This window comes from Carassius auratus, chromosome 8 (assembly GCF_003368295.1).
Source record: "Carassius auratus strain Wakin chromosome 8, ASM336829v1, whole genome shotgun sequence".
In the NCBI taxonomy this organism is placed as follows: domain Eukaryota; kingdom Metazoa; phylum Chordata; class Actinopteri; order Cypriniformes; family Cyprinidae; genus Carassius; species Carassius auratus.
The window spans coordinates 25,714,244-25,775,191 of record NC_039250.1 but is presented as its reverse complement, the minus strand read 5'-3'; the positions used below and the strand labels follow the sequence as shown (position 1 = coordinate 25,775,191).

Below are 60,948 nucleotides of genomic sequence, written 5' to 3'. Positions count from 1 at the left end.
AGAATACTTCAGTCTGTGTGCATTGAATTTAATACATGTGTTTCACAATTTGAGTTCAATTACTGTAATAAATGAACTTTTTCTCAACATTCTAATTAATTGAGAAGCACCTGTATAGACACTCATAATCAGTCCAGTCTATACACCGTACATTTCTCTTAATGACTTGTGGTGACGAACCACATCACCTCAATACCTCACTTATCATATCAACACTGAAACCAAATTCATTGTCAGTTTTATTCATTGGTAAAATCCTTAGATTGGACTACAAGCAAGAAATGAAACCATAAATATGTGCTTATAAAACAGTTCAATATTTACTGCAAAATATTTTTTACAGAGTAAAACTTGAAAAAACTAAACAAAACAAAAAAATAAATATAGGAAATGGACAGTAAGGCCAACATCAGAACTCCACATAATGAACTGTATAAACATTTCCCTTTTCCTTTCTTTTGAAGTAGAACTCAGCAAAACATTGATTTCTGTAGTTCATTATTATGTTTTTGTCCTTACCTGCTGACAACTCACATATATTTGTATTTCTTTTGAATGATGATTATGTACAGCACAAACAATATTATTAAAACCGTCAAAACAAATGACCAGTTCTTGATGAACTCTAGATATTCTGCATCAAATAACTACAACAAAAGAATTCCGCGATTGAATTATGTATTCCTCTTGAAATTCACTGGCTCCATCTCTCCAATAGTGAAGTCAAGTTAACTCTGAAACTACTGGAGAAATGGAGCCGCTTCTGATTCTAAAAGCCAGTGGGAACCTCACAATGAATGAAGCATGATGGCAAAGTTTACAAGATCTTTTGCCATACACATCATATCACAAACTTCTGGATACTCTGTATATTAAACATGAATAATGTATGAAACAGCAAGTGCAGTGAATTAAAAGTCAGACTGATGGCTTCCGGACAGTTGTTGTATTTGTGAGCTGTTAGCAGATTAGCTTAAATAAACTAGACAACACACTGTCCTGTTAAACCACTGTTCTCTTAACTGAAAAAAACGAAAGAAATATGTTCAACAAACTATACAACGTCCAGCACTGTAACGAGGGCAGATGAGTTAAATCAATACATTATAAAGGCTTCACACGGACACGATGCTCTCTTACACACGCTAACAAAATTTGGCACTAAAACCTCTGCAGCGGTTGGTGTACAGCGAGACATTCAAATCCACATGTTTGTGTTGGCTATCCCAAAAGAGGGAGCTATAAAAAAGCCCATCACAGAATGACACGTACAATAAAATAGAATTAACTCCATAAATGCACACAGTAAAGCCCTTCTGGAACAAAAACACTCCATGGACACTTAGACGCTAGGAGGGAATATGAACTGATGCTGAAGTACTTACAGGCCTAATTTGGAGTTAAATATTTCAACTAACAATGGTAATATACAGTGGGTTACTGACTTGCATGAACCTGAGAAAACTACAGAACTCCTAGGATTAGGAAGCATTCAGCACCACTGCGGACACAAATCAATCTACTGTTATGCTCTTAAGAGTCTTTCCGTCGGACACTCGCACAGACACAGACTTATAACACTACAAATGGTATTCGTGACACAATATATGACATAGATAATACGCTCACCAGCATGCATTATGTATATCTCCTGCTTGCGGAAAGCTTGTGAAAGTTGTAGATCTGTGAGTGGTACGGTACAGGCATCTGTACATCTCCTCTGACGAACAACATGGCTGGTAAAAAACACACGACTGCAGGTTAATGTGCGTCACACTCGGCTCAGAATGAAGCATCTGAAGAGTTAAGGCTCTGGATCACCGTGTCTGGTGGGATCTCACGGAAACCAGGTCTTATTTCACCCCAAAATCACATGAACATAAAGAACAAATCACATTTGACATCACGCCTTTTTTATGATCATTACATTCACTGTAAAAATGTTTCTATTGGCATAAATTAAAGCTAGAGTAAAACCAATACTGTACTACCAAGATGCACACACACTTCATATTTTGAGCATTACAGCAATGAGAACTGAAGGGTAAATGTCACAAAATAAAATTGCACACATGATTTCTCCCTTTGGATTTTAGTGGAACATAAGGTGCAGGTCCTGACGTGTTTGGAGAGTCTTCCTGCTCTGTCACACTGCATGCTGGGTTTGTGTTACGGTTCGTTATAATCGAGCTCTTCAGCAGCATGAAGAACATCTGATGTCTGACTGACTCTTCAGCTGCTGATGTTCAGCCGGTCGTACACGTCCTAAATGGCTGAAAACCCTGCTGATGTCATCGGTTGGCCGTCGATCACATCCTCCGGTGCGGCACGCTCCTGCTTCACAGCTAGATGATGAGCTCAGGACAGGACGGACCATGAAGCACAAACAGTCGAGCGCTGTGATCAGACGAACAGCTGGATCCTCTCGCGGATGGTCTGTCTGCAGATGGGGCAGGTCTTGAGCGCGGCGCTGCAGTCGATGCAGGAGGCGTGTCCACACTGGAACACCAGCTTGATGTGGTTGTCGATGCAGATGGGGCAGGTGATGCGCTCCTCCATCTGTCTGTAGCGGGACTGCAGCTGCTCCAGCAGGTTGTGCTTCTCTGAGTTCTCTGAGCTGGGGCTGCACTCCACCTCCGTCTGGTCTGCTTTCAAGAGACACACATGCTCAGCTCCAAACACAACGCAACACAATATAAGAGCAGGCATTAGCCAAAGATAGAACTACAACTCAAATAGAAATAACAACGAAATAGAGCACGGGAACGGAACTCCTTTCATTTTTAATTACTGGTATCTGCGTCATAACAGTTTTTGGTTCCCTTTATTTTTACTGAAGCGAAAGAGCAAAGTTTCACCCTGAAGGTTCAGAATCACACCACGATTCCTTCACAGTCCAGAGAGAACACAATTTCCCTTGTTCATGCTACTTTAATTTGCTGTTGGTTAGAAAGACTAACTTTTATTTAGCTTCTTAGTCGATGTCTAAAGACAGACGGATGAGTCTAGAATCTAGAGCCCAGGTTAGACTTTAACAGGGTTCTGTGGGGTATATGACTCCATTCTTCAGAAAGCAGACAGTATTTATTACTAACTAACTAATATTTGGAAGAATTTTGGTTCTTCTTGGTAATTCAAGCAGAATGTCACCGAATCAGATGAATAAAGAGCTGAGTGTATGCTGACTGTGGCACTATGTGCTCAGTTTAAAAAAATTTATGAACTGTATCTTGTTCTAAAGTGCTTAGCATTTGGAAAGCAGGCCACTGGAGCAACAATATCGTTTCTCCTGAGAATGAACCAAAACTAAAAAGCGTTTAAATCTTAAAGCATAGCATATTATTGTAATTCAAATGTAAAAATGCTTACCTTGCCGAATTTTCTTTGTTATTGTCACCTGGCACCGGATACACTTCTTCATTCTGTGAGCACATTCTGAATAGATACAACACAGGACAGAGTTTCTGTAGACCTAGAACTATAAAGGCAAGTAAAACGTGTTTTCTCTCTATTTGGTCTGGACTGAGTGTGAAGCTCACCCTCGCAGGCCACGCTGTGTTGACACGGAGAGAACAGCACCAGCAGGGCGAGCTCGGAGCAGATCAGGCACTCGCTCGGGCCCGTCACGCTGGGCATGGCCAGGTTGGTCATGGTGTTGGGCGTAGTGTGTACCCGCCTGAGACTGGTGCTGCTGCTGCCTGTGCCACACGTGACCGCTTGAAGCCTGAACACACACACACACACGTCAGAATGACATCTGATCAGATCCCTCAATCAGTGAGCGGCTCAATCAACACACCTGTGTTTTTCTGCGAAGCTCCTGATGAGTGTTTGCACGCTGCTGTCTGTAACCAGGTCCAGTGGGCTTTTACCTTTATGGTTGGCATAACTGATATCAGCCCCTTCCTGTGCCAAGAAGCAAGCGATAGCAGCTCCTACGTTCAGCTCTGTGTTTCCCATCAGCCCTGAGCTACACAACTACAGGTGAAGGAGGAAGGAATACACCACTGATTATTATACAGTAACGCACAGCTTCTATTTGTCTGTTCTAGCACAGTTTTTGCACACACAGCCACTATCAGGTCTTGTTCGCATCTAGGACTTACATACCTGCTTATTTTCAAGGACTACAAGTGTTATACTTACTTGTCTCCAGCAATTCCAAGTTACCTCCTGTGTTCATCCTTCACCGTCTCAACTCCTCTACTGCCACTTGGATTTGACTCACCTGTGTTCACTATCCCATCTGCTTGTGTCAAGAAACCACCTTACCTGTGATTTCCCGTCTCCGCCCCATCTGTACTGTAACAGAAGAGTATGAGGAGCTCTTAGAGTTGGTGACTCACGCGGTGGCCAAACTAAGCATTGAATAGCCCGCCAACGAAACAACTGAACCGCAGCAAAGCAAGCTCGATGAACGATTCCTGCGGGCGAGTCAACCACCTCCTAGCCGGGGCCTTACATTCTTTCCCGATCTGCATGAAGAGATCGTGGAAACGCCCGGTGTCAGCCCGCCTCTACATTCCCTCGTCAAATTACTACGGCAATGTGGTGGGGATGGGAGAGCACGGCTCGTGAGCTATCTGTCCCCCTGAGCCGCATCGTCTCTGAAGGCCCCGGGTGTTGCTCTCCAAGCCACTCAGAACAAGTTGTGTCTGCCCACCATGGCGGTGTTACAGGCGTACCAAGCCGACCTGCTTAAAGAGCTAGACGAGGGAGAGGAGATCAAGTCACATGATATATCAGAGCTAAGAAGGACCGCTGATCTCTCCCTCCATGCCACCAAGGAGACTGCTCGAGCGATTGGACGGTCCATGGCAGCTATGGTGGCTGCGGAGAGACATTTATGGCTGACCCCGTCTGAAATGAAAGAGCGGGAAAGGGTCTGCCTTATGGACGCCCCAATCCAGCCTTCTGGCCTGTTCGGCGACGCAGTCAGTACTGTCATCAACGGGTTTCAGGAGGCCCGCAAACTGGCAGCGGCGTTCCATAAATTCCTCCCTCGTCACTCTCTCGGGGCATCTGGGCAGGAGGTGCCCCAGCCGCATGCTAGCTCCTCATACCTCGAGGCTCAAAAACGCTCTCGGCCGAGGCCTTCTAGGCCCAAACAAGATCTAAGGGTAGTTATTGAAGCCAATAAGTCCTCGGCCAAGAAGCCCTGATGCCAGAAGCTCAGGGCTTCAGAGGGCAGCCTCTGCTGGGGTAGAGCGGCGTGCACAGCAGTACACAGTGCCCGTCTCGTCTCAGCGCCCTCTGGGGGCAGATCTGCCAACTCTGCCAGTGTTTCAGGGCGCAGTGGTCCCCAGCGAGCCTTGTTCTCAGTATCTTCTGCCCGTGCATGTAGCGGGGCTGAGACGCTCGCCACCGCCGGGGGACCTCTTACACCAGAGGTCAGTCTCAAGAGATTGATTCCCTTAGGAGATTATTTAGCAGCGTGAAAACTACTGCCAAATGTATCTCAATGGGTCCTGCACAGAGTAGAAAAAGGCTACCGTATTCAGTTTGGCTCTTCACAGCCGATGTTCAGTTGGCCCCAAGCAGGGTCTGGTTATGGAACAGGAAGTGAAAACTCTACTAGAGAAGGAGGCCATCGAGGTGGTCCCTCCTCAAGACAGGGAATCCGGGTTTTACAGCCGGTATTTCATAGTTCCAAAGAAGGATGGGGGGTTATGTCCGATCGTAGATCTGTGGGTCTTAAATCGATCCGTTATGAGACTTAAGTTCAAAATGCTCACGATCAAGCATGTTGTATCTCAGATCAGGTCCGAAGACTGGTTTGTCACAATAGATCTCAAAGATGCATACTTCCACATATCCATCCTTCCACAATACAGGAAGTTTCTGAGGTTCCCTTTCGGGGGTGAAGCTAACCAATATTGAGTACTTCCCTTCGGCCTTGCACTCTCACCTCGCACGTTCACAAAATGTGTAGATGCAGCTCTGGTCCCCCTGCGCATGACGGGCATCGGCTTTCTCAACTATATCGACGATTGGTTGATTTTAGCTCAGTCAGAGCAGGTTGCGGTTCGGCATCGAGATGTCGTCCTCGCACATATGGGGGAGCTGGGTTTGAGACTGAATGCCAAAAAGAGTGTACTTTCTCCAGTTCAGAGAACCACCTATCTAGGCGTAGTATGTGATTCGACCACAATGCAGGCACGATTGTCCCCTGGTCGTATCGAGTCGATCCTCATCGCAGTCAAGAGAGTCAAAGAAGGCCAGTCACTCACTGTCAAACAATTTCAGAGATTGTTGGGTCTGATGGCAGCTGCGTCCAACGTGATACCTCTTGGCCTGATGTACATGAGACCCCTACAGTGGTGGCTCAAGACCAAGGGATTTTCCCCGCGGGGCAATCCACTTTGAACTATCAAGGTCACGCGGCACTGCCTCCGTGCCTTAGAAATGTGGAAGAAACCTTAATTCTTGAATCAGGGCCCGGTGCTGGGAGCTCCTTGTCGCTGTGTAATACTAGCGACGGATGCATCCCTCACTGGTTGGGATGCGGTCATGAGAGGCCACCCTGCCAGTGGTCTGTGGAGTGGTCGCCATCTGACATGGAATATCAATTCTCTAGAGTTGCTAGCAGTTTATCGTGCACTGAAGCACTTTCTCCCAGACCTAAGGGGTCACCATGTATTGGTGCGCACCAACAACACATCGGTGATCTCTTATATAAACCCCCAGGAAGGTCTGTGTTTGCGCCCCTTGTACAAGCTGGCGCACCAGATCCTTGTGTGGACCCAGAACAAACTCCTCTCATTAAGAGCAGTATATATTCCTGGGAAACTAAATATGGGAGCAGACATACTGTCGAGGCAGGGGCCGAGGCCCGGGGAATGGAAGCTTCACCCCGAGGTGGAGATATGGAGTTTTTGGCAGAGCTCAAGTAGACCTCTCTGCGACCCAAGAGACGTCACAATGTCCCCTTTGGTTCTCTCTAGTTCATCCAGCTCCTCTGGGACTGGACACTATGGTACAGACCTGGCCGAGGCTTCTCAACCGAGGTTATTGAGACCATCCTCCAAGCCAGAGCTCCCTCAACGAGGAAACTGTACACCCTGAGGTGGAAACTCTTCACCTAAATATGGTTTTCTCTTCACCCTTAGTTACACGTTTCCTCCGCGGTGCGCTGAGGCTGAGACCTCCAGTACGGTCTCGTATTCCCCCGTGAGACTTGATTGTGGTGTTAGAGGCTTTGTGCAAATCTCCATTTGAGCATATTCAAGATATTTCAGACAGACATCTGACTCTTAAAACCGCCTTTCTGTTGGCCATTACATGCACCTGGCATGACCAAAGTGTTCATATACCCTCGAGCAGGATATGTTCCTAAGGTTCACTCTGTCACACCACAACCTGTAGTGCTGCAGGCCTTCTGTCCTCCTCCCTTTCGGGAGCCCGACCAGGCGAAGCTAAATTGTAAGTGTCCAGTTCGAGCACTGGACGCATACATCCACAGAGCTTTCCTGTGGAGAAAAACAGACCAATTGCTTGTATGCTACAGTCCCCCAAAGAGGGGTTCTCCTGCTTTTAAGCAGACTATTAGTCGTTGTATAGTCGAGGCTATGGCTATGAGTCCCCTGGTCTCCCGCTGTCGGGAGCCAAGGCTCATTCTACACGGGGTATGGCGACCTCCAAGTGTCCCTGCTGGACTTCTGCAATGCTGCGGGGCGGTCCATGCCTTCTACTTTCACAAAATTCTATGGCTTAGACATGCCAGTCACTCCAGGTGCTTCAATCCTCTCATCTTAAGCTGTGCTCTTCGGATACACACTAGGCAGGGGTTTGGTAGCCTGGCAGCATTGGTACTCGTTCCCCAAAGCGTTTCGACGCAGCTCGAGTTTCTGAAGAGGAACGTCGTTAGGTTACGTATGTAACCCTAGTTCCTCAAGGGAACGAGACGCTGCGTCTCGAGGCCATACCCCCGGGCACCCCTTCCGGTGCTTGCTGGTACTCTAAGCTAACGCCAGCTGCGCGGCTCGTGCCTTTATAGCTTCCTGGTCACCCCGCCTGTGACGTCACGCTCTTCCATTGGACTGATTACACACGATATTCAGAGTCGCTCCACACTTGAATGCTTGATGTGTTTCCCAAAGCATTTCGATGCAGCGTCTCGTTTCCTTGAGGAACTAGGGTTACATATGTAAACTAGAGACGTATGTGGCAATGGCAATCATTTTTAAAAAAAAAGTCAGCATCGTAATCAGCAACTGGTAAATTAAGATTCCAGTAGCTTTACTGACAACACTTCGTAAGAATGGTGTTGAGCATTAACAAATATAAAGACTCTCTCTCCTGATCTTACCCTGCTGTAGAGCACCGCTCCTTCTCCCTCGCCGCTGCTCATGACGGAGGCCAGCTGCTGGCGGCTGAGGGCCGTGTGCATGGCTGTGTCTCCATCCTCATCCTCTGCATTGACATCTGCCCCCTCCGTCACCAGCAGGGCCACGAGAGCCACGTGACCCTGAGTCACGGCCAGCTGCAGCGGCGTCTGATTGCGATTGTTGCGAATGTTGACATCACAACGACCCTTAAAGCAAAATAGGGCAGAATTATGGAAGTTACAAATACACAGGTGATCAAAAGTTGGACACACTGAACTGAGCTTACATATTGTTTTATTTAAAGGCTTCTGTTTAGATGTTAGTGATCTAGAATAAATATATACATTCTGAAATAAAGAAAAATCCCAGTATTATAAATATTTCAAAACTTCCATTCTCTGCTTTAAATGTGTACAAAACATTCTAAAGTAATAAACACATGCGACCCCAGCAGCCACCAGATGGCAGCACACGTACTGTATTACACGCACTGAGCACATGCAGCACACAGGACAAGACATGAGTCATGAATGATCTATTAGAAGAGCCAGGTCATCTCATAACAGACACACAACAAACCTCAAAACACACCTGTGGCATTAACACAAAATACCTTTCTTTAATAAAAAGTGTGTTTACAGTATGTGTATACATCAAGGGTTTACTGAGGGTTTAAAAGCAGACATATTTTGTTATTCTCAGCTAAAGTACAAAAATGACTCTCAAGTAGTTTAAATGATCCTTTCTAGATATGACTACTTCTCTCTACAGATGAACATCCTGATGTTCCTGATATAATTCAAGTGTCAGAGTTTAGATTTATCCTAAAACCTTTTTTATGACAGTCAGAACAAGAGTCTGGATATAACCTTACATAGAAAGTATTGGCAAGTGATATATTAAATCACCTTATACTTGAGGAATGGTGAAGTATTAATGTTATACTTCCTAAACGGTGCAGTTCTGTAATTTGCTGCACACTTTCTAACTTCTATTGTAGTTGTATTACTGTAGATGTATTTTGTCCATGTTTTAAGCAGACAGAATTTTTGGAGTTAATTGTGATCTAAATCTCTCACACCTCTTTGAGGAGGATCTCAGCTACATCCCGGTGGTTGTTCAAGGCGGCCAGATGCAGAGCAGAGAAACCGTCTTCCTTCTTAACGTCAGCCAGCTGGCGCGCTCGAGCCAAGATCATCTCCGTCGCTCTGGAGGAACACAAACAGAGACCGAGACCATCAGCCCCGTATGATTCCCACCGTGTCAGAAATGGGAATCCAGAGCCAACAGGACTCGCTCAATCACATTTGACATTTATATCTGTTTTCCTACAGTCAGAAAAAAGCTGTCACATGAGAAACATGAAACTAGAACAGCTAGGAAATCTGGCTAGAGATCATCATTATACAGAAGTACCTGAGCCACCGAATGTAAAGACTGAGTCACTTCCAGAGCTCCAGAGACACAGCTCGTCCTCGTGTGTTTGTGCTGTGATTAGTGCTGCTCTGAAGCTGATGTCAAACAGGATTCAGCAGCTCTGCATTACAGCAGATTACACCTCCACCCTGTCTGTCTGTGTGAGTGTGTGTGTGTGTGTGTGTGTGTTTGTCTGTGTATGTGTGTGTGTGTGGGCATGTGTTTGTATCATATCAGGACACAACTCTGTATAATGACATGGGTATGACACAGGTATTACAAGGAGAGGGTGACTTATGAGGACATAACCCATGTCCCCATTTCTCAAAACACTTATAAATCATACAGAATGAGTTTTTTGAGAAAGTAAAAATGCAGAAAGTTTCCTGTGAGGGTTAGGGTTAGGTGTAGGGTTGGTGAAGGGACATAGAATATACAGTTTGTACAGTATAAAAACCATTACACCTATGGGATGAACACACTTTACACAAAAACAAACGTGTGTGAGTGTGTGTGTGTGTGTGTCTGTGCGTGTGTGTGTGTGTGTGTTTGTGTATAACCAGAATAACAAGTTTTACTGTTGACATCCTACGGTTCATCAGCAACATCACACACACCTCATCTAATCTGAACAATCATGATGTCTTGGTCAAACTAACAGACTACAAGACAACAGGCAGTTCCTAACCTAGTTTAATCAGCCAGACTTTTGGCTATCGGTCTAAAGTCTGGTCCACACCACCCACCATCACAAATCATGGTACAGTCTCTGTGAACGGGTGCAGAGATAACACTGTGTAGACACTGTCCAGATGTACTGAGGACAGCACTGAGCGCTGTACAGCTGCTGTAACAACACTGTGAACAACAAGCACTACAAACACTGGAAACAGACGCCATGCATTCAGTGTACACTACAACTAGTCAACACACCAGCACTTCACAGCAAAACACAGAAGAACTAGCTATTTCTGCTAAATAAGCACAGATAAAGAGAAGTCATCATTATTATAAAGCTATGACACAGGTGAGCAGTGCAATGTGCTGTTAGTTTTATTATTATTATCATTGCAATTAATATTGAGCAAAATATATATTTTTTAATCATCTGAACCATTATACAGTAAGAATTAAATTACATTTGACACAGGACTCAGACTAAAGACTAAATTAAAAATAGCTGATAAAATCACCACTACTGACTGAATGGCACTAGACTGAGTTTGTTTGTCTCTGGTCAGTATCTCAGAAAATGAATGTTTCTTATGGTCAAAATTGAAACGGTGGAACGATAAGAGGATAAGATCTGCTCAAGTACAAGCCTCATGGGAACACACACACCAGCATACAGCGACTTTCAGAGAAGGATGTGTTTATATAGTGTCAGGATCCGTCTATCACTGCCACAAGACTTTCAGGATTTACTCTATTACAAACAATCAGCTGCATTTGGATCACCACAGAGGAACTGAAGGCTGTCCATATCCTCCATATGATCAGAATGTCATCATTTGATCTCAGAAACTGCACAAAACACGTCCCATACTGCACTGAGACAGCCGTCTACAGTATGTGTGTGATCAAGAGACATGCACTATACTGTACGTTTAAGTTTGCAGGGTACCAAATGCAAAGCTCGGTTAGTGAGGACAAATAATGAAGCACTGCTTTAATTTACTAGCTAAACGGAGTAGGTTACTCAACACTGCTCAACACAGGAACATCTGTGCAGCTCCTTCAGGACGTTTACAGACACGTACAGATGTGACTGCTGAGAGAGGGCTTCAGATACCCTCAGTTTAGGTGATTTGGCTCAGGCTGACCAATCTGAGCTCCAGGAGGACGGCTGGACACTCACAGTTTGTTGCCCTTCAGAGCGGCGTGCTGCAGCAGGTTGAAGCCGCGGTTGTTCTGCTGTGTGAAATCAATGCTGGGCACCACAGCCAGAATCTCAATGATGCTCCTGAAGTCTTTAGCGATGGCGTCGTGTAAGGGTGTATCTCCATACGAATCCTGATAACACACAGAAACATGATGTTAGTCAACACTGGCTAATCTAGTTTCGGCTCATTCTAATTTTACAGAAACGTTACAGGGATACTGCACTACTCGATCACAAAAGGCCTCCTCACAGATGACTGATCCAGCTCCCCAGGCGTGTGAGGGGTGTTAGTGTCTAACCTGCAGGTTGATGTCTGCCGAGTGCTCCGTCAACACTCTCACCACATCCGTGAAGCCTTTATTGACAGCGATGTGCAGCGGCGTACACATGGAGTTATTCAGCAGGTTCACACTGGCTCCTTTACTGAGCAGCAAACGTGCGATCTCTGCCTGATTCCTGCACACAAACCACAGCATCCAGAGGAACACACGGAGGAAAATACAGACAGATCTCGTTTTATCCAGCTGTATTTACTGTAGATACAACACCAACAGGTCAGAAATAAGAAAACAATAATCTATGATTTTAAAGGGGGCTGATTCTTTTCTAAACCCAGTGAACAATACTGAATTTACTACGGTGAAAGAATGGCATGCTGTAGTTAGGGTAGGTTGTTTAATCAATTAAAAATGTGCTCAAGGTTTTCGGTCAGCCCCTTGAGTTTCATGATGAGCTTGAATTACTACCATCAAACCAGAGGTACAGAGTCTCAAGGTTTAACAAAGTTAGGCTGAAACATTGTTTGTGCATCAGGGAATCCTATAGTTGAATGAGAAACTTATTAAAAAATCTCGAGTATTGTGAACATGGTGTATAGGTGTAGTAGGAGGGTAGGGTAGAATGTAATGTTTAAGGGAGTGAAATGGATCATGTGTTTCTGTTCTTGTGTGGATGAAGTGCATGTAATTGTTTAAAGGATGTCGATTGTTGTAAACATATATACTGTGATGCAAGAAAAATGTCAAACTTGTCTGACAATAAAGTGCTATATCGTATCATATCATATCATACTCCCTAAAACTACACCGAAATGACCAGCGAGTCAGCCACTAATAATTATAATTAATAATAATTAAATATTTATCCTCATATTTCTTTTGGCCTGTGTAGTTTTGTTCACACTATTAAAGTTCACACAAATCAGCTAAATGCTCTAAACTAAACCCGTGTGGGGAGCTAGTGATGAAGCTACATCAGTCAGAATCACGTCAAATGGCCCAAATCATCTCTTCTTGGAAATAATGTGAAGTGCAGCTGCTCTGGACCGGCCAGATGATGTCCATCACTGTGTCAACCACTAGAGCCCAAAGACATCAATCCACCAGCAATAGAAATGCCTTCACATCTACTTTAGAAGTTTAAAAGCATCATGATTTAGTGGAGTTTTAACAGAGCTAGATAATGCCACTGTGGCTTGGTTTTGCTCTAGCTGTATAAACATGAATCAGATTACAGTTCGCCCTGGCACAGTGTGTGTTGTGACGCTTGTATTTAATCCTTTAAGTAATCAGGTACAGTGCAGACTGCACATGTAAACATGCTCTGTGTCTCTGGAGTGTGTCTTCATCTTAATGAGTTAAATACAGCTAACTGAGGACAAGCACAGTACAACATTTCTGTTTGCACAGGATGTCCTGCATCTAATACTGGGGAACGTACACATGGCCTGTTCTTATAAGTGTAGGTAATAACCAGCTGTGGAGGTCAGGAATAAGCACTGGCCCTCACCCGAATGCTGTGTAATGTAGAACAGCGTCTCCATCTTCATCTTTAGCTTCAATACTGCTGTTAGCCTGAAGAAGAGCCTTCACCACCTCCACATGCCCCTGATGAGCAGCCACCTGCAGAGCCGTCTTCCCCTGGTTCTTAATATCCACCTGAACACAGTCACACACAGCCCTCGGTCAAATACACTTCTGACATCACTTCACCCCATCTACCTGCCCGATCAGCCTACTTAATCAAGAGATCACACAAAAGAGGAAAACGTGCAGAACATCAGGTCAGAGATGTCAATGAGTTTGTGTCTTCATCAGGTTTGTAGAAATGTAGCACTGCATCAGTGTCTCATCAATGGATGCTCTGCAGTGAATGGGTGCCGTCAGAATGAGAGTCTGATAAAAACATCACAATAATCCACAAGTAATCCACACCACTCATAAATTAATGTTTTTCACTTTAGGAAGCGTTATTACGGATTATAGGGATGTGATGATTAACCGCGAGCCGGTTGAAGATCGATTCAAATATGTGATGATTCAAATCAGTTGAAATGCTAAACAAATCATGATTCAGTTAGGGCTAGGATGAATGTATGTCTGAGGGGAACTTACAGTCTTTAGAAAAGTTAGGTGTTTTTTTTTCTTTTTATCTTGCTCTCTATAAGGCATATTAAAGTTCAAAAGTACAGCACTGCTTTGTTTACAGCTGTAACCTTGAAAACACTTTAAGCTCCACCCGCTGTGGTGTTCACGAGTCCTTTGTTTAGGCGGTGACCAAGGTAACACTTTGTTTATAGCGGTGACCAAGGAAACGCTTTAAGCTCCTCCCGCTGCGGTGTTCACGAGTGCTTTGGTTACAGTGGTGACCAAGGAAACGCTTTAAGCTCCTCCTGCTGCGGTGTTCATGAGTGCTTTGTTTACAGCGGTGACCAAGGAAACGCTTTAAGCTCCTCCCGCTGCGGTGTTCACGAGTGCTTCGTTTACTGCGGTGACCAAGGAAACGCTTTAAGCTCCTCCCGCTGCCTTGTTCATGAGTGCTTTGTTTACAGCGGTGACCAAGGAAACGCTTTAAGCTCCTCCCGCTGCGGTGTTCACGAGTGCTTCGTTTACTGCGGTGACCAAGGAAACGCTTTAAGCTCCTCCCGCTGCCTTGTTCATGAGTGCTTTGTTTACAGCGGTGACCAAGGAAACGCTTTAAGCTCCTCCTGCTGCCTTGTTCATGAGTGCTTTGTTTACAGCGGTGACCAAGGAAACGCTTTAAGCTCCTCCCGCTGTGGTGTTCACGAGTGCTTTGTTTACTGTGGTGACCAAGGAAACGCTTTAAGCTCCTCCCGCTGCCTTGTTCATGAGTGATTTGGTTACAGTGGTGACCAAGGAAACGCTTTAAGCTCCTCCCGCTGCGGTGTTCACGAGTGCTTCGTTTACTGCGGTGACCAAGGAAACGCTTTAAGCTCCTCCCGCTGCGGTGTTCACGAGTGCTTTGTTTACAGCGGTGACCAAGGAAACGCTTTAAGCTCCTCCCGCTGCGGTGTTCACGAGTGCTTTGGTTACAGTGGTGACCAAGGAAACGCTTTAAGCTCCTCCCGCTGCGGTGTTCACGAGTGCTTCGTTTACTGCGGTGACCAAGGAAACGCTTTAAGCTCCTCCCGCTGCGGTGTTCATGAGTGCTTTGTTTATAGCGGTGACCAAGGAAACGCTTTAAGCTCCTCCCGCTGCCTTGTTCATGAGTGATTTGTTTACAGCGGTGACCAAGGAAACGCTTTAAGCTCCTCCCGCTGCGGTGTTCACGAGTGCTTCGTTTATAGCGGTGACCAAGGAAACGCTTTAAGCTCCTCCCGCTGCGGTGTTCACGAGTGCTTCGTTTATAGCGGTGACCAAGGAAACGCTTTAAGCTCCTCCCGCTGCGGTGTTCATGAGTGCTTCGTTTACAGCGGTGACCAAGGAAACGCTTTAAGCTCCTCCCGCTGCCTTGTTCATGAGTGCTTTGTTTACAGCGGTGACCAAGGAAACGCTTTAAGCTCCTCCCGCTGCCTTGTTCATGAGTGATTTGGTTACAGTGGTGACCAAGGAAACGCTTTAAGCTCCTCCCGCTGCCTTGTTCATGAGTGCTTTGTTTACAGCGGTGACCAAGGAAACACTTTAAGCTCCTCCCGCTGCGGTGTTCATGAGTGCTTTGTTTACAGCGGTGACCAAGGAAACACTTTAAGCTCCTCCCGCTGCGGTGTTCACGAGTGCTTCGTTTACAGCGGTGACCAAGGAAACGCTTTAAGCTCCTCCCGCTGCCTTGTTCATGAGTGCTTTGTTTACAGCGGTGACCAAGGAAACACTTTAAGCTCCTCCCGCTGCGGTGTTCATGAGTGCTTTGTTTACAGCGGTGACCAAGGAAACGCTTTAAGCTCCTCCCGCTGCGGTGTTCATGAGTGCTTTGTTTATAGCAATGACCAAGGAAACGCTTTAAGCTCCACTTGATGCAATGCTACATTTCTACTTATCTAAGGAAGAAACAAACTGATCCTGATCTCAGATGAACTGAGAGAGAGCACATTTTAATAACGCAAACTTTTATTTTTGGTTGAACTATTCCTTTAACCTCTACCACACTCTCTACTTACTGTATGCTCGACTCTGTCAGAAATAGATTGCACCCAAGATGGCTGTTCTTTATTAACTTTATCAACTCTTTCTGTCCAGCTGTCCGTAGTCTCTATTACAGTATCTTACAGAAAGGACACTTTTTCCTTGTAAACACAGATGAACAGCTGAGCTGGGCAGCGTCAGCCCGTCTCTGGTGGGCTGTGTGCTGATGATATAAAGGGAAAGGCTAAAACCCTTCGGACAGAGAGAGCCAGAAATAACTTGAAATGTCTGGAGATTCCCTCCCTTAAGATAACTCATGCAAACAAACATCCTGTTTCTTTTGACTAAATTCTATCAGACTAAGAGGCACTGACCTTCTCAGGGTATTTTTGCACCAGTTCACGCACTTTAACAGCGTTCCCATGAGCCGCCTCGATAACCAGCCGGCCCGGATGATCCTGCTCCGTGGACTGAGAGAGAAGCTTCTCCAGGACTGAAATCACCGTACCTGAACGACAGAGACATTTCCATTCTGTGTTCAGAGGAGGGTTTAATGTCACTGTTCCACAGTTCAAACCCTTCTAAACCAGTCAGAATTAGTCAAAATGTCACCATGCATCAAACATAACAAACTATCCATTGCTACCACAGCGTGTGAAGGAGAGAGAGAGAGAGAGAGAGAGAGAGAGAGAGAGAGAAATACACTGAAAACCACACACAGTGCTGAAACGAGAAAAACAAGCGTTGGCATCATGCAGGACAGTGTGGAAGAAACTTTATATCTTAGAGAGAAGTCGAATGAAAGGGAATGATATAGAGTATAGTGAAATAGTGAGGAGCTGTGAATTCTAACTTCCTGATTCGTTGCAGTTCTCCGAGGTCATCAGATTGGCGTCGACCTCTCCACGCTTGGCAGAGAGACACGAGGGGTTAAAGGTCCACGTCTGACCTCCAAACGCCACGCGCAGGTCACCGTCTGCATACACCTTCAGAACCTTCCCGACCTGACCCAGAGCCTGAGAACACACACACACACACACAGGCACTTGTTTAAAACCAGTCACAAAAACTTTGGGGAAGTTAGTTTATTGCCTGGCACAATTAAATGTGATCTTGACTCCAAGTGTTTGCACTGTTAGGTGTGTGTTGAACCTACTGGAGCCATGCTGTCTGTCCACTCTCCATGGCCCACCTGGAGTCTCTTCACACTGTCAATATCGTCCAGCACCTTCACCAGCTCCCCCACGGCAAACGTGTTCACCTGCACACACACCACTCCATTAGAGCAACACACACTTCCTGAAGAGCGTCTGAGGCTTCAGCTCACAATCTGACACTGAAGCAGACAGACACAGGCACAGCTAGCAGGCTTCACCATGAGGACAGACTGGTGTACAGCAGCCTGAACAAACACTTCTCAGCCTTACAAACTACTCTGGATTCATCTTAAGACATTTCTTAACTTATTTCTGAAAGGATGTTGGTGAATGCGGGGGGTTTGTGATGGGCTTGCCTTGGTCAGTGCTCCGGGGTGGAAGGTCCAGCGGATGTTGTTGCTGTACTGGACGCGCACGTCCCCGCGGTCCGTGATCCTGTGCACGCTGCCGATCCTAGAGATGTACTGCCAACACCAGAACACAAGCACTGACATGCACTTCAAAACACTTCATATGACTGAGACTTCATAAGCTTTTCCCCAAGAAACACATGTGCTCCTGAGCAGAACATTTTAAGAGCGCACTAAACTGAACATTTCTTCTACTATTTTAATAGTAGACATTTTATATGAAATCAATGGTTTAAGTGATGTAAATATTGAAATGAAGCTGTTCACTCTCATTGTAGTTTTGCAGGTAAGGGTTAGGTCAAATGATTACAGCATTTCACTGGATCTGAAGATGAAAGCTTGAGGATATACCATCCACAAGTGAAGAAATTAAGACTAAAGTATTACAATGTGAAAGTGAAGTGACATTCAGCCAAGTGTGGTGACCCATACTCAGAATTTGTGCTCTGCATTTAACCCATCCGAAATGCACACACACAGAGCAGTGAACACACACACACACACACACACCCGGAGCAGTGTTCATCATTTATGCTGCGGCGCCCGGGGAGCAGTTGGGGGTTCGATGCCTTGCTCAAGGGCACCTAGGTCATGGTATTGAAGGTGGAGAGAGAACTGTACATGCACTCCCCCCACCCACAATTCCGTCCGGCCCGAGACTAGAACTCACAACCCTTCGATTGGGAATCCAACCCTCTAACCATTAGGCCACAACTTATGTTACTTTAAGAATAATGAATATACTGAACATGCAATACTCTTATTTTAAATTTAGTTTCATTGTATAGTGCACAACTGATTTCCACCTCTGCCATTTTTGGGTTCCAGCCGCCGTGCCCCTCCTGCATCTGTCTGAGGATCTCCACCTCCAGAAGACACTTGACCTTATCACCCTGCTGGAACGAGTGAGTGTCTGCACTGTCCTGCCGCTGCAGCTCCGCGTGCTCGCCTGCACACACACACACACACACACACACACACACACACACAGAGACACACACACACACACACACACACACACACACACACACAGACACACACACACACACAGAGACACACACACACGCACACACACACGCACACACACGCACGCACGCACATACACACACACAGACACACAACACACACAAGCACGCATGCACACAGACAGACACACACACACAGACATATTCATGCATAACACACATGCATACAAAAAACAATTTAATGAATCAAATGGAGTGTGTGGCATACAACATATTACACAAAATAATTGGAATAAATTCTACTGCATAATTTATTGCAATAATTGTATAAAATAATATGTAAATTCTGCTATTTTTTATATAAAATCAATGTTTTAAGTGATGTAAACATTGCTATGTTTCTCTCTCATTGTATTTGTGCAGTAAATGATTTGCTCTGTGCAAAACGAACTGATTCTCCTGAGCTACAGGTGGCTCTCACCTAATTTGGGCAGATGTTCCTTGTAGTAGTATCCTCCCTGCACATCAGACACGTATTTGAGATCCACCTTGCCCTTGTGGCCCATTCTGTAGACGTTTGTGGTTCCACTGGACCAGGTGACACTAGCCACGCTTCGACCTGATTCCTGATCCCATCCACGAATATCCACCACCTTCCCCACCTTCCCCTCACCTCCTGCTCTCTCACACACACACACACACACACACACACACACAGCAGGAGAGATGGAGGAAACCAGGTAAACATCAACATGCAAGCATAGAGATCAGAGCGGGTCATGTACAGGAGTCTCATTAACATAATCAGTAAATTATGACTCCAGTATCATTGTGCTACTCTGATTATGTACAGCTGTTTTTGAATTTGATGTTGATTTGCTTATATGAGGAACACTCATACAAATGGAAGAAGATGGAAAATACTGTGTGTTTGCATGTTAATTAAAGAATGAAAATATACCATCAAAGGAATAAAATCAACTCCAGGAAGCAGATATGGCCTGATATGATCAGAGTAAATGACTAAACCAATAAATAAGTATTATTTCCCTCTTCACAATGAAAAGATACAGCAAAGGAACAACAATAATCAGAAAGCTACGGCAAATACAGGAGAACAACACTGCTGAATCTCACAAACAAACAAATAAAACAAACGTTGTATGAATCAATCAAAAGATTTACCCCAAAATCAAAACATGAAATACACAACCATATTTTGTAGCTGTCGACCGAAAAAAAAAAAAAATTTTGACAGCCGATGTCGATATTTCGGAAACCAGGGGGCAGATATAAATCTGATATAATAATAATTTAAACACAGAGAACACGTGATCATACTGATACACACTTCTCAGGATCTCACAGCTGGGTTCAACTAAGTGTGCAAGTTTTGAGGAATTAAATGTTGATTCAAAGATTTGTTTAAATCATATAAATGCGTGTGGCGAGTGTGGCGGGGCCGAGGGTCGTGGGAACAGGAGCGAGGCCGGAATGATTGGGAAATCAGCGACACCTGCGCCCCACCGCCGGTCTCGAGTCCCACGGAGGAGATGGAAGGATATAAAACTGGAGCGACGACAGTGAAGGACGAGAGAGGACCAGGCCTGGGCTTTATTTTATGTTTTGTTTGTCGTCCGTGAGGGGCTGGTGCGATGTTTTGTGTTTATTTTGAATTATTAAAGTTTAATTTTGATGGTCTGACGTTTCCCGCCTCCTCCTTCCCGATGAATATGTAGGTTTTATTATTACAATGCGTATTTACTGAATGCTGATGGCAACAGTAAAATATTATAATGTTTGCTTATTATTAATAATAGAGCTGCTGCTCTCATTGGTATCAAATAAAAGTCCCGCCTCGAACACATTGGCCAAGCAGAAAAACCTATCGGCAAATGCTGATATCTGAAAAATACAAATATCGGCCGATATATCGGTAAACCTCTATTATTTTGCATGAAGAAAATCAAGGCTATTTTTTCACAACCTACTCTCAATACTTCTTTAGCTGTTCTTAACAGTCGTAAGAGAAGACCTTTCAGTATGAAAACTATGGGCACATAATTCAAACACCTTAATGGGCTAAAGTCCTGAGAACAGGTGGAATAGAAAACATTTCTTACTTTCTCTTTTGATTTTAGGGTGAAATATGGACATGTTCACTAATAACTAACACACACGAGTTCAGCAGCAGTAAGAACGCAGTAAAGATCACACGTAACACAGAGAAACAAGCACAAGCACGGCCTACAGACGTCTGAGAGGATCAGCTAATGATCACCACATGGACATTTAGACTCATTCATCATTAAAGTCATTAAACAGTTGAAAATCATATAAAACATATCTTCACACGAGAACATGTGCAAGTGTTTATAGACACAGCGGAACAGAAGATAGAACAGCATGACACTGTCCAGCACAGCTGAGGTAAAAACAACAACAACAGCAAAGGCACTTCCCTTGCCAAAAATATAGTCTGTCATTCCTGATCCTGGAACTATTTCCATCAGACAAGACCTTTATTTGACTTCTGTCCATCCTAACAGTCCCACAGAGCCTAGCCTGATGGGATTCAGCTTCGGTGTCCTAGATCCAGAACCTTCCCATGAGCCTTTGAGGCTCTGCTGATCAAGAGGAGAGCGGCTGTAACTCAAGAGAAGTGAAGTGTGAGAGGTGTGTCTCACCGTCTTGGTTTCCCCAGTCCCAGTCGGGTCCCCGGACCACCTTCACCCCCTGGAAGATTCCTCTCAGGATGATTCTGGACAGGTTCTGTCTCGGCGTCAAGACCACTCTGAGTGTGAGAGAGGGAAGAGACCGTCATGACCCCGAGGAAGCCTGCCTCTTCCAACCAAGCTCTTAGTGAACTCAAGCATCTCATTTTATATTGAAATTAAAATTGACACCCAATTAAAATGCATTGGAATCCAATGAACCTGACAATTACTGAGAGGAAAAAAGCACTTCCTTTATTTTTTTAGGTAAACACATTTAAATGGTGGACAAAGATTGACTGCATTCCATTGTGGAATTTCCTGAAGCAAAATGATTCTGACAGCCCCAATGTACTTCTATACTCTAGCACTTTCCACAGTAACACACAATCACACACACACACAACTGGCTGAACTAACATTAGCTCTAGTGAAAGGTTTGCAGGGAAAACACAGCTTGAATGCACAGTAAATCACGTCAGATTGAATCATCTGGCTCCGCCTGCGGCTAAAGACGGCGAACCATGTCCAAATCACCGTGAGAGTCATGAGAGGATGCTCACAGCGAGAGGAGACTGTTTCTCATTGTTTCTCGCTTGAGGACGTTAGGCAGATTTTGTATGAGAGCAGCATAACTGGAAACACATGCTCTCAATACAGCTAATGACAGACCGGCTGTCTCATGTCAACAAGATAGAGCAGGCTTGGGAAAGATCCTGCACTAAACACAGTGGAATAACAGCCAATAACAGCACACACCTTACAGCAAAGACCTGATGTGTTCGGGGAGTAAATGAGCTGCATATTCCCATCATTCCTCCAATATTAGAGTGAGAAAGACTGAGTGACCCCTCCAGATGTGGCTGGCGTCCTGTAGCAGTGTTTGACACAAGACTACGTGACAGAAGCTAGGTCAACTAGCTGCTAGTTTACAAGTTAAGTTGTTTGGTTCCTTGTGTTGGTGAACATATGGGAGAACATATGCTGAACTCAACACAAAACACACAAATACATCACTCATCCAGCTTCACGCTCAAGAAATACAATCTGTGTCCAGTGCTTCTGAAGAGTGATCCGAGAAACAATGAAGCACAGCTACCAAATCCAATGCAGAAGACTCACAAGTGAATCCTAATGACATCCAGCATAAACCAATCTGAATCATATCTAACAGAGTTTTTAGCAGCTTTTTACACTGTAGAGAACCACATTTCCCATTCTCTTCCTCCATGGATTAGCTTCTGCAATACACTTGATCCAAACCTAGCAGCTCTGCTCCAATCCTGTCACAAACTCTGAAGAGAAGAAACAAAAAGAGACTTGACTAAAACTCAGAGACCACATGGGTCTTCAGATCTCACATCTCATTCAAGTCATGTCCTTCAGGACCAAACAGAGGAACTGATGGTGTTCAGATCGTGATACGTGATGAAAGAAGAATCAGTTCTGTTTCCTGAACCTGAACTGTTCTGCGGAGAACTGAACAGTTTCCTCTGACCAAACAAAAACTGTCAAGATATAGCTACACATCCCTAGAGATAATCCAAACTACTTCCTGTTTATGCCTTTAAGCACCTGCTGGTGTGTGTGTGCGTGTGTGTGTGTGTGTGTGTTCTGGACCAACACACACACACACACACACACACACACACACACACACTCACACACCTTGGCCTCTTTTTAATCGTGTACCAAGGCAGACAGCACATCTGAGACTACAGACTAGCTTGGATATTTTTAATATTATCACTGAACGGTTATCAACAGATTTGAGTTCCTGTCCAAAAGCCAAAACCAAACCAAAGCATCACCTCTGAGAATAAACATTGAAAAAGCATTGAAAAGATCAGTCTTATCTAGTCTTTATATTTCCTGATTTAGAGTACAAATATCCTTGAAACTAAATAAATCTACTCGAGAGACAACACTGCATCAAATATCAAGTGTTTGTTTGTGTTTACAGAAATAGTTCAAATTCAAATACATGAGGAAAAAGTCCTGGAGGGTTTAAAAGCAGAAGTGAGGCTCTTATTTTGTAATTTATTAAGAATCTACATGAGGGCTTTTTTATTATTTGAACTGTCAAGGATATCTTTCTCATTTTTTATGTGTATGAATGTTGTGTTACTCTATTAGAAGGAACTTTCAGAGTTAGGCTATGGGATTATTTTCCCGCCAAATGTATGTAAATCAAAAATGTAAACGCATTTAAAATTATATTGCACAAAACTGAAACATGAATTCAACATTTTCCAAATCGCAAACAAAATCAGGTTTCCTGCTCATATGTTATTTATTTGTGTGCTTGTGCTTTTTCCCCCTTTGCTCTTGTTTCCACGTTCTGTTCTTGCGTTTCTAAAAGTTGCAGCTTGAGTTTCATGTAAATCAGGGCAGGCTTCAGCGTCACCATTGGCCACAAGTTCTAGATTGACAGCTGCTCCTCTAGCCAATCAGTTCAGGGGGGCGTTGACATCACTCCAATGCGACTCGTGGCTGCTGTGGCAGGTGTGTGTGAGAAGTAGAGGGTGATGGTGACACAGGAGTGGTTTTTGTTATTTTATTGAACTGAAAGCAGTCTTAAACAATGCACAATGTGCATTTCACACACGTTTTTTATTTTATTCTTTTTCATTTGAGCATAGACATTGCTCCCTGAGAGTGGCACTCTCTATAGATTTATTTTTCATAGATGGAGTTTCTCGCTCAAGTTCACATTTTAAGAGCAAGTGAGAGCACACGTGCCTCCATCTGTCCTGCTGTCCTGCTCCACACACACTTCAATAGCACACATTTCTATAGGTCAACATTAGATTGAACGGCCATATAAAGTTATTACTACAGACATCTTTTCGATGAAAAGCTATATTTGAGGTCTATGAATGATAGGTGAGCTTCTGGATGTACTGCCCGATGTAGGCTACTGTACCACATAGACCAGCCGTTACCGATCTGTCCTTTATCAGCCACACCAGAGCAAACAGGAGGACAGCATACAGACACAGGGTGAGTACAATTGAGTTCAAAATTAAAATATAAGCCTATAGTTTATACTTTATTTATTTAAAAGGTAGGCTATATTTGTGTAGAAAGTTGGGGATCAAAGTGTTATTACGATTCCAGGTCCCACCAACATTTTTCCCCGTCCTGTCCCAATCCCGTGATAGTGATTTTGTTTACAATCAATGTGAGTCTCTAGTGTGAAGATGGATAACCAGCGTCAGCAGGCAAATCCCGGACGATCTCAGGTAATTGGTCTTAAATATTTTGTTAGTGGGTGACAATGCTGCTCCTTGTGAAAGCGTGCAGGTGATGGAGATTTACCGCTGATTACACAACCGGCTTTACTGACAAGATAAATTAAATATTGCGTGTGATTTATCATGCAGCCCAACTGCCTCAAATATAAAGTATTGGTAAAAACTAACAAGACACGTGTTAACAGGATATTGGCCAACTCGGACTACATAGTGCTTGCAGAATATATCATAATACACAAAGGGAATGTTTCTGTCACCCACTAACAACATATTTATGGCTAATCACCTGAGATCATCCGGGATTTGTCTGCTGACGCTGGTTATCATCTTCACACACCTGCCACAGCAGCCACGAGTCGCATTGGAGTGACGTCAACGCCCCCTTGAACTGATTGGCTAGAGGAGCAGCTGTCAATCTAGAACTTGTGGCCAATGGTGACGCTGAAGCCTGCCCTGATTTACATGAAACTCAAACTGCAACTTTTAGAAACGCAAGCGCAGAACGTGGAAACAAGAGCAAAGGGGAAAAAAAACACAAGCACACAAAAAAATAACATATGAGCAGGAAACCTGATTTTGTTTGCGATTTGGAAAATTCAGAACTCATGTTTCAGTTTTGTGTAATCCATGACTGCGCTGTTTGTTATTTTAAAAAATGCATTTGTTTTTTCGGTTTTGTTCATCATTATTTTACACGTGTTTTTAAATATTTTATTTATGCTTATTATTTTTCGATCTGTGACTGCAATACATTTGGCGGGATTCTAATCCCATATTAGGCCTCCTCGTGTGTGTCAAGTCTCACTGCTGATGTCAGAGAGACTCTGTGAGCTGAGCCTCGAGGCTCATGGGTAATTCTGGTGTGTAAGGGCATGAGCGGGTCACTCACGGGTGTGAATGTGCCGTCTCGTAGCGCTCGAAGGCGTGCGTCAGCTCGTGCTTGTTGTTCATGTAGCACTGAGTGCACAGGTCATAGTCGAAACACACCTTACACTTCCAGCGCATTCCCATGATGCCGTGCTTCTTACAGCTGTCACAGATGATGTTTGAGTGTCGGACACCTACCAGGAAGAAAGGTACACACCAAAGTATTAAACTGAAGATGAACAGAATGAAGTCATCTGAATCAGGAGACTTCACTCCATCATCACAAACACAAGAGCTGAAGATAGAGAGGAAGGAAGGAAGGAAAGACAAAGGTAATACAGACAGACAGACATTGCTCTCGTTCATCTCATCTCGTATGTGCCTGATTTATTTGACCCTTGCTCTCCATGCTGCATTACGACGCTGTTCTGTGGAGAATGTTGTATATTTATAGACTGTGAGTAGTTCTTGGTGACTGTTGGACGTGTGATGTATTATTCATGGTGTATGTTGTCCTCTCGGTGCCAGTGTAGAGGTGACCACACACAGCTCTGTGATGATGAGGGGCAGGGCTCTCACCGATCTGAGCGTTGTCGTACAGCAGCAGGTCGTAGGCGCTCTGGTATCCCGTGCGGTAGTTAGTGCGAGTGCCGCTGTCCCACTGCACCACCACAGTCCTGTCGGGTGTAGTTGTGCTGCCCTGCCGGCCGATCTCCACCACCGTGCCCACGTGCCCCTCTCCTTCATCCTGGTTCCCCCACTTCCAGTCCAGACCGCGCACCACCCTCATGCCCACCTCCATGCTGCTGCGCTCCGGCTGACCCTCGCTGGGCTTACGGTGCGCTCGGCCCGCGCTCTCGGCACTCGGGTCAGGGCTCACTGAAACACACACACACACACACACTCTCAGAGCAGCTCTACAGAAACATCTCTGTCAGGTCAATGATGAGAGAGAGTTAAAGGCTGTGTGATATCATGATGTTTAACAGTGATCCTCCAGATTCAGCTTTATACATGTCAGAGATTGCTTTAAAGAGACTACATTTCTCTCACTACATGTCTTGCTCCACTCACACAGGAGAAGTAAGAAGGTTTGGGAATGTGTTGTACTGCTTTAAAAAGAGACTGTTTGTGCTGTGAAGTTTATTCTGCTGGTATAACATCAATAAATGCATTAGTGATTGGTTTCTCAAGCCTGTATTTGATCATTCAAGCCGTCTGTGTGCTCTCTCCTGCCTCATATTCTCATGACTCCAGTGTTTTTATGGGATTTGTCATCTACTGTAATATCCTTCTCACATTTTATCAGTGGCTTAGTGTCTATGTTTGACGCACTGCTCATTGGTCTAAAACTTAAACGAAGCATGATCTGGCAGAAGCAGAAGACTGATTCACCAATAAATCCTGCTTTAAATGCTCTGATCCATAAATGCATGCTATTCATAAATGTTCAAACGAAGCCTTGAGAATCTGAATCAGACTGAACACAGTCAGCGGTGTATGACACACAGTCAGAGCAGACCACGTGCAAGCTGTTCACCTTTCACTAAACAGAAAAAAAAGAAAGAAATCCGAACTGTATTCATTTATAGGACACATGTACTTCCTGTGCTCCGCTCAGCTGTGTAATCACACTAGAGTCAATGGGTGTTCTCTGACAGCTGACGCCCATGTCTTGGAAAGCCCATATAAAGCCAATATTATTTTTATTTTTTTTATTAATATTTAAGAAATTTGAAATCATTTGAAAAAGGATTAAAAAATAAAAGTGTAAAATAAACACTTATGACAGGTGAAGTATTTTTCATAAGTGACCAGAGCTCTCAGTATTCTGGGAAGTTTGTGTGCGCTGGGAATCATATTTCCCAGATAAAGCCAGGATAACACTCATTTAACACACAGAGAAAGTGACATGAATATGACAGTGGGCAAATACATAAAGCACAGCATTAAATGTTCATTAGTCACTCAAAGATTTGCTTTAATTATATAAATGCCCATTTACTGAATGCTGATGGCAAACGAGAAAGTATTATAATATTCACCTTTCTATACCTAGTTATATAAAATCAATCGACAAATATCGGCTCGTATATCAGCCTTGGCTATATATCAGTCAACCACTAAAATAGTGTCAGGGATCTGGGAAGGAGGACCCAATTGCAGTGAGATAACAAGGTTTTATTGACAAGACAGACTGATACAAGAGGTAGTGAAGTGCACAACAGACACCACAACAGGAACAAACAGGAACAGCTAGGGACCACAGACTCTGAGACGGACCAAATGCCAGGCAGGAAGAACCAGGACAGGACATGGCTCCACAAAAACACAAAATATACTCAAGACAAGGAAAACATAAACCAATATAAGGTTGAGTAAAAAAAATAAGAAAAATTACAAATTTAACCAACTTAAAAGAATAAATCAAACAAAACCAAGAATCAAGACTAGAAAAACTAACTTAATATTACAAATAAACTCAAAAGCAAGAATAAACACATTACTAAAACAAGGAGCAAGACAAAAAAAAAAATATAGAACTACAAGGACTAGACAAGGACACAAGACCAACCAGACAGGGAGACACAGACACATATTCAGCCACATCAAGAGACTGGGTCCTGACTTTGGCTGGTCCGTAATGTCAGGGATCTGGGAAGGAGCAAATGTCAGGCAGGAAGAACCAGGACACGACACACGGGGACAGGTCAGGAACTCCAACACAAGACTAGACAGGACAAAGCTCCACAAAAACACAAGTTTAATCCAAGACAAAAGAATATAAACCAATGAACTAATAAAAGTAAAGTAACAAAATAAGAAATTACCAATTAAACCAATTTAAGAGAATGAGCTAACAAAACCAAGAATCAAACCTAGAAAACTAAATAAATATTACAAATGAAAGCAAAGGGCAAAAACAAACAAATTACTAAACAAGGAGCAAGACAAAAACATAGAGTCACAAGGACTAGACAAAACAAGGCCACAAGACCAACAAGACAGACAGGGAGACACGGACACATATTCAGACAGAGACAGAGGGGTGAGAATGACCACAGACCAGCAAACACAAAAGGGTAAGGTGCACTATAAATAGGGAGGAAAATACATGAGGGACAGGTGAGCACAATTAGAACAACTAGGGTAACAAGAGGGTGTGGTAAAGAGGAAACAAGGAGGAGGGGTTAAAGGAGCACATGGCCGAGAAAACTATCAAGGCCATGTGCTGACACTAGACACAAGAAACAAACATAAAACAAAGTCATAGTGCAAACCCCTGACAAATAGACAATACTAGAATACAGAATTCTATAATCATTTCAATGAATTATTACAACAAAATCAATGCATCAATGTATTTTACACCATAAATATCATATTGATAATCCTGCTTTGCTAAAGCTGGATGTGGATTGCAAGGTCAACATGTCATGTCAGCAGTCTGACCAAACTAAAACAGGAAGTGCTCCCTTCCCATAAGACAACTTCCTCTATTCCCAAGTGTACATGCACCAGAGCCAGTAGTGGAACAAAGGTCAGGACATCATCAACACTTCCTCAGTTAGGACAGACTCACAGTGACTGGACCGGATGATTTGAAGTCACACCACATTCATACCAAATACACTGTGCACATTTAACTCGTGCAATAACATAAGAAGGTAAAAACCCAGCATGCTCCATGCAGATCAAAGAAATATAAATGGCATGATGACATGTATCTGTGTCGCACTTCGATCAACAAAAAGTGCTGCCCAGTGCACCTCTGACAGAGCGAGCTGGAGCTGGAGTTCATCAGGCACATGCTGACCCGGCACAGTCTACAGAAGAGAGGAGAGAGAAATCAATCCACACACTGAAGGAGGATTACATCAACCCTCCACCACTCGGAGTCACACTTCACCGATGCTCCCGCTCTGATGAAACACTCACCTCATACATTCAGCCATTCACACTGACTGCTGTGGATATATGCATTGTGCATCAGATGCCAAGAGAGTTGGGCTGGGACAACGTGTCGACGTAATCGATGACAATGAAGGCTATGATACGTTGACTAGAAAAGGTTTTAGGCTACAGTGTATGTTTTCTGTGTAATTAATTACTAATTAACTGTATGTGTGTGTTTGTGAGAGAGAGAGAAAGAAAGAGAGGCGCTTTTTCAGTAACCTAGGCCTTTGTGTTTTAAAGGCTTCAAGGTTTTATTGAATGATACCTCTGACTAAGAAAAGCATTACTTTGCACTTGTATAATGTTTTATTTTGGAATTTTAAGAGCAATAAACATATATTGCAATGTTAAGGAATTCATGTTTTTTTCATTCAGATATGTAAATCCACATGTATAAATTGCTATTAGTCAATTAATGGGGAGATAATCGATAATCGAATCGGACTGGGGAAAAAACAATCGTTAGATTAATCGATGCATCGAAAAAATAATCGTTTAAAAAATAATCGTTTATCCCAGCCCTACAAGAGAGCCACCATGAGCAGAGGACACCCAGTAAACCTCATCAACATGTACAGTGTTCTCTCCATCGTGAACCCCTCACAGGCCGTGTGTTTCACAGCGCTCGAATCATCCTCCGAATCACAGCGCTCTGATTCGAGAGCAAACACGATGCTGCTGGAAACATGTTTAGATACAGAGATATTACTGAACGCATCTGCACAGCTTTAAAACAGGGCTGCATTTCCTAAAAGAGTGACAACTCTTGTTGACTTTAGGATGGGGTGCTCTTGAAAATATAATTATCAATATATGTACATGAGCTCAAAACTGTTTGGTGGTAGATGGAAAATCAAATTATTTGTGCATTTGTGTTACTTTGCACTTTTTTTTTTTAAATATTTATTTACAATTCATTCAGGCTTTTTAATGCGTCTAATATTTTGATACTCAATTTGCATGATCTAAATATTGTTAAGAATGAAAGGTTTGTTGTTATTTGAAAGTGTAGGCCTTCCTGCATTATGATGCTGTTATAAAATGGTCTTAAGATGACAATAATGTGTTTATGGCAGTTATTTCCAGGGCAGTATATCACACAACTAAAGCTGTTATGGTGACAGGCCTAGTTGGATCAGCTGGAAACACAGCACACGAGACATGACTAAATTACATGAATACAGCAGACAGTGTGGAGGTATTCATCCATTCACTCGTACTCATCCATCTTTCTCCTGAAGGTGATCTAGAGTCTGATGACAGAAGAGGGAAGGATCTAGAAGTGCTCATGTCCGTTTAGTGCACTATGAAGGGTGCAGCCCTACTGAAGACACATGTTCATACAGGAGTGAGCAGGGCCACGGGTAAATCAGGACAAGCCTCATGTCTGGGTGAAGTAGTTTTAACAGGGTGTGAGGCGTGACCCGCTCTTTCTTCTGAGGGTGTCAGATGATGACGTGTCTGGAGACACACTGCTGCTGCACACCACGGGGTCACTGACCTTAATCTGCTGTTCCACTGGCACATATTAAAGGCTTAGTTCACCCAGATAGCTAAATTATGTCATTAATAACTCACCCTCATATTGTTCCAAACCCATGAGACCTCAGTTCATCTTCTGAACACAGTTTAAGATATTTTAGATTTGGTCCGAGAGCTCTCAGTCCCTCCATTGAAGCTGTGTGTACGGTCTACTGTCCATGTCCAGAAAGGTAAGAAAAACATCATCAAAGTAGTCCATGTGACATCAGAGGATCAGTTAGAATATTTTGAAGCATCGAAAATACATTTTGGTCCAAAAATAGCAAAAACGACGACTTTATTCAGCATTGTCTTCTCTTCCGTGTCTGTTGTGAGAGAGATCAAATCAAAGCAGTCTGGATATCCGGTTCATGAACGAATCATTCAGTTCACCAAATTGAACTGAATCGTTTTAAATGGTTCGCATCTCTAATACGCATTAATCCACAAATGACTTAAGCTGTTAACTTGTTTAATGTGTCTGACACTCCCTCTGAGTTCAAACAAACCAATATCCCGGAGTAATTCATTTACTCAAACAGTACACTGACTGAACTGCTGTGAAGAGAGAACTGAAGATGAACACCGAGCCGAGCCAGATAACGAACAAAACATTGACTCGTTCACGAGTGAAGAACCGTATCTGTCAGACGCGTCCGAGTCGTGAACCGAGGAGCTGATGATACTGCGCATGTGTGATTCAGCGAGAAGCAGAACGACACACGGAGCGTCTGAACTGAACTGATTCTTTTGGTGATTGATTCTGAACTGATTCTGTGCACCAGAATCATTTTGGTCTCACGGGTTTGGAACAATATGAGGGTGAGGTATTAATTACATAATTTTGCTATTTGGGTGAACTAACCCTTTAAGTGTTTCTGATTCGTCAACTTCATAAAAACATATAGCTTCACCGACCTCCTGCCCTTTCACTGTGTGTTTGTGAGGAATCAGATCCAGACGAAACACCCTGAAATCATCACTGTAACAGCACTGATCTACATCTGAGGGTGTACTTTATCTGAGAGATTCACACACAAATCACATCACAAGCACACAAACACAAACACCACATCTTTTACACACACACACACACACACACACACACCATGTTATTATTTGAGTCACACGAGAATGCAATGACAGACAGACAGACAGACAGACAGATAGATAGATAGATAGATAGATAGATAGATAGATAGATGTAGTGATCACTCAGTAGTACCCTAGTAATACCGTCACTATACCAGTGTAAACACGCACTGCACACACAAACAAATCACAACAACACAGAGAGTGTATATCAGAGAGCTACAGGGATGACGACAGATGTGTAAATATGATCTTGTGATGATGTGTTTATTATCAGAGGCGCTGCTCCCTCATGTACTGACTGTACTGATCGTTGACTATGTGACACATAATCAATAGATATGGGTTTAATAAATCCCTTTAGAAGTAAACCTTGCCAATTACTGTGAGGATTTTAACGAAAGAGCCAGCCTTGTTCTGCGCGTCCACGGCCAAGACCCCGTTATGTGACGCGCGCGACCAGCTCGTGTCATCCCGTGCGCGCTTACCTGTCGACAACATCAATGCTTCCGCGAGAGCTTCGCCGGACCACCGATGAACGTGCTTCACGGGCTCACGGGCGGTTAATACAGCGCTGCGCTGCGACGGGCGCGTCACCGGACATCCATCGGACCAGAGCTTTACGAACCTTCCGCGAATCAGTCCAGACGGAAACACGGGGAGGAAAGCATCGACACAGTTCGGTTCGGGCGGAAATCTGAACAGAAGCGCGCTAACGTTAGTGGAGCTAGCAGCAGTGGGCTCGGCTGGACACGCCCACGCGCCGCCGCGTCACCGCTGCCCTTCACCAACCGCACTACGGCGAAGGACTGGCTCTTGAATACTAATAAGGTGACGTTCCAGAAAGGTTACCTAGCAACGCTCATTAATATTCACGAGGTCGTCCTTCGCCGTAGTGGGACTCGTTATGGCTCGCGGCGTACAGCTAGGGTTACTCATTAAACTAATGTTCTCGTGTTAAATCACTGTCTTTAAGATGCGAGTTACGAAGAACTTGTGGGGCACCATAAAAATACTTAATAAGAGGTTTCTCGAGTTGGAATAACACAGTGCGCATGCGCGAGCGGCGGAAACTGGTCCTCGTGATCCATCTTGCTGTCGCTCTGATCTCTAGATACAGGTGCATCTATTAAATTAGAATATGGTGACATGCCAGTCAGCTAATCAACTCAAAACCCCCACAAAGGTTTCCTGAGCCTTCAAAACAGTCTCTCAATTTGGTCCACTGGGCTACACGATCATAGGGAAGACTGATCTGACAGTTATTGACACCCTTCACAAGGAGGGTAAGACACAAACATTCATTGATAAAGAAGCTACTGTTCGAACAACAGCCTGACTCAGTGAGATGTTGAAAATGACATCAGTGAGTTCTGCTGCACAGTCTCTCAGTACACGCCCAGGGATGTTGTTAGGACCCGGAGCTTTGCGGGCATTGATCCTGCTGAAGGATCTCCTCACACTGTCTGGGGTCAGCGTCATCACCTGGTCGCCGGGAGGAGGTGGAGTCTTCTGTGCAGTGGTGCTGTTGTGGTTCTCAAAGTGAGTGAAGAAGATGTTCAGCTCGTTCAGCAGAGAGATGTTGTTGTCACAGGTCCGTGGTGGGGGCTTGTAGTCCGTAATGGTCTGTATCCCCTGCCACAGGCTCCTAGTGTCTCTGCTGTCGCTGAATTGATGGGCTATCCTCCTGGAGTGCTGTCTCTTAGCCTCTCTGATGCCGCGGGACAGGTTGGCCCTGGCTGTTCTCAGGCCCACCTCATCTCCAGCTCTGAAGGCAGCGTTCAGCGTCTTCAGGAGTCTGTAGACATCCCCTGTCATCCACGGCTTCTGATTGGCCCAGACAGTGATGGTTTTTGTGGCTGTTACATCATCAATACACTTGTTGATGTAGGCAGTGACAGTCTCTGAGTACTCCTGGAGGTCAGTGGTGTTATTGCATGTGGCAGCCTGCTTAAACATGTCCCAGTCAGTTGTGTTGAAGCATTCTTGAAGAACCCCTGATGATCCTTCTGGCCACACTTTAATCTGTTTGTGAACTGGTTTGGCGACTTTAATGAGTGGTCTGTATGCAGGCATTAGCATGACAGTGATGTCTGAGGCTCCGAGGTAGGGGAGGGCTTTGTATGCTCCTCTCTATGTGGTGTAAACAAAGTCCAAAATGTTATTACCTCATGTTGGAAAGTTAATGTGTTGGTGTATTTTTGGAAACACACTCTTTATGTCAGCATGGTTGAAATCCCCAGCTATGATGAGAAAAGCATTGGGGTGTGCTGTCTGCTGCTCACTGATGTGCTGGTACAGTTCATTAAGTGCGTCGTTCCTGTTGCTGGTGATGTTGATCGGGGGAATGTAAACCGAAATGAGCAGTATAGCAGTATATTCCCTTGGCAGATAGAATGGTCGGCACTTAATAATCATAAACTCCACCAGGGGTGAGCGGTGTTTGCAGAACACAACAGTATCGTGGCACCACGCGTCATTGATGTAAACACAAAGCCCGCTAGGCCTGTCAAAATTGCTCGAAAATGACGTTCAATATTCCTTCTAAAAAAAACACGAATATTCGAACTATTCGAACATCTTGAGGCGCATGTTGTCAATGACACGCATTACGTCTATAACAGGACAAAATAATACAAAGAGACAACTACTTGTATAGGTAGTCTATTTAAGTTTAAACATATTTGACAAAGTATTACCTACACGAAAACAAGGAAATCAACTATTGGCCAAGACTGCAGACCTCACGTTCTCTATCACCGTCTCTGCGCATAACGGTTTAAATGAAGAAAAAAAAATTTCGGTGCTGATCAAGAGTTTTGTGCAAGCAATTTAAGGTCGCGAATTCTGTCCCAAATATAGCAGGCTTCATTCAGTGATTGAAACAAATATTATTAATACTAATTGAAGTTTTACAGCATATAGAACTGGCACTGAATGCTCCGAGCAAGCCGTGCTGTGCTGTGGTAAACATGGAACTTTTCCTTGACATGAAACGATAAATAATCAACCCTCACTTCCATTGCTTGACAGAACTCCCTGAAGCGTGCCCCACCCGCGATACTGATCGGTCTTATGTCCTTACTGAACGAAATTATTTTATCCGTTATGGCCTCTTGTCATGTTGCAGACAAAGAGCTTGTGGCGGGCGATGCAAAGTAACGTTAAGTGTCAAGACGTAACTGTTTAGCTGGAGTTCCACACATTATGCCATGCTCATTTGGGTGCACATTTTTGAGATGTGACCTCATGGTTGAATGGTATGCTAACTGTATCTTGAATAGCTTGCATACAACTTTATCTCGCGGGTCAACAATTTTACCTCGCTTTCTCTGCTGCGGTCGAGTTGGGCTCTGCACTTGCTGCTATCTTCCATGAGGACGCATCAACTTTCAGCAGTGATGCTGTGCCAGACAGTGCGACTCTTGTGACCTGTCCCTGAACCCTCAGGTGCGCTAGTGTGCCCACTCGCAAAGCAGACAGCCATGCCTCTACTGCCGCAGGCGTTTTTTTTTCAAATTGTTTTTATTTTTATTCAAATATAAATTTTCACCTTTGAAATTTGTTTTTAAAAACTATTCGAATATATATTCTAATTTAGAATATTAGTTGACAGCCCTAAAGCCCGCCGCCGCGGGTTTTTCCTCCTGTCCACTCTAAAGCACGTCAGCTGGTCAAGCTGAATAGCGCCGTCTGGAATGCTGTTGCTGAGCCATGTTTCCGTGAACACAAAAACACAACAGTCTCTTACAGTCCTCTGAGTTGAACATAGTAATTGAATGTAGTCCAGTTTCAAAATCACTGCAACCACAAAACAGTCTTATATTGGTGTTCATGCTGGCACATACAGCACCAAACAGGAAGTCAGTTTAGTGCTGCTCCCAAATGGAGTTAATCCTCAGAAACATTCATAAAAAAAGTCTGTTTGTTGATTTGACATTGTTTTGCTGCTGATGAAATGAAAGTGAAAGTGACGTAACATTCAGCCAAGTATGGTGACCCATACTCGTGCTCTGCATTTAACCCATCCGAAATGCACACACACAGAGCAGTGAACACACACACACTGTGAGCACACACCAGGAGCAGTGAACACACACACACACACTGTGAACACACACCCGGAGCAGTGTTCATCATTTATGCTGCGGCGCCCGGGGAGGAGTTGGGGGTTCGATGCCTTGCTCAAGGGCACCTAAGTCGTGGTATTGAAGGTGGAGAGAGAACTGTTCATGCACTCCCCCCACCCACAATTCCTGCCGGCCCGAGACTAGAACCCACAACCCTTCGATTGGGAGTCCAACCCTCTAACCATTAGGCCACAACTTCCCCACAATGGAATTTCCACAATGGAAATGTGGACACTGAGCAGTGCTGGGAGTAATGCATTAAAAGTGAGTTATGTAAATTAGTAACTAGTAAAGTAATACATTATTTTTTTTTTAATTTACAAGAATATATCTGAGTTACTTAAAAATAAGTAAGCAAAAATGACACATTTGCCAAAAATATAATTTTTTTAATATTAAAAACTAACAAGCAAGCCCATCCAGATTACAAAACGTAACACATAAGTGATATAACGCATTAATTAGTAAAACAATTAGTTACTTTTTTTACGGAGTAACACAGTGTAATGCAAAAGTAAATTTCTCGAACACTGACCCTGAGTAAGTCAGAAGAAATGCAAGCCAGAACCCAAAGAGAAAAAGAAACAATTTCAGCTGTTCATTTGTGACACAAACAGTATTTGCTCAAAGCAGAAGTGTTAAAGTTATCAGCCTGAACTTTAGCCTACAGTGGGAGGCGACTGTGAGCCGTATGTGATGTTTTACATGAGTTTGTAGACCATCATTAGTATTCTCTATTCCAGCATAAGAACGCTTCCATAGGCACAGCTGAAGAAAAATGAAAAACTTTCCTTTATTAGACCATAAAGAGATGGATCAGTTAAGCCCCTTTCACACTGCACGTCGGACCCACAATATTCCCGTAACATTGCCTGGTCGCCTTCTGTGTGAAAGCAACCACGTCCCAGAATTGATTACCGAATCGAACCCGGGTCGGGGACCTAGTAACATTGCGGTAATCGATCCGGGACGAGCGCTGTGTGAACAAAAGCCAGATCTAATTCCGTGTCGAAGTGATGGCATGCGTTATCACGCGACTCTTTTACCGGCTGTTTTGAAGGAAGATCAACATTCACGACGAAAACATATGTGCAAACTGTAATGAAGCAGAGATCAGTTAGTTCCTCACTTTCCGCGCTGACGCCGAGATCATTTGCTTGCTTCAGGTAAAGTATAACGTGCCAAGCGTTGTCGACTCGTACATTACACGTCACGCGCTGATGTCACGTGTCGTTACGGGATCTTCAAGGGTTGTGTGTGAAAGCACGCACATATACCGGGTCATCACTGGCAGTGTGAAAGTGCAGAATCTAGCGACCAGGGAACAATTACAGGAACACTTTACCCCTGTATTTGCAGGAATGGCAGTGTGAAAGGGGCTTTATTCTATCACAGCATTTGCAGGAGATCACATGCGTTGAAGTGGTCATAGTCCACGCTGCAAACAGGACACTGCAAACCAGATAAACCAGCTCAGAGTACACCCCCCCCCCCTCCCCACACCATGTTTGAAAAGTAAACACAAAGTCAAAAAGACAACAGAAAATGATTTTTGGCCTATTCATCTGATTCTGCCAGGCTGACACGCTTTACACAAGACGGGAAGTCTGTATTCACTTCCAGCTGCTCCAGGGTGTTTTTGCAGTAGAAGCACCTCGGCAGCACTGGGCTCTGGATCGCTCCACTCAACAGCTGCAGATGGAGCTTCTTCAAGTCTCTCGGCAGAACGAACATCCTGCAGCCTCTGAGCTCAGTCTGCACACTCTTCTCATCATGCTCCAGGCTGATGACCCAGAACTTGTCCCGGCTGTGTGGGTCATGGGCAGCACTGGTAACGAGGTTGAGCGCAAGAGCAAAGAGATTGCTGGCAGAAGCTGAAACTGTGTCATCTGGCACGCCAGGAACTAGTTTGGATTTGAGGTCATCTGCAAAGAGAAGTATTTAAAAAATAAATAAATAATAATAAAAAAATATATATATATATGTATATATATATATATATATATATATATATATATATATATATATATATATATATATATATATATATATATACACACACATACAGTACAGACCAAAAGTTTGGACACACCTTCTCATTCAAAGAGAATTCTTTATTTTCATGACTATGAAAATTGTAAATTCACACTGAAGGCATCAAAACTATGAATTAACACATCTGTAATTATATACATAACAAAAACGTGTGAAACTACTGAAAATATGTCATATTTGTAGGTTCTTCAAAGTAGCCACCTTTTGCTTTGATTACTGCTTTGCACACTCTTGGCATTCTCTTGATGAGCTTCAAGAGGTAGTCACCTGAAATGGTCTTCCAACAGTCTTAAAGGAGTTCCCCGAGAGATGCTTAGCACTTGTTGGCCCTTTTGCCTTCTGTCTGCGGTGCAGCTCACCCCTAAACCATCTCGTGTGGGTTCAGGTCCGGTGACTGTGGAGGCCAGGTCATCTGGCGCAGCACCCCATCACTCTCCTTCTTGGTCAAATAGCCCTTACACAGCCTGGAGGGGTGTTTGGGGTCATTGTCCTGTTGAAAAATAAATGATGGTCCAACTAAGCGCAATCCGGATGGAGTAGCATGCCACTGCAAGATTGCATTGGTAGCAATGCTGGTTCAGTATACCTTCATTTTTGAAAAAATCCCCAACAGTGTCACCAGCAAAGCACCCCCACACCATCACACCTCCTCCTCTATGCTTCACGGTGGGAACCAGGCACGTGGAGTCCATCCGGTCACCTGTTCTGCGTCGCACAAAGACATGGTGGTTGGAACCAAAGATCTCAAATTTGGATTCATCAGACCAAAGCACAGATTTCCACTGGTCTAATGTCCATTCCTTGTGTTCTTTAGCACAAACAAGTGTCTTCTGCTTGTTGCCTTTCTTTAGCAGTGGTTTCCTAGCAGATATTCTACCATGAAGACCTGATTCACACAGTCTCCTCTTAACAGTTGTTCTAGAGATGTGTCTGCTACTAGAACTCCGTGTGCCATTGACCTGGTCTCTAATCTGAGCTGCTGTTAACCTGTGATTTCTGAGGCTGATGACTGGGATGAACTTATCCTCCACAGCAGAGGTGACTCTTGGTCTTCCTTTCCTGGGGCGGTCCGCATGTGAGCCAGTTTCTTTGTAGCCCTTGATGGTTTTTGTGACTGCACTTGGGGTCACTTTCAAAGTTTTCCCAATTTTTCTGACGACTGACCATTACTGAAGTAATGATGACCAGTCGTTTTCCTGTACTTAGCTGCTTTTTTCTTGCCATAATACAAATTCTAACAGTCTATTCAGTAGGACTATCAGCTGTGTATCCACCTGACTTCTGCACAACACAACTGATGGTCCCAACCCCATTTATGAGGCAAGAAATTTGATTCATAGTCATGAAAATAAAGAAAACTCTTTGAATGAGAAGGTGTGTCCAAACTTTTGGTCTGTACTGCATATGTATATATATATATATATATATATATATATATATATATATATATATATATATATATATATATAGAGAGAGAGAGAGAGAGAGAGAGAGAGAGAGAGAGAGAGAGAGAGAGAGAGAGAGATTCTTGAGTGAGAGCCAAATACACTGATGCTGGCATGAAACACAAACGTTGTTACCCGTGTATGTGCGTTGAGGTGGTGAGATGAGGAGGACTCTGTCTGAGAGGTCAGCCTGTGTGTTGAGCCAGCGGAGCGGCCCTTGTTCTGCTACACTTCTTCTCTCCCACACATCGATGACGACACGTACTCCACCACGACTCTGCAGACTTTCAGCCAGGAGCATCACAGAGCGCTGAAACACACTGTCTACTGCAGGGTACACGAGCAGCACACGCACAGACGCAGCGCGCCTCGAGCCACGAACCGAGCGGAAGGTTTGACCTGAGAGAGTGAACAGAGGAACATACTAACACACTACTCTAACTGACACTCTCATTGTTTAGTGTGATTGTGTAACATCTGCAGTAAAAAGCCAGAGTTCATCAAAAGCAGAAAGATAATTGTCTGAACTGTCACCTCTAAGCCTACTCTGAAACAGGCTGCTGGAGATATGTTCATAAGATCTCATATTTCAACTATTATCGACCACATCCCGTGTGTAGATGTGTAACATTTGAAAGCAAGTTTTAAATCGTTTTCTTCTCACTTACAGATGAAGAAGCAGCAGAGAAGCACGAAGAGAAGTGCCAGCACACATCCAACAATGTCCAAAGCAGATCTGTCTGGAATAAAACACCCCGAGAGTAAGCACAGAATTGTTGTGATCAGAGAAGCCAGTGAAACGAGAAGATGAGTTACAGGATACTCACTAGTACAGCTCACTTTTTGAACCTTCCATTCACTTTCTTCATGACAGTCTGTGAAGTGAGGCAGTATCTGCCATTATGTAAATCCAGATCAGTGTTAGTAAAATCCTTTTTTATTATATTTTTATAGCTATTGTCTTTTTTAGACAGGACAGGTCAAGTAGAGACGGGAAGTAAAAGGATACAAAAGGGATGTAAATATAGAGAATATTTTATAAGTGGAAGTTTAATTGTTCTTTTTCCACTGGAATTTATGTTTTCAGCAACATTTTGTGAGGTTTCTGATTTACCAGATATTTGTTTAGATTTGTGTATTGGAAAACAAACCTACTGACTGAGAAAAGGACTACACATGTGTTACCATGCACAGAATCGCCACATATTTTGACCAGTGAGATTGGATAATGTTTAATTAACACTTTAGATTAGGGCACACGTTTACTATTAATTAAGAATTTTCTCTCAATAAACTCCTAAATAATGCAGTTGATGTAGTGGTTATGTTTAGGTATGGGATGGATCTAGAATATTGTCATGCAGTAAAATATGCATTTTTAAATACTAATAAACAGCCAGTACACTAGTAATATGCAAGCTAATAAACAACTAGTTAATAGTGAAGGCTGAAGAGTGTCCTCTAATTCATAATAATTAAGCATATACATTATTATTTAACAACTATCAATTTCTAGCCACTGAAAAATGTCCATGATGTTTCTGTTAAATGTCTAGGTTTTCCTTGACTGAATAACCCTGCATGTATTCTAATAAAGCATATATTATTTTGAGGCTGTATGATGTACAAGTAAAGATTAGGTCTTATTGTATAGTTACCAATATCTCAAGGTCTTCACAGGGACCCATGTATTCCATGTATTCTAGTTCCACTTCACATTTTTCTACTTTGCATTCCTGCAAGACAAAAAATAAAATAAAATGCTATGTCATTAAAATGACAACTTTTTCTTATTAAAGGACATCTTTTCTCATAATAACGTTATGCTGTTAAAACAGCATAATTATCTTGTTGACACTCAAGCATCCTTCTTATAGCAGCCCTTAATAGCGCCTTAGTAGACAAATTTGGCCATATCACTATCTTACATAAAATAAGATGCTTTATTTATTTATTTATTTGTCATAAATGATATTTCTTGTACTTCAGAAAAAATTTAAGACAGACAAAATATTTTTGGTAAAATTTGGTGACTTTGGTGAAATATGATGGTATAAAAATATCAAAATATCAAAATTATCATTAGCCACAATTTGGCTGTAGTAAAAAGTTGTAACGCCACGCCAGCAGAGGGAGCCCTCTCCCGAGTACTGACTGTGTTCCGCTCCCTCTGCTTCACATGTACTTCCTGTTTGTGCTATATATATAAGCATGGCCGCCACCACTATCACGTTGCGAAGTATTGCCAGCCTGTCTGCCTTACCGAGCGTTTTTCCCATTGCCATAGTTTGCCTTCTTGTGTATGATCTTTGCCTGGTTTACCTGTCTCTTTCTTTGGATTTGCCCACTGTCTTGTTGTTTGGATTGGACTGCCTCTCTGTGTATGATTCTCTGCCTTTTACGATTACGATTCTCTGCTTACTGTTTGGATATGTCTGCTGTGGATGTTATTAAACTGCATATGGATTCTAACACCGCCTCCGCGTCCTTACATAATACTTCGCCACCGAAGAATCCAGCAGAGGTAACAGATCTACAGGCCGCGTTGGCTTATCAGAGCAACGTTCTCACGGAGTACCGTGACCAACTGGCTAAAGCTCAAGTGGCTAACGACTATCTCACACAGTATCTACGATCGCTACCACCACCCAAGCCCGCAAAGTTACTTTTTGCACTTCCTGATAAATTTAATGGTTCTGCAGAACAAAGCAAGGGTTTCATTCGGCAAGTTGAAATCTTTTTCATGTATCAAGAGGATAGCTTTGACTCAGATGAGAAGAAGTGTGCATTCCTCATGTCATTGCTAACGGGCAAAGCGATCGTGTGGGCCGCAGCAGTTTGGGAAACCGACCGTATGTTACAAACATCTTTCCCGTATTTCATAAAACTAATCAGGGATGTGTTTAAATACCCAGCAGGGGGTAAGGATGTTTCCACTCAACTAATGCAACTCACTCAAGGCCGCAAATCGGCCGCCGACCATGCCATCGCATTCAGAACAATTGCTGCTCAGAGTGGATGGAACGATGTTGCACTTAAGGCCATGTTTCGTCGCAGTTTAATCCTGGAGTTACAGGCAGAGCTCGCTTGTAAAGGTGAGGACTGTTCTGATTATATTACGTTGGCTATCAGGATCGATAATCTCATCCGTAACCATCGCCCTCAAGCCAAGTTTACGAATTTCATGCCTGCTCCTATAACAACACTGATGTCTGAAACCTGCCATGTCGGTGATCATGCCAATTCTGAGCCTATGCAACTAGGAGTTACCAGACTGTCATCTGAAGAAAGATCAAGAAGGGTCACTCAGAGAGTGTGTTTCTACTGCGGTAGTCCGGCCCATCGCAATGCAATGTGTCCGCTCAAGGCCCGAAAGGACTATAATGATAACAGCCGGGTGAGTGTTTACAAGCACAATGTAAAGAATCTCACTACCATGGTTAAGATATCTACTGAGAATGATTCGTTTGTATTCACTGCACTGATTGACTCCGGCTCGGCATTAAACCTCATTCATCGGGATCTTGCTGATACATACCATATCCCCGTTCTACCATGTGACCCACCTATTGAAGTAAAAGCTGTTAATAATAAAGCAATTGGAAGCGGCATCACTCAACAAACACAACCTGTAAAGATGCAGATAGGCCTATTTCACCAGGAAACCATTACTTTCTATGTCATCGATTCACCATGCCATGAAATCATACTTGGATACCCCTGGTTATCTGTCCATGATCCAACCATTTCCTGGCAGAGTGGAGAGATAAAATGTTGGTCACAATTCTGTTTCTCTACCTGTCTGAATAATGTCCTGTCTAAACCTTGTCTCACCACCAGCGTCGAGAGTCCAGAAAATAAGCCTGTAACCATTCCATCCTCTTATCAGGATCTTCAGGAAGTCTTCAGTAAAACCAAGGCCACTCAACTACCACCTCATCGTCATTGGGATTGTGCCATAGAACTACTACCTAACGCCATGCCACCCAAGAGTAAGATCTTTCCACTGTCACTTCCGGAGAGTCAGGCTATGGACGCATATGTTGAGGAAGCTCTCAGTTCTGGATTCATCCGTCCATCCACATCCCCAGCTGCAGCAGGATTCTTCTTCGTGGAGAAAAAGGATGGAGGTCTACGCCCCTGCATCGACTATAGAGGTTTGAACAATATTACTGTCAAGTTCAGATATCCACTGCCACTTGTTCCTGCAGCGCTTGAACAACTCAGGGAGGCCAAAATCTACACCAAATTAGATTTAAGAAGTGCATATAATCTCATCAGGATCAGAGAGGGTGATGAATGGAAGACGGCATTCCTGACCACTAGGGGGCACTATGAGTACCAAGTTATGCCGTATGGGTTAGCAAATGCACCTGCAGTATTCCAGTCATTCATGAATGAAATTTTCAGGGACCTCTTAAATAAATTTGTTATTGTCTACATCGATGATATTCTGATCTACTCTAAGACTGAAGAGGAACACAAGGATCATGTCAGAACGGTACTTACCAGATTATTAGAGAATCAGCTCTATGTCAAGGCAGAGAAATGTGAATTCCATGTGTCAAGAACCTCATTCCTAGGTTATAATGTCAACCATCAGGGTGTGGAAGTGGATCAGTCAAAGATTAAGGCAGTCACTGAATGGCCACAACCCACCACCATGAAGGAACTGCAACACTTTCTAGGATTCGCAAATTTCTACCGACGTTTCATAAGGAATTACAGTATCACAGCCGCACCTATGACATCACTATTGAAGGGGAAGCCATCCAAGTTCAAATGGACTGATCAAGCTACACGGGCATTCACTAACCTCAAGAACAGCTTTTCCACGGCACCTATCCTGAAACACCCTGACCCCGATTTACCATTTATACTGGAGGTTGATGCCTCCGATTGTGGGATCGGTGCAGTGCTCTCTCAACGCCACGGACAACCAGGAAAGCTCTTCCCCTGTGCTTTCTTTTCCATGCTGAACGAAACTATGATGTCGGAAACAAAGAGCTATTGGCTATGAAGGCAGCCATTGAAGAATGGAGGCACTGGTTAGAGGGTTCCACTCACCCCTTCCAGGTAATTACTGACCATAAGAACCTCGAATACATCAAGAGTGCCAAAAGACTAAACCCTCGCCAGGCTCGCTGGTCCTTGTTTTTTACCAGGTTCCAATTTGCAGTGACATACCGCCCTGGCAGTAAGAATAGTAAGGCTGATGCCCTGTCCAGAAGGCATGACCACCCATTGAACGATCATCAACCCGAATCTATCCTACCATCGTCCATCATCATAGCACCAATCATGTGGGACATAATGGAGGAGATTCAAAGGGAGCAACGTAACGAACCCACACCTCAGGGCTGTCCTGCTAGTCGACACTATGTTCCATCCAGGATTCGACCAAGAGTTTTACATTGGGTCCATTCTTCACTATGTTCCGGGCATCCAGGTATCTCTCGCACACTACACCTCACGCAGAACTCTTTCTGGTGGCCTGCTATGATCAAGGATGTAGCAAATTTTGTCAAGTCTTGTCCTGTGTGTGCACAATCAAAAACCCCCAAAGAACTCCCATCAGGTTTGCTGCAACCCTTACCGATACCACAGAGACCATGGTCACACCTATCTGTTGACTTTGTCACCGATCTCCCCTTATCTCAAGGTTTCACCACTATCCTTGTAATCATTGACCGCTTCTCAAAGGCATGCAGACTCGTACCGCTGAAAGGTCTTCCCACAGCCATGGATACAGCTCAAGCGATGTTCCATCATGTCTTCAGGATTTACGGTATCCCCGAGGATAGTTTCTCAGACCGTGGAACACAATTCACGTCCCAGGTATGGAGAGCTTTCTGTAAACAACTCGATATCAATGTCAGTTTAACTTCAGGTTACCAGCCTCAATCAAATGGACAAGTGGAGAGATTGAATCAAGAGATCGGCAGATACCTTAGATCCTACTGTGGACGTGAGCAGCATCGATGGTCAGAGTTCCTTCCATGGGCAGAGTACGCTCAAAACTCTTTAAGACATTCATCCACAGGCCTTACTCCGTTCCAGTGTGTGCTAGGATACCAACCCCCCATGTTCCCATGGTCTGGAGAACCGTCCCTTGTACCTGCAGTTGACGATTGGATTCGTCGGAGCGAGAGGGTATGGGATAGTGCTCATGTGCGTCTACAAAGGGCCATCAGGAATCAGGAAATTCAGGCCAATCGAAGACATCGTCCACATCCCCCCTATCAACCGGGACAAAGGGTCTGGCTCTCCACTCGGGACCTCAAGTTGCGGCTGCCCAGCAAGAAACTCAGCCCACGGTACGTAGGCCCATTTAAGATCCTGAGACAGATAAATGCGGTTACTTATGAACTGGAGCTGCCTGTTAACTACCGTATCTCTCCCTCCTTCCATGTTTCCCTCCTGAAACCGTTCCACCCGAATACTGACCCCATCGTCGAGAACCGGGAGCCACCTCCACCGCTGGACATTGATGGAACTCCGGCTTATGCGGTAAAGGAGTTGTTGGACTCCAGACGAAGAGGGGGTCAGCTTCAATACTTGGTGGACTAGGAGGGATACGGTCCAGAGGAGAGATCTTGGGTAGCCGCCCACGACATACTAGATCCCTCGTTAATTCAGGAATTTCATCGAGCCAGACCCGATCGTCCAGCACCGCGACCACGGGGACGTCCTCGTAGAGCGCCAGGAGGCGCTCGTGGGGGGGGGGGGGATTCTGTAATGCCACGCCAGCAGAGGGAGCCCTCTCCCGAGTACTGACTGTGTTCCGCTCCCTCTGCTTCACATGTACTTCCTGTTTGTGCTATATATATAAGCATGGCCGCCACCACTATCACGTTGCGAAGTATTGCCAGCCTGTCTGCATTACCGAGCGTTTTTCCCATTGCCATAGTTTGCCTTATTGTGTATGATCTTTGCCTGGTTTACCTGTCTCTGTCTTTGGATTTGCCCACTGTCTTGTTGTTTGGATTGGACTGCCTCTCTGTGTATGATTCTCTGCCCTTTACGATTACGATTCACTGCCTACTGTTTGGATATGTCTGCTGTGGATGTTATTAAACTGCATATGGATTCTAACGCCGCCTCCGCATCCTTACAAAAGTCAATTACTGCATAAACTGTAGGCTTTATAAATTAGAACTTAACCTCTTAGGTTTTAGATTTTATCACAAGTTAAATTTGTAGATTTATAATATATGTAATGTTTGTGTTGGGTGAGACTTAAGCTGACGTGGATCAAGCTTGACTGACTTGACCTGATTTGACGCTAAGCTTGAGGTTTGTCATATTTTCCAGCTGGTTGAAGTGTTGATTGGACCTCTGAATTAGTTCTAGAATGAAATGAAATGTTGAGGAGAATCATACCCCTTTCCCTCCATCTGTTTTTAGCAGTCGTTGTGTGCTGTTTTTCAATATGATGGTATGTCTTTCCGCCACGAAGCTCGTATTGAAGGTCACCACTATTTTGTCTCCATGAAGCACTGAATAAATGTCAGCATTCCACTGAATTTCAGCTAGCAAGTCAATCAAACAGAAGAAGAGCAGTCAGTTGCCAAAACATTAAACGTGATGAAAACACCAGCACTAAGTATTAAACTTCATTGTGTGAATGATGCCTCAAATCATGTGTGCTGCTGTTATTTAAGAAATCAGCACCTGATGCCTTTCCACCTCGATCACAAGCTTACCTTGACATCAGAGCTGTGTCTGAAATGCCCCGTCCCTATATATAGTGCACTGTTTCAGACATTCTGATGTTTGAAACCACAGGGAACGTTGTGATTATGGTTCAGATTCATAATGCACTTAACATAATAGTAGTGAGTTTGCATGATAACCCTGTGGAGCTCTAAAGATTACCCGTAGGTGTGAGAGTGAATGCGTGAGTCTATTAATTGAATGAAATGGACTATATGACATTCACTAAATAGGGAATAATGAACGAGGAGATATATCACAGAATATTGCACACTTGAGGCCAGCTCTAACATCATGGCAGTGCGTTTTGCATGTCTGAGCACTGCTATCATTTGCATATACTATTTCAGGAAGTGCCTGTAGAATCTGTGAATCTTTAAACACAATGGGTGCAGTCTGATCGATTCGGTGGCATTGCTGTCTGTCTCCAATAAGACAGATCAAATCATCAAACGTCTGACCACATAGAAAATAGAAGATAATAGTGGCTATAAGAGCAAATAAATCTAACCTGTTCGGGCCATCTTTATATATTCTGTATTTGCTCCACCAGATGGTGTTGGAATATTATAGGCAGATACGTAATAACTGGTTGAAGGACAAACAGCTACATTTGGCACAATGAAATGGAACCATAACTGTCAATCAAGAGAAGAAAAAGATTAGGACACAGAATCAATTACTACGTAAAACACACAAAAGAAAACTTGGTTAACAGTACTTTTCCTTACTATACATGGTGTTTTTTACAGTGTAGGGTTTGTCACATCTTGTGTTAATTTATTACCATTTTAGTGCCAAGTGCGCTGCTGTGACAATGTGCAGCTTGTATATATTAGTTGTGGAAAAGCTTTTTGTGATGAACTCAAATTCAATGTGGTTTTCTCTTCACCAACCGTGTTATTATGATGGTTAAAGGATCAAACAGTTCAGTAGCAGTGTGGTTATGCTTCCTCAGTTAAACAGGGCTGTGGGTGGATTTACTGGTTTGTTTGTTCTGTTCAACAGTTTTAAACTGTCACAGAAAGTGGGGGTTTGTTTCTGCACATTTTCTCTGTATTTTTACAGATTGTGTTTACAGTTTAACCTTGTCTGTGAGCCTCAGTGCTCTTCGACTGTGACCTTGTAGTAAAGGCACTGATGACTAGTATTTAATTCACCATTTGTGTCCTTTCTTTACCTGTTCTTGACCAGTGAGGTTGATTCGCTCTGATGTAAATGGAGGCTGGTACTCGCATCTGTAATATGAGTCATAATCTTCGGAAACCGTTATCCATGTGCCAATAAGACTGCGAAAGCTGCCTAAGAAGACAATATTCAAATGTACAACCTTCAAAATATTCACTATTAAAAAAAATTATGGTAACACTTTAGTATAGGGTCCAATTCTCACTATAAACTAGTTGCTTATTAGCATGTCTATTATTAATATATTGGCTGTTTATTAGTGCTTATAAAGTACATATAATGCATGACAGCCATAATCCTACCCAATACCCTAAATGTAATAACTACCTTATAAACTAATAATAAGCAGCAAATTAGGAGTTAATTGAGGCAAAAGTCATAGTTAATGGTTAGTTAATTGTGAGAATTGGACCTTAAAATAGTGTGACCAAAATTATTTATAGCCTTAGAAATGTACAGCCTTGTTCATTTACACTGGCTTTTACCTGCTCCCATGATGCAACACAAACCACATATACACATCATTAAAAGTGCTAGTGCAAGATGGCCGCTATACGATACCAGTAAAACAAACTTCAGCTTAACTGCAAACCATCTGCTGAAGTCATGTAGTGATATTTGTAATGCGGTGTGTCTGTGCATCTCATGTGCATCACGTCAGCAAAATGAAACTAATGTGATCAGCTGAAATATCTGTCTGATCAGGCTTTTCTCTTTTCTGTTAGCAAGAAGCATTTTTCATGATTCTGCAGTTTTTAAATCATGTTACTTTTCAGTGTGTAATGATTTACAAATTGTATTTTAACAATTTGATTAAATACGGAAAAAACTGCTTTGTAAAATGTCACACATTTCATCCATATGAAAATAATATAGACACATTTTTACCACATGAACATTTTTCTGTATGAGGATCCTGTTGGGACGTTTAAGAGATGCCTCTGATTAATGAAGCAGCATCTAATGGCACTCAGCATCATCTCATCAATCAGACAGCTCATTTCAAACCAGACGTCAGTCGTTATCTTGAAAAGAATGAGCAGCACTTCCTGTCTCACCAACACTATCTCTGTCACAAGACCAATGAAACCCAAAGCTTGTTTTTCACAAAATCCTACCAGACATCCTATAATTAGCTGATAATGAAAAACCCTAAATGATTTCACATTAAACAATATCTCTGACTGATGTCAAACTGATGTGCATAACAAATATTTCAACTATCATTGCTTTCTGCTAACAAAACCATCTTGTGCCAATTAGTTAAATAAATTAAATGAGAATATACGAAACGTTTAAACACAAAACACAACTAACAAGTCACTCTTTCATCAAATGGGTTTTAAAATAATGTTTTCTTCTGTATTTAATTATGAAACCTTGGTTTATAACAGATTTGTTTCAATTAGTAATTTGTAATAGATCATGAACATAATATTGCACATCAAGTGACTCTTAGTTTCCCATAATTCCACCAATGACAATTTCTCATGAATTCCAAATTGAGGTTTCTTCAGAAAAACAAAACAAAACAAAACAAAAAAACATACTGTACATGTGTGCTGTATGACTGAATAATCTCAGAAAAGAGTCAAAACCACACACAACTAAATAATAATAATCACTTACTGTGATGTCACTTACTATCAATATTAATGGACCATCTGATAATAATAGAGGTTTGAGATTCAATCAGCTCTGCAGACAGCTCGTTTAAGGGTGAAGGGTTCGATTCATGGATTGTATACCATTCTGTGGGTACTGTATGCTCTAAAAATAAGTACATACAAATAAATAAATAAGAAAAAGAAATAGAAATAGAAAGGAAGAAAGAAAGAAAGAAAGATGTACTTTAACACTTACTATCTTGTTTACAAGTGGCAACCTTTAGATATCAAAAGAGAGCAATAGTTTAATTAAGCTCTGATCAAATGATTAATATCAAATATTTCTGCTATGAGATGGCAGTGTACTTACTATACTGAGAGAACTGTTGTCTGAAGCTGTCCACTGGATTAAAAAGAAAAAAGCAACAATTTCCCTCATGCAGTCTAGAAGTTCCATTTGAACAGACCTGAACACAAATCTCTATTGAAATGAGCCGTGGCTCTCCTTTTATACGTTCCACAACAGGAAACGCCCACAAACCATATGCACACAGCACCAGATTGTCATCAGTGGCTCACAAATCAAACAGTTCCTGACTTTACTGTTGTCTTTCAGAAAAAACCTCATAGAAAAACATAAATCACCTTTATTTATATAGTCTTTATACAGTACTGGTTGTGTCAAAGCAGCTTTACAGTGTCCGACAGGAAAATAGTGTGTCAATAATGCCCATTCTTTTATTTACCAGTAAATTTGTTCCAGTAATTTTATAGCAATTTACTGGTATTACTGTGTGAAAGGGGCTAATATTACCTATGATTTCCGCGATGAGGAAAACACAAATGGAATCATGGAATCCAGTAATATAAATGGAATTTACTGTATGACACGAAATGTCACACAATTGGTCAAAGTTTGGATGAATTAATCAAAAGTAGGTCAGTACAGTTAAATAAAGTCAAAATATGGACAAGTATCCATAAATATTAAGCTGCAAGAATAGTATTTAAATATTAATCAGCATGTTCGCGTGTCTCGGAGTATGTTAATGGCACAAATGGCACTTTTGTTTTCTACACAAAGTCAAATCAAATCACCTTTATTTATATAGCGCTTTAAACAAAAAAAGATTGTGTCAAAGCAACCGAACAACATTTATTAGGAAAACAAATAAATGTGTGTCAATAATGCAAAATGACAGTTAAAGGCAGTTCATCATTGAATTCATTGATGTCATCTTTGCAATCAAGTCAACAAGATCGCTGTAAATGAAGTGTCCCTAACTAAGCAAGCCAGAGGTGACAGTGGCAAGGAACCGAAACTCCATTGGTGACAGAATGGAGAAAAAACCTTGGGAGAAACCAGGCTCAGTTGGGGGCCAGTTCTCCTCTGACCAGACGAAACCAGTAGTTCAATTCCATGATGTGCAGCAAAGTGTGGGACGCACGCGGTGTTTTCAGCTTGTCATGTCACTACGTGATGACATAAATACATGAACAGCATCTCCAGAACTCCAGACTCCCTCTGAGAGTCACTTCATGAGCTTTTGACAGTTTAATTTGAAAAACCATCATCATATCATTTAAATAGGCTAATAACAATAAAATAAATATATTACTGTGGTGCAGTATTATATACATAATACTACTGAAGTGTGGCCACAGGAAAATGATACACAGGACCAACAGATATGAGGTTCGTATTTTTAGTCCTTATAATTGGTTAGGAGTTTCTATTTATTTTCACTTAAGTATTTGGGACAGAAAACCCAGAACAAATCAAAATACAATGTCAAAAATATCCTTGGATTACAAATCACATTGTTCACCCCAAAATAAAGATAATATAACAACTTGTCATTTCTTCTTGTGTGCAATAATAAACAACAATGTCAAAATAAAACACCAGCAACAATAATACGGTAGTGGCACTCTATAAAGAAAACATAACATCTTAAAACTGCACAGACATTTAGACTACAATAACACTCACTAAATACACCTGAAATGACATAGTGCATATATTACTCACTTTTCCTTGTGTTTCTGATATTACACCGTAATATAACACTTCTTCCACGTGAACAGGCCTCGTCTATACATGCGGTGCGCTAGCTCAGCCACCCTCACACATCCACGCAATCCTGCATTAACACCCAACTCCCTGTGAATATAAATCAACATTCGAGGCAATCTTCCAGTCGACAGCAATTATAAACTTTTATAAAAGCATTATACAAAGATATCTGTACTTGGATGCTATCCAAATTACACACGAACGGCAATCGCGGACACGCACAGCATTACTCTGTGACTTCCTCACTGCGCGCATGCTCACACGCTCATCTAGACACATAATGACGTCACCTGACATTTCTTAAAGGAAGCTCTCATTACATTCTCCGCAAATATATACTTTGCGAATTTAAGTATTTAAATCACCTCAACCATCACCTAGTTAAATTCTCCCCTGCGTTCTCCCCTCATTTTCACTGCTTCCCTAAACAGAACAGAACTTAAGTCAGCTAATATCTGTGAATTTGCTGCTGGACTTGTAGAGGCAAAGTCCAGGACCGACCTTGGCTCATGGTGCAAATTTGAATGCTGTCCAGCATTTGGCCTCCTACTACGACTGCGTGGTGCAGCAACAGGATGAGGTAACACACTAGTAGCTGCATCCAGCCTTTCCTCAGTCTCCAAGGCTTCGACAGGCCCTGCTAAAACATCGACATGGGCAGAATCAACCAATTCTCTGCTGAGTACTACCTTGGGTTCATGCTCTTCACCCTGTTGGCCAAAAGACTGGGTACTAAGATCTTTTACTACGGGTGCATGAGGTCTCTCTTCCCTTAAAACCAAACCCTCTTCTGAATCCTCAGACTCCTCTTCACTAAGGGGCTCGGACTTCTCCTCTTGAGCTTTTCGCACTCTCCTAGGGGCAGGAGTAGGATGATTCACACAAGGCCTGATGTCAACTCTGTTAGCTCTCTTTGCAGGCCCTCCTTCCAACGGCTCCACTGTGAATGTGTTGTCCAAGATCCCTACTACTTTGTATATGATTGGCCCCCAGGCATCCTGTATTTTGTGACGACCTACTGGTCTGTTCCTCAGGTACACCAGTGCCCCGATCTCAATCTTCGGGCAATATACTCGATCCTTGTCTAATGAAATGCGCTCTGCAGCCTTTTTTTCAGAATATTCCCTTGTCCTGGCATGTGCATCATTCAGACGCCTTTGGTGGACCAACATCCAGTCGTGTTTATGGTTTACAACTTGCTCTTGACCAAGCAGGGAATCCACTGGCAGATAAGGATCAACTCCAAACAACAAATAATATGGAGAATAGCCAGTAGTCGCATGGGGTGTCGCATTATATGCATAAACCAGCTCCGGTAGGTATTCGGGCCATCTGCGTTTCTTTTCAGGTGGCAGCGTTTTCAACAGGTCATGTAGCGTCCTGTTGAACCGCTCACACTGAGCATTGCCAGTGGGGTGGTATGGCGTGGTGCGGCTCTTTTTCACCCCATAAAGCTTACAAAGTTCAGCCACCACCTCACTCTCGAAATTGCGGCCCTGATCGGAATGCAGAGGTGTTGGAATACCATACTTCATGAACCACTCCCTAAGCAACACCTTGGCAGTGGTGTCTGCTTTTTGATCTCGGGTCGGGAAGGCCTGAGTGAACTTTGTAAAGATATCTGTGATTACAAGAACATTTTCCCGGCCGTCAGAGGCAGGTTCCAGGACAGTGAAGTCAACAGCGATTACCTCAAGAGGTCTAGAAGCCAGGAATGATTTCACAGGAGGGTGGACCTTTGGCTGTGGCAGCTTAGCCATCACACATCGCTGACAATCTTTTATCCACTCCTCCACATCATTTTGCATCCCTATCCAAAAGCACCTGCGCCTCAACAAGTGGAGGGTATGCTCGACACCTTGGTGCCCCATAGAGTTGTGCACATACTCCAAGACAGGCTTCTTCAAGCTGAGAGGTAACAATAGCTGATAAGATTCCCCATATCTGACATCCTCAAAGACACGGTACAGTAGACCTTGGCGCTCCCTGATGCTGTTCCAGTGCTTCAGCATTGACCGAACAGGTTTTGACAGAGCTTTTAGCTCCTTCCCAAGGGGCCTTCTCTTTTGATCCCAAAACTTTTTGAATCCACTAATTACAAAATCTTGCTGCTGGAAGCCAATTAATTCATTAGCTGTATAGCCTGGAAAGGTTGGAGTATTTCCCTGACCCCATCCATTGCCAGCATCCAGGGAGTTTGACACTACAGCTCGCATATGCCTCACTTTACAGCTGTATGTCCCAGCATCTACAAGTGCAGGGTCAAGGTCTGTACCACGGTGAATCCAACCACAGACAGCCACACATCCATCATACTCCACATCCTCCGAAACCGGCTCAAGCTCCCCTGCGAACGGCTGTCTAGATAGTGTGTCAGCTACAGTGTTTCGATACCCTGGACGATACAGAACATCGAAATCAAAGACAGACAACTGCGAAAGCCACCTTTGTACAATTGCTCCAAACTTTGCTGTTTTCAAGTGGCACAGAGGATTATTGTCCGTTATCACAGTAAATTTGGACCCCAACAAATACCCTCGAAACTTCTCTACAACCGCCCACTTTAGAGCAAGGAGCTCTAAGTTTCATGCTGCTGTAATTTCTATCTTTTTTCTCCGCATCTCTCAGCCGTCTACTTGCAAAAGCAATGGCACGTTTTACATTTCCCTGTTGTTGATATAAAACAGCGCCCAGTCCCTGACTGCTTGCATCTGTCTCTACGATAAAGGGTTTTGAATAGTCCGCCATCCCTAAGACAGGCGCACTAGTAAGCTTATCTTTGAGTGTGTCAAAAGCGGTTTGACATTTTTCAGTCCACAGACTCCCTAAAAGGACATTAGTTCTGCTGGAGCTTTCAGGGGTCAGGCATGAATTCACCAGGTCATGAAGTGGGCAAGCTATCTTTGAGAATTCCTGTATAAACCGTCTGTAGTAACTACAGAGTCCAAGGAAGGACCTCAATTCCTTTACTGTAGACGGAACTGGCCACTGTCTTATAACTTCCACTTTCTGAGGGTCTGTGCCAATACCATCGGCTGATATCTGATGTCCCAGAAACACAACCTCTGACTGAAGAAGGTGGCATTTTTCTAACTTTATCTTGAGACCAGTGTCCTGCAGCCTCCTCAGTACTGTTTCCAGCCTAACTAAGTGTTCCTGGAATGTTGAGGAATACACCAAGATATCATCCAGGTATACTAACAAAATCTGGAAAACAAGATCATTCATGGTGGCCTGCATCAGTCTTTAGAAGGTTGCAGGTCCATTGCAGACCCCGAACGGCATCCGCAAGAATTCATAGAGGCCAAAAGGGGTCGAGAAAGCGGTCTTGTGCCGGTCTCCTTTCGCCATTGCCACCTGATGATAGCCGCTTGCTAAATCAATTGTCGAGAAAGTAACACGCACCCCGTAGAGCATCAAAGCTCTCATCTATTCGAGGTAAGGGAAAGGCATCTTTTTTGGTCTTCTGATTATGTTTGCGGTAATCTACACATAGCCTGATACTGCCATCTGCTTTATGTACCAGTACGATTGGAGATGCGTAGGCACTATTAATTTCCTGTATGACTCCTTTCCTTACCAATCGTGAGACGGGATCCTTCACTTCTCTATACTGGTTAGGAGGAACTCGACGATAAGGCAGTGTGATAGGCTCATCATCAGTTAAGTGAATTTCATGTGTGATTTTGTCTGTGTAGCCTAGGTCCTCATCCTCTAGCGCAAAAACATCAATGTACTTCTTCAACAATGACCTAAGCTGAGCTTGCTCATACTCACTTCCTCCTACATCAATCTTATCCAAGATTTCCTGCACACGGTCTCTGCTTTGCCCATCCTTCATATTTAAAGTCACCTGTTCAAGGTCTGCTGAAATCCGCTGAAACCTTACTTCACACTGCTGTGAGCTGTCCACACATTCCACCTTTGACAGGATACCCAGTCGGGTCCTGGGTGACAACCACACGTCCTTCTGAGAAAAATGTAGAATTTTAACAGGTATGCAGGGACAATGGGAGTCAACGATGGTGGGGATAACTACCAAACCTCCTGGCAACGGAGTACTAAGAGGTTCTAACAGCATAGGACTTCCTTCCCGACACCCCTATTGAAGACTGTTGCAGTAATTGTCACTACTGAGTCCGCAGGTATATGCCCTGTCCATTTTCAATCAGAATCAAATTTTCCTCCTAAGGTGGTATCAAATTCTGCCTGGACTAACTGTCTACATCGGCTGATTATATTCATTACTAGGATGCATGGCACTGTGTTTTCAGGGCTAGAAACATCTTTGACTACTGGGAAACCACAATCCAGCATCTTAATTCCCATGGCCTCCACCTCAAGCTCCAAGTAACCCAAGTAGGGTATGTCAAGCCCGTTGGCCGCTGTGAGCTTTAGCCAACCTGCCATGGAGAGGATGTCAGCATCTTTACCACACAAATGGTCTCTGAAGAACTGCTCTGTTATTGTGCTCACCTGACTGCCTGTGTCCAACAAACCTTTAGTGGTGACACCACAAATTGAAAGCTCTACTACAGGACATGTACCCACAGCACGTTGCAACAACTGGTCACAGGTTGGAGGTGCATCTTTTGAGTCTGTCTGGCCCCCCCAAATTGCCCGACTCACAACAACTGGGGGTTCTCGTTTCCCTGTGGGCGAGAAGATGCAGGTCTCACAGCTCTAGAGCTCTGCTTCTGTGGGCAATTCTTTGCCGCATGTCCAGTGACTTGGCATCTGAAACATATTATTCCTCAGTGAATTTTGGCTGAGACCTAGGCCTAAAGGTTTCCACCCTTGTACTACCACCCCTTACAGCCAGATTTTTTACAGCTTCAGTCAGTTCACTAATGGCTTTGCTTTGTTCGGCTACCACTTCAAGAACATCTTCTAAGGTGACACTTTTTTTTCTCTTGCACCTTGAGAATTGAACATTGGGTCAGGTTACTACTACATCAAGACTTAGTAGTTCTTGAACTTCCAGGGGGCTCTTCTACGAACCAAAGCTGTGCTTCATCTCGCACCTCTATCATTGTGCACCGAGGATGGTCTCTCACAAATTTGCGAAGCTCTCTTTGCAGAGATCGGTCGCGAACCCCCTCAATGAATTGATCTCTTAATGTCACCCTTTCGTTCGCAATAGCATCAGGGGAACATTTCAACACAATGCTGAGGGCTTGTGACAGTGCATGAGAGAAGTCTCTTATGTTTTCCCCCTCTAGCTGTCTTCGACTGTAAAAACTGTGCAAGAGCTGAGGCGCTCTCCTCACCACCAGAATCTCTCCTCGGCTGCAGGAATCTTCAGTCTTCTCTTCACCAATACCGTATTATTTTACAACATTTGCTTATATTGCACACAACAATGAAAAAAAAACTTTGCTCTCCCAACTCTCTTGGAATACCCCACTCCTGGTACCAAAATTGTGGCCACAGGAAAATGATACATAGGACCAACAGATATGAGTGAGGTTCGTATTTTTATTCCTTATAATTGGTTAGGAGTGTCTATTTAGTTTCACTTAAGTATTTGGGACAGAAATCCCAGAACAAATCAAAATACAATGTCAAAAATATCCTTGGATTACAAATCAAATTGTTCACCCCAAAATAAAGATAATATAACAAATTGTCATCTCTTCTTGTGTGCAATAATAAACAACAATGTCAAAATAAAACACCAGCAACAATAATACGGTAGTGGCACTCTATAAAGAAAACATAACATCTTAAAACTGCACAGACATTTAGACTACAATAACACTCACTAAATACACCTGAAATGACATAGTGCATATATTACTCACTTTTCCTTGTGTTTCTGATATTACACCGTAATATAACACTTCTTCCACGTGAACAGGCCTCGTCTATACATGCGGTGCGCTAGCTCAGCCACCCTCACACATCCACGCAATCCTGCATTAACACCCAACTCCCTGTGAATATAAATCAACATTCGAGGCAATCTTCCAGTCGACAGCAATTTACACTTTTATAAAAGCATTATACAAAGATATCTGTACCTGGATGCTATTCAAATTACACACGAACGGCAATCGCAGACACGCACAGCATAACTCTGTGACTTCCTCACTGCGCGCATGCTCACACGCTCATCTAGATGCGCAATGACGTCACCTGACATTTCTTAAAGGAAGCTCTCATTACATTCTCCGCAAATATATACTTCGCGAATTTAAGTATTTAAATCACCTCAACCATCCCCTGCTTACAGAAGGATTCAAGTTTTCCATCGCTAAGACGGATTTTAACTGTAAATATTGGGGGAAAAACACCAAAAATCATCCCCACCACAGCTGCAGATTCTCATTAGCTGGGTTCCCATCACCCTGCTTTAATGCACAACATTGAATTTCAAATAAAAATGCCTTAATTCACAAAAAAAAAAGGTTTTAGGCTCACTTGAGGTGGTTTAACTTGTGCAAAAAAGGGTCAATGTGAATAATGGGAGATGGAAATGCATTTTGCAAATAAATTCCTCTAAGTGCATCAAAACAGTTTTGACTTCGCACTATGGATGGTAAATCCTGACTAACCAGCAGACCGATCTTATTCCACAGCATCTGAAATGTTGTTATGGTCACTCGGAAAATGCTCAAGGAATGTCTGTCATCAAAGTATTTCTGTTTAATTGCCTCCCAGAACTGTTAACGACTGCATTCTCAAACGGCATTAACAGCATCCGAAAGCAATAAGCGCATTCATTGTGTTTTGTCTGCTCATTCTGATGTTCAAGTCATTTATTATATAGAAAAAAATGTATATATTCAGTAGCTTCTTCTACTTTTATTTGTGATGTACAGCCAGTTTATCAGGAAGTGACGATTTTGTTCTCTTTGACTCGTTGAATGGAAATGCAGGTTCCACGTTTATAATGTGATGACAGATGAATGTATCATTTTCATGTGCTTTTGAATCATGAGAGCTCACTCACCTGCTCTCATTTTTTGTGTGCTCACACAGAGACATTCTAAAACGCTAAAAATGTTTACTGGGAGCCAGAGCGCCTGACATCTTGGCAAATTTAAAAGTGCTGGCTAATGCTAAACATAAATACAGTAAGATTGTTATTCATGCCAGCGCTAGTGATGTTCGACTTCGCCAGTCGGAGATCACTAAAAATAACATTAAAGAGGTGTGTGAACTTGCAAGCACCATGTCAGACACTGTAATATGCTCTGGTCCCCTCCCTGCTTACCGTGGTGACGAGATGCATAGCAGATTGTCATCACTCAATGGCTGGATGTCTAAGTGGTGCCCACAGAATAACATAGGTTTCATAGACAATTGGACGAGCTTTTGGGGCAGACCTGACCTGTTGAAAAGAGATGGTCTTCATCCATGGATAAACAAATGATAAAGCTTGGCTTATTGAATATCAGATCCCTTTCTACGAAAACACTTTTTGTAAATAATATGATCACTGATCATAATATAGATGTACCCTGTTTGACAGAAACTTGGCTAAAACCTGATGATTACATTATTTTAAATGAGTCCACCCCCCAAGATTACTGTTATAAACATGAGCCGCGTCTAAAACGCAAAGGGGGAGGTGTTGCTTCAATTTATAACAACGTTTTCAGGATTTCTCAGAGGGCAGGCTTCAAGTATAACTCGTTTGAAGTAATGGTGCTACATATAACATTATCCAGAGAAACAAATGTTAATGATAAATCCCCTGTTATGTTTGTACTGGCTACTGTATACAGGCCACCAGGGCACCATACAGACTTTATTAAAGAGTTTGGTGATTTTACATCCGAGTTAGTTCTGGCTGCAGATAAAGTTTTAATAGTTGGTGATTTTAATATCCATGTCGATAATGAAAAAGATGCATTAGGATCAGCATTTATAGACATTCTAAGCCAAGTGATGATATCTCAGATCATTATTTAGTTCTGTGCAAACTTCATATAGCCAAAACTGTAAATTCTACTTCTTGTTACAAGTATTGAAGAACCATCACTTCTACCACAAAAGACTGCTTTTTAAAGAGCCAGTAAGATGAAAATTCTAAGCATCCTATCACTGTTTATAAGTCCTGTACATTAGTTTTAAATCCATCCAAGGTTAAAAAACATTGTCATTTTGTTAAAATATCATTTTAAAATTACCTCAATTCTCAGAGATCCCCAAACGGTTCGCACGAAGCTGTTCAAAAGATTCAGTTTCCTTAAACCCCACCTTTCAGTAGCATGCTGTGTTTTGATTGCTCAACTAACATAGTCAGATTTGATTGGTTGTTCCGCACACACCTTCACGGTAAACAATGTGTTAGCATCTGTTTGGGGTGAATTCTGTCTTATTCCTCTCATCGCGAAGCAAACAGTAAAATAAATCTCTTTGCTTTTTCTTCTGTGTGTGCGTATTCAAGCCACGCGCTTCAGTTTGATTCTGAATAGCGCGGGGGCGTGGTCACATTAGATATAATGAAGGGAGACATGAAAAACGGACATCGCGTTGCTTTCATATGGATTACTTTATCACAGAATATCTGTTAGCAGCACTTATTTAGTTTTAAAGTAGACATGTCAAGCTTTCTATAGAAATCTCTCTCATGTCTCTTCGTTTAGTATTCACGGAGTTACACTTCATTTTAATGACATGTTTGTAAATGAATATCAGTACAGACAAAGGCTGCAGACAGCACACATACTGATAAGACGCTCAGGAGAAAACAAACACATAACTTCATAATCATACTTCGCGTTGTGATTTGGATATGCTCGTTGGTCTAAATAAAGTTGGTAATGAACCCTCTTTTATGGCCAAACGCTTTGAAA

General features: G+C 43.0%; 3 protein-coding genes across 5 annotated transcripts; all 3 read right to left on the bottom strand.

The window, feature by feature from the left end:
• Positions 1-221: 221 nt before the first annotated feature.
• Positions 222-32,697, bottom strand: LOC113107794 (E3 ubiquitin-protein ligase MIB2-like). 2 transcript variants are annotated; one of them, XM_026270513.1, is made up of 19 exons: positions 32,412-32,697; positions 25,933-26,232; positions 25,376-25,547; positions 21,203-21,309; positions 18,997-19,191; positions 18,357-18,499; positions 17,497-17,604; positions 17,140-17,244; positions 16,837-16,999; positions 16,358-16,491; positions 13,414-13,562; positions 11,925-12,081; positions 11,602-11,756; positions 9,409-9,535; positions 8,309-8,533; positions 3,800-3,978; positions 3,540-3,724; positions 3,370-3,435; positions 222-2,648 (listed from the first exon to the last, which is right to left on the bottom strand). In XM_026270513.1, the coding sequence occupies exons 1-19, from the start codon at positions 32,422-32,424 to the stop codon at positions 2,404-2,406; spliced, it is 2,928 nt and encodes a 975-aa protein (XP_026126298.1). In that variant the 5' UTR covers positions 32,425-32,697; the 3' UTR covers positions 222-2,403. The 2 variants fall into 2 exon arrangements, with proteins under 2 accessions (XP_026126298.1, XP_026126299.1); XM_026270514.1 differs by having other exon boundaries at positions 222-2,645.
• Positions 32,698-37,331: 4,634 nt separating this feature from the next.
• On the bottom strand, positions 37,332-50,531 carry LOC113107793 (interleukin-17 receptor B-like). 2 transcript variants are annotated; one of them, XM_026270512.1, is made up of 11 exons: positions 50,435-50,531; positions 50,321-50,342; positions 50,102-50,227; positions 48,450-48,571; positions 47,781-47,907; positions 46,937-47,085; positions 41,212-41,289; positions 40,381-40,447; positions 40,222-40,293; positions 39,689-39,952; positions 37,333-37,978 (listed from the first exon to the last, which is right to left on the bottom strand). In XM_026270512.1, the coding sequence occupies exons 1-11, from the start codon at positions 50,519-50,521 to the stop codon at positions 37,611-37,613; spliced, it is 1,482 nt and encodes a 493-aa protein (XP_026126297.1). In that variant the 5' UTR covers positions 50,522-50,531; the 3' UTR covers positions 37,333-37,610. The 2 variants fall into 2 exon arrangements, with proteins under 2 accessions (XP_026126296.1, XP_026126297.1); XM_026270511.1 differs by having other exon boundaries at positions 37,332-37,978; positions 40,222-40,447.
• Positions 50,532-51,782: 1,251 nt separating this feature from the next.
• LOC113106791 (uncharacterized) lies at positions 51,783-53,944 on the bottom strand. The gene is made up of 2 exons (XM_026268814.1): positions 52,097-53,944; positions 51,783-51,997 (listed from the first exon to the last, which is right to left on the bottom strand). Exon 1 carries the CDS (start codon positions 53,899-53,901, stop codon positions 52,519-52,521), a length of 1,383 nt encoding a protein of 460 aa, XP_026124599.1. The 5' UTR covers positions 53,902-53,944; the 3' UTR covers positions 51,783-51,997; positions 52,097-52,518.
• Between the last annotated feature and the right edge of the window lie 7,004 nt (positions 53,945-60,948).

Bases quoted from the DNA above. Each gene is read 5' to 3' on its own strand.
- LOC113107794 (XM_026270513.1), bottom strand. The intron at 17,000-17,139 runs GTAGGTTCAACA...GTGTGTTCTCAG, and splicing joins GGACAGACAGCATGGCTCCA to GCTCTGGGTCAGGTCGGGAA. The intron at 3,725-3,799 runs GTGTGTTGATTG...GTGTGTGTTCAG, and splicing joins AGCTTCGCAGAAAAACACAG to GCTTCAAGCGGTCACGTGTG.
- LOC113106791 (XM_026268814.1), bottom strand. From the start codon at position 53,901: ATGGCTAAGCTGCCACAGCCAAAGGTCCACCCTCCTGTGAAATCATTC.
- LOC113107793 (XM_026270511.1), bottom strand. From the start codon at position 50,521: ATGGAACTTCTAGACTGCATGAGGGAAATTGTTGCTTTTTTCTTTTTA. The intron at 48,572-50,101 runs GTAAGTGACATC...TTGTCTTCTTAG, and splicing joins ATGGTCCATTAATATTGATA to GCAGCTTTCGCAGTCTTATT. The intron at 47,908-48,449 runs GTAAAGAAAGGA...CTTGATTGACAG, and splicing joins ACCTCACTGGTCAAGAACAG to TTATGGTTCCATTTCATTGT.